The 62,141-nt window shown below is 41.1% G+C and overlaps 2 protein-coding genes across 2 annotated transcripts; both read left to right on the top strand.

The window, feature by feature from the left end:
* Positions 1-27,864: 27,864 nt before the first annotated feature.
* LOC142748227 (gastrokine-1-like) lies at positions 27,865-41,404 on the top strand. The gene is made up of 6 exons (XM_075855339.1): positions 27,865-27,876; positions 28,559-28,600; positions 29,014-29,151; positions 32,348-32,458; positions 34,033-34,168; positions 41,310-41,404. Exons 1-6 carry the CDS (start codon positions 27,865-27,867, stop codon positions 41,402-41,404), a joined length of 534 nt encoding a protein of 177 aa, XP_075711454.1.
* A 15,650-nt stretch (positions 41,405-57,054) lies between these two features.
* Positions 57,055-60,944, top strand: LOC142748226 (gastrokine-1-like). The gene is made up of 6 exons (XM_075855338.1): positions 57,055-57,066; positions 57,837-57,878; positions 58,076-58,213; positions 59,564-59,674; positions 60,147-60,276; positions 60,874-60,944. Exons 1-6 carry the CDS (start codon positions 57,055-57,057, stop codon positions 60,942-60,944), a joined length of 504 nt encoding a protein of 167 aa, XP_075711453.1.
* Positions 60,945-62,141: the final 1,197 nt, after the last annotated feature.

The following is a 62,141-nucleotide window of genomic DNA, read 5'->3' as shown; positions in this document are numbered from 1 at the left end:
TATGAGTATATGTTTGTGTATATATGGGTGTGTTTGTGTATATGTTTGTGTGTATATGTGTGTTTATGTGTGTGTTTGTGTAATATATGGGTGTGTGTTTATATGTGTTTGTGTATATGTTTGTGTGTGGTTGTTTGTGTGTGTATAGGGGAGTATAAGTATTGTTCACATTGATAACTTTTTTTTTATGTTGTTGCAGATTTTGATGTACCGATTGGACTACATCTTCGATTCGTTGGACTACTGCGTAGATCTACGTTTTTTGCAAATTTTAATAAAATGGTTAACGAGGGTTTTGTTGGGGATTTCTTATTTCAATAAAGAAAAATTGTCTTTGTGTTTTTTTTTAAACTTTATTAGTGCCTAGATAATGGCAGTTGGCTGATTGACAGCGTCCATTATTTAGTGTTAGCCGGTGCAGAGGCTAGCACTAACCACCCATTATTACCCCGGTACCCACCACCACCAGGGGTGCCGGGAAGAGCGTGGTACGATCCAGTACCCAACCATCTGTTGTGATGGTCGGGTACTGGGGCGGCCGTAGGCTGGTATTATGAGGCTGGGAAGGGCCAAAAACAGTGGACCTTGCCACCCTTGTAATGCTAGGCTGCCGCTGCTGTGTTGTATCGGGCTGGTTATAAAAAAGGGGGGGACCCCCACGTCGTTTTTTTTTTAAATTTAACAATAGACGTTGGGTCCCCCACATTTTTAATAACCAGCCATATACAAGGCCGCAGCAGCCTGGCATTACACGGGTGGGATGGGCCACTGGTTTAGTACATTCCCAGGCTAATAACACTGTGTTGTTTGTGGCTGGTTATGATAAATTGGGTGGAACCCCATGCCTTTTTAATAAAAATAATAAATAAATAATTTAAAAAAATTACGTGGGGTCCCCCCCATTTTTATAACCAGCCAGATACAACACAGCAGCAGCAGCCTAGCATTACAAGGGTAGGAAGGTCCACTGTTTTTACATATACACATACATGCACATATACACATACAAACATGACAACATACATACATGACAACATACATGCAAACATACATGCAAACATACATACATGAAAACATACATACTTGAAAACATACATACATGCAAACATACATGCACATATACACATACACATACAAACATGACAACATACATACATGAAAACATACATACAAGCAAACGTACATACAAGCAAACATACATACATGCAAACATACATACATGCAAACATACATACATGCAAACATACATACATACATACATGCAAACATACATACTTGCATGCAACCATACATACAAACATGCACATATATACATACATGAAAACATACATACATGCAAACATACATACATACAATCAAACATACATGCACATATACACATACATGCACATATACACATACAAACATGACAACATACATATATGACAACATACATGCAAACATACATACATACATACATACATAAATGAAAACATACATACTTGAAAACATACATACATGCAAACATACATGCACATATACACAAACAAACATGACAACACACATACATGAAAACATACATACAAGCAAACATACATACAAGCAAACATACATACATACATGCAAACATACATACATGCAAACATACATACATGCAAACATACATACATACATACATACATGCAAACATACATACTTGCATGCAACCATACATACAAACATGCACATATATACATACATGCAAACATACATACATGCAAACATAGATACATTCAAACATACATACATTCAAACATACATACATTCAAACATACATGCACATATACACACACATGCACATATACACATACAAACATGACAACATACATACATGACAACATACATACAAACATACATACATGCAAACATACATACATGCAAACATACATGCACATATACACATACAAACATGCCAACAGACATACAAGAAAACATACATGCATGCAAATATACATACATGAAAACATACATGCAAACATACATGCATACATACATGCAAACATACATACATGCAAACATACATACATGCACATATACACATACAAACATGACAACATACATACATACATACATACATACATGACAACATACATACAAGAAAACATACATACATACATGCACATATACACATACATACATGACAACATACATATATCACAACATACCTACATGCACATATACACATACATATATACATACATAACATACATACATACATACATACATACATGACAACATACATACAAAAATAAACTCACCTAAGACGTTCCCACGAAGAGCTGAATGGTCCCGTCACTTTTCTTCTTACTGCTCCCATTCACAATAACATAGCGGTGGGCGCAGATGACGTAATCACGTGGGCATGATATGATTACGTCATCTGCGCCACAACGCACTGTTACTATGAATGCGAGCGGCGCCAAGAAGAAGGAAGATGGCAAGTGACGGGACCGTTCAGAGCGCCGTTAGAACGTCTTAGGTGAGTTTATTTTTTTTATATATTTTTAGTTGTTCGCCGGGTGCTGATGCAGCACCGGTGCGGCGGATACCCAAATTACATGTAGTGACAGGGGGGGGAGAGAGAAGTTGTTTGCCGAAACGGGGTGAATGTAGTGTAGTGTAGTGTAGTGTAGGGTTGATGCCATTCACGGTAAGTTCGTCTCAATCTGGCTTACCATGCCCGCTTGAGACGAACATTCTCCCGATGCTGCTAGAACTACAGTATCTAGCAACATCGGAAGCGCGCAGACTGCAGAGCGGCTTGATTGACATCGAGCCGCTCACGCCCCTTTTTAGAAAAGATAACCAGCACTTGCTGAGTTATCAAGTGTAAAAAAAAGGCACTTAGGAAATGAATTTTTAAATTTTTTTAACAGCAAATGTTTTAAAATTCATTTCCTGCTTAGAATGTCTAAAAAAAAATAAATTGAGTCAATTTGGGACAACCCCTTTAATGAGGAAAAGGTGGAGATAAATGGTAACCAGACATTCTTGTTCTTAACTAACTGCCCACTAAGGAGGTCCTGTCTATCCAACACTTCAACCTTCCGTCTATTAAAATCCAAAACATGACTCGGATAGCCCCGATCAGAGAATTTTTTGCAAATTTGATCGAGTCTAGAGGATAGTTTGTCTTCTTGACTCACCACCCTCTTGACTCTAATCAACTGGCTATATGGCAATGATTTCAACATCGTTCTCGGATGTTCACTAGTATAGTGTAAAAGGTTGTTTCTGTCCGTTTTTTAGTAAACAGATCAGAGATAAGCTTGTTATCAGAAATTGAAATCCGAGTGTCTAGAAACTCAATAGCAACTGTAGAAAATGACATAGTGAATAGTAATGTGGAATTTATATGAAAAAAATATGTGCACTCTATGATCAATTTCTTTAAACATTGGGATGTATATGTGCAGGGGCGTAGCTAAAGGCTCATGGGCCCCGATGCAAGAATTCTTACTGGGGCCCCCCCCCCCGCAAACTTCTCATGGCCGACGGTCCGCAGCTTTCAGCTGCATCGCTGGGTCTCCTAAGTGACCTAACAATGCAGCACTAGCAGCCGGGGGCGTCACTATGGCTGGGTTCACACACCCTATTTACGGACGTAATTCGGGCGTTTTAGCATTGAATTACATCCGAAAATGCGGCTCTAAAGCGTTGGCAAACATCTGCCCATTCATTTGAATGGGTCTTACGATGTTCTGTGCCGACGGTCATTTTTTTTACGCGCCGCTGTCAAAAGGCGGCGCGTAAAAAAGACGCCCGCGTCAAAGAAGTGCCTGTCACTTCTTCAGACGTAAATGGAGCCGTTTTCCATGGACTCCATAGAAAAACAGCTCCAATTACGTCCGTAATGGACGCAGCGAAAGACGCCTGCACATGCCATTACGGCTGAAATTACGGTGCTGTTTTCTCCTGAAAACAGCACCGCAATTTCAGCCGTAACAGACGCTGCCGTGTGAACATACCCTCAGGGCTTAAAATGTCAGGGAAATAGCCCCAATACATATGTGTCCGCCCAAAAAAAAATGTGTGTATAGGAGACAGCATGGCATATCTATAGCACTACGACCCTATACACTATGGATAGGATTAGATACATTGGCTCAGCAGACAGTATCACACATGATCGGATTAGATACAGTGGCTCAGCAGACAGTATCACACATGATAGGATTAGATACAGTGGCTCAGAAGGCAGTATCACACATGATAGGATTAGATACAGTGGCCCAGCAGACAGTATCACACATGATAGGATTAGATACAGTGGCTCAGAAGGCAGTATCACACATGATAGGATTAGATACAGTGGCCCAGCAGACAGTATCACACATGATAGGATTAGATACAGTGGCTGAGCAGACAGTATCACACATGATAGGATTAGATACACAGCTCAGCAGACAGTATCACACATGATAGGATTAGATACAGTGGCTCAGCAGACAGTACCACACATGATAGGATTAGATACAGTGGCTCAGAAGGCAGTATCACACATGATAGGATTAGATACAGTGGCTCAGCAGACAGTATCACACATGATAGGATTAGATACAAAGCTCAGCAGACAGTATCACACAAGATACGATTAGATACAGGGCCCAGCAGACAGTATCACACATGATTGGATTAGATACACAGCTCAGCAGACAGTATCACACATGATTGGATTAGATACAAAGCTCAGCAGACAGTATCACACATGATTGGATTAGATACAGGGCTTAGCTCGCTGACATTGCGGCTCCAGCGCTGGACCCAGGACAGGTAAGAATAATAATTTTGCTTCTTTATGTGTTACTGATTATTTTTGTGTGTTTGTGTTTTTTTACAGGTTCGGTTGTTGGACTTCGGATACGAGGACTTCTTTGACGTTGTTTTTTTTTATTCTCAATAAAATGGTTAATGAGGGTTGTGTTTTTTTATTTCAATAAATTATTTTTTCTATGTGCTTGTATCTTTTTAAACTTTATTATCACCGCCTTAGTAATGGCCGCTGGCTGATTGACAACCTCCATTACTAAGGCGGGGCTTAATGTTAGCCGGTGCAGAGGCTACACTAACCCCCATTATTACCCCGGTACCCACCGCCACCAGGGGTACTGGGAAGAGCCGGGTACGAACCAGTACCCGTCCATCTGTAGTGACGGGCAGGCACCGGGGTGGCCGCAGGCTGGTAGTATTAGGCTGGGGAAGGCCAAAAACAGTGGCCCATCCCACCCTGGTAATGCTGCCTGCTGCTGCTGTGTTGTATCTGGCTGGTTATGAAAATTGGGGGGGACCCCACATCGTTCTTTCCAATTTTTTGGGGAAAAGCAGCAGCAGCCTAGAATAACCAGGGTAGGAAGGGCCACTGTTTTTGGCCTTTCCTCTCCTGATAATACCAGCCTGCGGCCACCCCAGTGGCCGACCATCACTACAGATGGTCAGGTACTGGATCGTACCCGGCTCTTCACAGCACCCCTGGTGGCGGTGGGTACCGGGGTAATAAAGGGGGTTAGTGTTAGCCTCTGCATCGGCTAACACTAAGCCCCGCCTTAGCAATGGATGCTGTCAATCAGCCGGTGGCCATTACTAAGGCGGTAGTAATATAGTTTAAAAAAAACCACAAAGACATAGAAAAAATATTTTATTGAAATAAAAAAAAAACCCACACAACCCTCATTAACCATTTTATTGATAATAAAAAAAAAGCTGTCATCGAAGTAGCCCTGGAATCCGACGTAGTCCAACGACCGAACCTGTAAGAAAACACACAAAAAATGATTAGTAACACATTTGTTAGGCTTAGATACAGGGCCCATGTGTGATACTGTCTGTGGGACCCTGTATCTAAGCCTACCACAACGTAGGCTTAGATACAGGGTCCAGCATACAGTAATCTTATACAGTATAAGATTACTGTGTGCTGGGGCCCTGTATCTAAACCTACAGTGTGGTAGGCTTAGATACAGGGCCCAGCAGACAGGATCACACATGGGCCATGTATCTAAGCCTACCATGTGATTGGCTTAGATACAGGGCCCAGCAGACAGGATCACGCATGGGCCATGTATCTAAGCCTACAGTGTGGTAGGTTTATATACAGGGCCCACCAGACAGGATCACACATGGGCCATGTATCTAAGCCTACCATGTGATTGGCTTAGATACAGGGCCCAGCAGACAGGATCACACATGGGCCATGTATCTAAGCCTACCATGTGATTGCCTTAGATACAGGGCCCAGCAGACAGGATCACACATGGGCCATGTATCTAAGCCTACCATGTGATTGGCTTAGATACAGGGCCCAGCAGACAGGATCACACAATCTGTGATCCTGTCTCATGGGCCCCCTAAGCCTGCTACATCGTAGGCTTAGGGGTTGTGCAGTCCCTAAACATTGATGGCCTATCCACAGGATAGGCCATCAATAGCTGATGTGTCGCCCGGGACCCGCAAATCAGCTGTTTTGAAGGGGCCGCAGCACTCGTACGAGAGCTGCTTCCCCTTCATTTCACTACTCGCTCACACTGAGAATCGCCGACACAGATTCACAGTGTGACCGGAATGAAGTGACAGGAATGAAGGGGAGCAGCTCTCGTACGAGTGCTGCGGCCCCTTCAAAACAGCTGATTGGCGGGTCCCGGGAGTCGGTCCCCGCCAGTCAGGGCTAACCTTACCTTCCTCTTCGGCCGCGGCGCGAGTTCTGTCATCTCGATGCTGTGCGCGACGCATAGCGCTGTGACGTCATGCGCTGCACACAGCGCCTGACGTCAGGACCTCCGCTGACATCCGGAACCAGGAAGGTAAGTAAAGTATGTTACTATAGTAACAGGGGCCCGCGGCCCGAGTTACTATATTAACTTTTTATTGATGTGGTGCGGGGGGCCGTGGGCCCCCCTGGCTTCAGGGCCCGGTCGCAATTGCGACCGCTGTGACCCCTATAGCTACGCCAGTGTATATGTGTGTATGTTTTATTGGAACTGTACATATGATTGCTTTATTGCTGATTAATGTATGCTCCTCCTATTTATATTTGACACTTTGTTCATTTTGTGATGGCTTGAGAAAGGTTCCTGTTGAACCGAAACGTTGCTGTGTTGAGGTGAATAAATCCACCCTGCTTTCATCTACCCTGAAGTCCTGGTGCCGTTACTGTGTTCTGTGTTTTTCTCTATTCTGAATTGGGGAATTGATTCATTCCCTGGTGACGAGCACATGGCCTGATTTCTTGGACGTACTGGAGTGCTGTGTTCATCTATCTTTGGACTATATATATATATATGTATATATATATATATATATATATATATGTATATATATATATATATATATATATATATATATATATATATATATATACACTACCATTTAAAAGTTTGGGGTCACCCAGACAATTTTGTGTTTTCCATGAAAACTCACACTTATATTTATCAAATGAGTTGCAAAATGACTAGAAAATATAGTCAAGACATTGACAAGGTTAGAAATAATGATTTTTATTTGAAATAATAATTTTCTCCTTCAAACTTTGCTTTCGTCAAAGAATGCTCCATTTGCAGCAATTACAGCATTGCAGACCTTTGGCATTCTAGCTGTTAATTTGCTGAGGTAATCGAGATAAATTTCACCCCATGCTTCCAGAAGCCCCTCCGATAACTTGAATTGGTTTGATGGGCACTTCTTGTTTACCATACGGTCAAGCTGCTCCCACAACAGCTCTATGGGGTTGAGATCTGGTGACTGCGCTGGCCACTCCATTGCAGATAGAATACCAGCTTCCTGCTTCTTTCCTAAATAGTTCTTGCATAATTTGGAGGTGTGCTTTGGGTCATTATCCTGTTCTAGGATGAAATTGGCTCCAATCAAGCGCTGTCCACAGGGTATGGCATGGCGTTGCAAAATGGAGTGATAGCGTTCCTTATTCAAAATCCCTTTTACCTTGTACAAATCTCCCACTTTACCAGTACCAAAGCAACCCCAGACCATCACATTACCTCCACCATGCTTGACAGATGGCGTCAGGCACTCTTCCAGCATCTTTTCAGTTGTTCTGTGTCTCACAAATGTTCTTCTGTGTGATCCAAACACCTCAAACTTCGATTCGTCTGTCCATAACTCTTTTTTCCAATTTTCCTCTGTCCAATGTCTGTGTGCTTTTGCCCATATTAACCCCTTAGTGACCACTAATACGCCTTTTTACGTCGGTCACTAATGGGCTTTAGGCTAGGCTGACGCCTTTTCACGTCCGCCTAGTCTAAGTCCTGCACGGGTCTCCCGTGCAGGCTGGAGCCGGGGCTCTGCTGTCTGATGACAGCTGAGCTCCTGCTCCAACGCCCGCGATCGAAGTTTACTTCGATCGCGGCCGTTTAACCCGTTAAATGCCGCCGTCAATAGCGACCGCGGCATTTAACTTTGTTTACAGAGGGAGTGCGCTCCCTCTGTCACCCATCGGCGGCCCGCGAATGAAATCGCGGGTCTCCGATGGGGTGTCATGGCAGCCGGGGGCTTGATAAAAGCCCCCAGGTCTGCCCTGGACATATTCCTGTTAGGACGCGCCGGAGGCACGTCCTAACAGATTGCCTGTCAGATTTACACTGACAGGCAATAATGCTCTGGTATACGAAGTATACCAGAGCATTATAGCAGCGATCGGAATATCGCACAGTAAAGTCCCCTAGTGGGACTAATAAAATAAGTCATCAATGTGAAATAAAGATGATTAATAAAAAGTACAGTAAAAAAATAAATAAAACCATTTTTTTCCATAAAAAGTGGTTTTATTTAGTAAAAGTGTAAAAAAAAAAAAAAAGTACACATATGTGGTATCGCCGCGACCGTAATGACTCCATTAATAAAGTTAATATGTAATTTAAACCGCAAAGTGAACACCGTAAAAACCATGGCGAAATTGCATTTTTTTTCCATTGCCCCACAAAAAAGTCATAATAAAAATGAATCAATAAGTCCCATGTCCGCCAAAACAGTACCATTCAAAACTACGTCTTGTCCCGCAGAAAACAAGCCCAAGAAAATCACTACATTGAAGGAAAAATAAAAAAATTACGGCTCTTGGAAAGAGTATGTGTGTGATTGATTGATTTCATTAAAAAATATTTTCACTTTTTGAGATACAGCTGCTTTGTATCCTGTATCCGTCAGGTCAGCAGGACTGACAGGATCAGTGACACGCAGGATCCACCTCAAATCTATCACATCTAAGATTATAATTTAGCGCAGGGCCCGTTTCACTGATCCCGTCAGTCCTGCTGACCTGACGGATACAGGATACAAAGCAGCTGTATCTCAAAAAGTGAAAATATTTTTTAATAAAACGGAATTACAAAGTTGCACCAAACACACATTTTTATAAAAAATAAATAAAAACGACGTGATTTTTGCGATGTTTTTTCCGTAGACATTGCAGGTTTCGTTTTTTATCGTTTTTATGCACACCTTTTTTGCTATTTTAGAATTTTTATTCATAAAGTTTGAAAATAATAGTAAAAAAATAAGCTTTTTTACGTTTCAGCTATTTTTTTTTGGTAATAACATAGTTTTACCCTAAAATAGACCTGTTATTTGTGATCGTCATTGTTTACCGTAAATTTTAATATATTACATGTCTATATTAGGGTAATTGGGTCAGCGCTAGCGTTACAACAATGATTGGCGGGGGGGAACGCTTTTTTTGGGGGTGGGTATTTTATGTGTATTTATTATTTCATTTTTTTTTGCACTTTACTTTACTATTTTTTTATTATTATGTTCTGTTCCTCAAAGGTCAAAAGACCTTTGGGGAACTTTATATATATTTTTTCTTTCTTTTACACCATGTTTTTCCACTGTAACTGGAGCTGCACAGCAGCCCCAATTACAGGGGAAATCAGCCCTCTCATAGTGACGATTGTCACTAATAGGGCTGTGCTGGGTCTAGTTAGACCCAGCAACAGTCTGTCACTAACGGCACCCGGCGATCATGTGACCAGTCACATGATCACCGGGAGGAATAGAGACAGTGCCGCTGCTGCTGTCTCTATTCCTATACACAGCGTTCATTGAACGCTGTGTAAGAAGACATCGGAGAAGACAGAAGCAGCGAAAGCTGCTTCTGTCTTCTCCTCAGGGTCCCCGTCAGTCACTGACAGCCAGAGACCCGACATTCAGCTGCCCGATCGCGCGGGCAGCAAGTTAAAACCCGAGCCGTAGAAAGTCTATGGCTCGGGTTTTAAGGACCCGTCCCTGACCGCTGGCCATAAAAATACTGCCAGCGGTCGGGAACCAGTTGGGCAGGAGGATAAGCCAACTAACCTCAGCCCCGGTGACCGCCCGGCTCTTCTCTTCTCTTGCAGCTTTGGAGTAACAGAACATCCGTCCGTCGCTGTTCTGTTACTCAATGGCGCACTTGTCAGGGAGGCGTGTCCTACCCCTTTCCCGGCCAATTCCCTGCTCCTCCCCTCCTCTTCTTCGGAAGTTAGCAACGCTAGCGCGCTGAATAGGTTTGGAAGATGATGTGCGGTTCGGGCTGCCATGGGCCCCCTGGGAGCCTCGGGCCCCGGGCGGCCGCCCAATCGCCCATATGATAATCCGCCACTGGTTAAGGCGGAACGGCCAGTCGGTCCACGCACCCAACATGACAGACTCAGCTTTTGGTGGACCAAACCATCATTTATGCCGACCAATTTATTGCCGAACACCCCAACTCCATTCATGCCCAGACCTATCGGTGGCAACCGAACAATTGTACAGAAATGCAGAAATATTGGGGGGTTATTAAAAATCTAGGCGTGAGATCCTACTGGTCCACTAACATTATATATCATTGTCCATTGTACCAAAATACAATGACCAGAACCCGCTTTGAGTCCCTTCATAAATGTATGCACTTTAGTGACAACTCCCAATACCCCCCCTCCCAGGAAGACCCCAATTTTGATAGACTTTTTAAAATTAGGCCCCTCGTTATCTTTTCCCAAAAATGTTTATGGGATCAACGTCTACAAGCTGTGCGAATCTGAGACCGGATACACACACGCTTAATGGATCTATGAAGGGAAGGACAGGACAATACAGTCCCCCGTCCTGACCACAACTGTGAAGATAGTGTGGGACCTCCTGCACCCACTGTTAGATCAGAGGTACAACTTGTACTTGGACAACTGGTACACAAGTATACACCTGTTCAAATGTCTTCTAGAAAAAAAAAACAGTGGCGTGTGGGACGGTGCGAAAAAAACAGCGGCACCTTCCCAAGACCCTCATCGGCCAATCCCTTCAAATTGGCGAAAGCAGGGCATTGCTGCAGGATGGGGTCCTGTGTCTAATATACAGGGACAAAAAAGATGTATGCATGTTGACATCTATGCATGACGCCAGCTGCACCTCTGTCCCCACACACGGATTCACATCGTCCACAATAAAGCCTGTGTGCATTCAGGCATATCATAAATTCTGCCGCTTCAAGTAATGTTTGCCAAATTGTTTCTGGGCAGCACTTCCCAAGCGAAGTGCCTAGCACAGCAAAAAAACGCAGGGCACAAAAAAGTTGCCGTGTCTGCACAAAAAGGGGTATTTGAAAGGATACCACATACCAGTGCGATACTTGTCCACCCAAACCGGGACTCTTCTGAATCTACCATACCTCCCTAGATTAAATTTTTTTTATACTTTTAAAACCCCCACCACTCCCTTCTGGTTATTTACCCATTTTTTAAAGTGGATGCTCTACAAAACTTATAACAAAAATAAGAATTCTCATTATACTTCTAGATGAATACCTAATACCATAACAAATGTGTATGATCTGCACAATTTTTTTTAGGCCTATGCTTGTGGTCAAAAATCATCCATTTAAAAATAAGGCCTCAAAATCCTTGTGGTGCTCCTTCACTTCCAGGCACTGCTGTGTCCAGACAACATATTTAGGTCACTTTGGGGATATTTATGTACCCAATTTATAGCCCAATAAATGTGGCGGTGCTTTCCTTCACTTACATGCTCTGTGTCTAAAAAATCTGTCCAATAAATGACGCATTTGTGAAAAATTTAATATTTTATTTTTCATGCCAGATTTCCACTAAATTCAGCAAACAAAACTATTGGGTCATAAAAGTGATCACACCCCTAGATAAATTCTTTGAGGAGTGCAGTTTCCAAAATTGGGTCATATCTTGGGGTACCTCAGTAGCTCTGCAAAAGCGACATGGCACCCAGAAACCATTCCAGTAAAATCTGTGCTCCAAATAGCGCTCCTTCTCTTCTGAGCCCTGCCGTTGGTCCAAACAGCAGTTTATTACCACATATGGCATATTGCTTTACAAATGTTGGGGTGCTTTTTCTCCTTTATTTCTTGTGAAAATTGAAATGTTTGCAGAAAAAATGTAGATGTTCATTTTCACAGACTAATTCCAATAAATTCAGCAAAAAACCTTTATGGTCAAAATGCTAACTATACCCCTACTTATTTGGTCCCTCCAGGGAGCTGGAAATGCGACATGGTACCGAAAATGATTCCAGCAAAATCTGCGCTCCAAAATCCAAATGATGCTCCTTCCATTCTGAGCCCTACAGTGGGTCAAAACAGCAGTTTATTACCACATATAGGGTATTGCCGTAATAAGGAGAAATTGCTTTACAAATGTTTTGGTGCTTTTTCTCCTTTACTTTTTTTTCAGAAAAAATTAGATTTTCATTTTTACAGACTAATTCAAATAAATGTAGCAAAAAACTGTAGGGTCAAAATGCTAACTATACCCCCAGATAAATTCCTTGATCGATGTAGTTTCCAAAATGGGGTCAATTTTGGGGGGTTTCCACTGTTTCGGCACCACATGATCCCTTCAAACCTGACATGGTGCCTGAAAAATATTCTGAAAACAAGGAGGCCCTAAAATTCACTAGGTGCTTCCAAAAAGTTAAAAACTAATGGTTAACAAACAAACTCACCGTTTAACAGCCCCCCTCATCTTATGGCTAGTAATATAATCCAAGTTGTCTTAGCAGCTCAGCGTCCACATTGTACAAGTGCTCAAGCGCACATTGTTATTAGTCAGCACCTGAGTCATAAGTCCAGCACATGCTCAGTGCGCTAATGTGGACCTTGTGGACATTTTGACTAAGGGTACACTTCAATACGCCCTTTACCAGTGCGCGATTGCACATTGCTAATAGTCAGCACCGGAGTCGTAAGCCCTGCGCATGCTCAGTGCGCCCATATGGACCTTGTGACCATTTTAGCTGAGGGCACAATCCAATGTGCACTATCTGTCAAATCTCTTTCATCAAGAGGTCAGAGTACCTCATTACCCTCAAAGACCTTATCGTCCATACACGACGATTGTCTCCACATCAAAGGAGACACATCACCACCGTCAGAGCGTGGCCATGTCACCTAGTGTGTATATTACGGTTACCCAGGGGCATAACTAGGAAAGATTGGGCCAAATAGCAAACTTTTGACTGTCCCCCCTCCCCTGGGTGCCACACAAACCCCCCTTGTAGATAGTGCCTCCCTGTAGATTCCGCCACACAGCGCCCTCTGTAGATAGCACCATACAGCCCCCCTGTAGGTAGCGCCATACAGCCCCCTCCCTGTATAAAGCACCATACAGGCCCCCCTGTAGATAGTGGCATACAGCCCCCCCTGTAGATAGCGCCATACAGCCCCCCTGTAGATAGTGTCATACAGCCCCCTTCCTGTCAACGGCATAGCTAAAGGCTCATAGGCCCCAATACAAGAGTCCTTCTTGGGCCCCCCCAACTTCTCATGATCGACGACCCGCAGCTTTCAGCTGCATCGCTTAGTCTCCTAAGTGAACCAACGATGCAGCACTAGCAGCCACTGTCACTAAGGTCTTAAAACTTCAGGGGCAATAGCCCCAATACACATCCCCCAAAAATGTGTCTGCGTGTATGTCTGTGTGTGTGTGTGCGTGTGTGCATGTATGTGTCTGTATATATGTAGTAGACAGCATATCTATAGCACTATGACCCTATAGCTATGGATAGAATTAGATATAATGGCTCAGCAGACAGTATCACACACAATAGAATTCAATATATGACTCAGCTCACTGACATTGCGTCTCCACCGCTAGAACAGGAAATATAAGATAATTATTGCTTTGCTTTTTTATGTGTTACTAATTTTTTTTGTCTTTTTATTTTTACAGGTTTGGTTGCTGGACTACTTTGGATTCAAGTACTACATCAATGACAGAGGTTTTTTTATTCTCAATAAAATGGTTAACAAGGGTTATGTTTTTTATTTTTTTTATTTCAATCAAATATTTTTTCTATGTCCTTGTATTTTTTTAAACTTTATCACTACCACCTTACTAATGGCCGCTGGCTGATTGACAGCATCCATTACTAAGGCAGGGCATAATGTTATGCTGGTGCAGAGGCTAACACTAGCCCCCATTATTACCCCATTATTACCCCAGTACCGTCTGGCACCAGGGGTGCCGGGAAGCGCGGTTTGCGAACCAGTACCAGACCACCTGTAGCGGCGGTCGGGCACTGGGCCGCCAGCAGGCTGGTATTATTAGGCTGGGAAAGGCCAACAGTAGCCCTTCCCACCCTGGTAATACTAGCCTACTGCTGTCTTCTATCTGGCTAATTATGAAAAATGGGGGGGGGGACCACATTGTTTTTTTTTCCATTTAAAAAAAATAAATGACGTGGGGCCCCCCATTTTTCATACCCAGCCAGATACTACACAGCAGCAGCAGCCTAGCATTACCAGGGTGGGAATGACCACTGTTGTTGGCCTTTCCCAGCATAATAATACCAGCCAGCGGCCGCCCCAGTGCCCGACCACCACTACAGATGGTCAGATACTGGATCATACCCGGCTCTTCCCAGCACCCCTGGTAGCGGTGGGTACCCTGGTAATAATGGGGGTTAGTTTTAGCCTCTGCATCCGCTAACACTAAGCCCCTCCTTAGTAATGAACACTGTCAATCAGCCAACGACCATTACTAAAGGGGTAGACATAAAGTTTTAAAAAATACAAAGACATAGAAAAAATATTTTATTGAAAAAAAAACACGCAACCCTCGTTAACCATTTTATTTAGAATATAAAAAGTCGTTATCTAAGTAGTCCTCGAATGTGGTAAGCTTAGATACAGGCCCCCAACAGACAGTAATGTTTTACTTACCCTTCTCTTCAGCTGTGGGCCCAGCAAAGGTCCTGACGCCATCCAGCGTCGCAACGTTTTGCATGATGCACAGGGCACAACGACGTCAAGATGCGAAAAAGACGTCAGGACCTAAGCTGCGCTCAGGAATGAGGAGGGTAAGTATATTGTTACTATATTAACAGGGGCCCGTGTAGTTTATTACATAGGCCCCGGTTACTATAGTAATTTATAATAGACATGGCGCGTTGCGACCACTGAGACCCCTATAGCTATGACACTGGGCTGTATTATACAGCCGACACCTGCTGAGTATGGGGGGGCGCTCAGTTCGTTCCATACTTCCCCATGATGGCTGCTACGTACATGTACGTGGCATGTCGTTAGGGTGTTAAAGGGGTCCTCTGGACATTTCCTATTGATGGTCTATGTTTAGGATAGGTTATCAATATTAGATCAGTGGGGGTCCAACTCCCAGCACACCCGCCGATCAGCTTTTTTAAAGGGGCAGAAGAATTCGTGGCCTTGGCCTCTTCAGTGTTTACCAGGCACAATGCCGTACACATTGGTAGCAGCTGTACCTGGGATTGCAGCTCAGTCCCGTTCACTTGAATGCAATCCCGAGCACAGTCGCCCCGTGTATGTATGGTGTGCTTGTTATCTGACCCCTACTGATCTGATATTGTTTGTCTATCCTAAGGATGGGCCATCAATTTAAAATGCCCAGAGGACCCCTTTAATGTAATGTGTGTGAAGTTTGAATTTATATAACGTGGCAGAGGGCAGGGCCAGGCAGGCTTCAGTATATGTGTTAGGGGGAGTTCACACTGAGTTTTTTGGCACGTTATTTGACGCAGAAACCATGTCGGAAAACGGGTCAAAAAATTTACGAAAACGTCTCCCGCTCATGGGAAGAAGCGACTTGCTCCTATCTTTGGGCGTTTATGTCTCTGACCTCCCATTGACAATAGGAGGCAGAGAAATTTGCCCACTGCGCTCAATTGCCGCGGTCAAAAAACGCGGCAAACGGCATGCAGGCAGGACGGAATTTTGAGGCAGATTTTCCTGCCTTCAAGAAACTTAGTGTGAACAGGGCCTTAAGGCTTCAGTATAGGTGTAAGGGGGAGTTCACACTGAGTTTTTTGGCACATTTTTTGACGCGGAAACCATGTAGGAAACCGCGGCAAAAACATCCGAAAGCGCCTCCCACTGATTTCAATGAGAGGCAAAGGCGTTTTTTTCCTGCGAGCGTTGAAGAACGCTTGCGGGAAAAAGAAGCATAATGCCCTTTCTTTGGGCGTTTTTGTCTCTGACCTCCTATTGACATCAATGTCAGGCAGAAAATGCATTTTTCGCTGCGTTTTTCTGCCCACGGCCCAATGGCCGAAAAACACTGCTTAAAACGCGAGAAGTATTCTGCCGGCAGGTCAAAATCTGCCTCAAAATTCCTGAAGGAATTTTGAGGCACATTTTCCTACCTAAAAACTTCTCCCTTGAACTTTTTTCCCTCCGTGCTGACGGTCCTCCTGTCAGGGATCATTACCATGTATATTGTTTGAAAAATATTATCCTCACACATATGTATATACATTTCAGTTCTTTGTGTAATATACTGATATATAATAAGTTCTTTGTTCATGTCGGACACACCTATGGAAGACACCGCCCCCTGGAATGCAAGAAGAGTGAGTCTGAGAAGTTAGAGCTGAGAAACTGGTGGGGGCTTGGGCACTCCCACATCTCTCTGGAGGCATGTGTCTTTTTCTGTGTTTCTTTGTTCTAAATAAAAAGTTTTTCAGTCTTCCTCCTGGCTGAGGGAGGGAATGTCTACCAACATTACTCTGTGTGGTGTACTTCTCTCCAGGCATGCCTTCAGCTTTCAATTTACAGAGGTGGTTATTTGGTGTGAAATACGGACCTGACATTTGGCGCCCGAACGTGGGGCCTCACTCGAGGAAATATCAAAATCCGGACAATCGACAATCACAGGGTGAAACAGAGGACTCAAAGTTGCCCACTGAAGGAATTTGATCACCTCCGCAATAACACGGTAAGCGAATTGATTTTATAAATCTTCGTCTTATCTGTGTTAGTGGACAGTCTTGTGGCGATCTGTAGAACTCTTTTATTGATTTCCTGGATTATCTCAGGCGACAGAGGTGATATTTTCCGCTGTGAGGTTGAAAACCTGTGAGACCTTAGTCGCGCCCGACTAACCATCCTCTGGGTAATTAGAGTCTAAATAAAAGATTATATAACAGACCGGAGAGCTGCAGACTGCAAATTTTAATATTTACAGCGAGGCCAGAGAGTCTAAATAAAGATTTTTATATCCTAGCGAAATGTAATAAATACATTGCAGACTAGAGATTATACTATTTCGGCGAGACTTAGCTTTGCAGACTGTGAAATTATAATATTTCCTGCCAGACCAAGAGTTGCAGATCGAAAATTGTTATATAAATTACGTGTATAATATAGACTGTTAGAATGGATGGTTTACGGTCCATATTCAAATCTCCAGGATCGTCCGTAAAATGAAGAAATTGATGGAAGTGTGTGGGATCCATAGAGGAGGGCGGCTCCAAGCCGCAGATTGGGCAAAAGGTATTCTGGAGAACAAAGGGAAGTTGGAAGGTAGTAAGTTGATAGAAAGTGCTTTAGTGGGATTTGTAGAAGAGGAAGTTAGGAATAAGAAAGGTATTGTATGTATTAGAAAACACAGGACCAGCTGACGCCCGGAAATGGCGTCCGTACCTCATGTTGAGTGTGTCCTCATTGTGGGCAGGAAACCCCCCTGCCCCTGATGTGGCCACGCCCGGCCCAACCAAAATCAGTATGAAATAATCGCCTTGTTAATTTTGTCATTTGTAATTCATGCTGCAGTGTCTTTTTTATTTTAGGTTTCATTCTAGTGTGCGGGACACGTCATCATTATATAGGGATGGTGGCCGACAGATTGGACTGTTACAGATTATGTGCTTGATGATTTGAATTTAGATAATTCCTATACAATGGTGTGATGAATGATTGCAGATACGTATGTTGTTTTGCCGGCATTGAAAGTGTTAAGATGGTGAGACTAGAAGCTGTGAGAAATGAGTGTGTGACCCCCCCCCCTCCCTCCCCCCTGTAGTATGCTGTGTTTGGGAGGAGGAGGGGGGCTGACTGGGTGCAGTCTGCAGGGCTGATGAGACAAAGGATTTCAATATGCACTGCTTTTAGAGATATATATATATCAGTAATGTCTACAAACCTAAATAAATTTCTTCTCTTTGCGCATGCGCTGTTGTTTATAAAAGTTACAATATTTATGTGTTATGATGTGATCAGATTTAATGTGTTTTGATGTTAATTCAGATGTATTAAACTATAGATACTGTGAGACACAGGGTTTTGAAAATGTATGTGCCCCCACCGTTCCCTATTTTTATGTATAGTTTATTGGTTTGCAGTAATTAATGTTATCAGATATAATATTTTCTGTTTTATTGAATGACTAGCTACAATTGTTATGTTTTTGATTTCACACATGAGTTATGTCATTGTAAAGATAAAATGAATTTTCGTCAGGAAAAAGTCATTTTTGTTTCAGGCTGTTGTACATTACAGGGGGTTAAACTAGTGCCCGACTTTGTTATGTTGAGATGTAGTTTTGAACTCTGCTACATTACTTTCGCAGAGTCCACAAAGGGGGGAATGGTGAAGGGACTGATCAGGTACAATTTTGGTTTGTTTTGAATTAATTAATTTGGTTTCAGGAGATCTAAAAATGTGTATGAGACCCCAATGAGTAATCCAGTTTAAATGTGTATGAGAGTAACCTAAATGTTGAGGTTTTTCTGTGTAGATGGTTCCAGATCTTTCCAGAACGGTGAATATGGCACTGGGTAAGCTGTGCTGTAGTCTCCACCCAATATGAGGTATTGTGTAAGAGACCATCCCCCTCCAGCAAATTTACACAGGAGGCGACATCACCCACACGAGTCTTTATGGATTTAGATGGGGGAGAAGGCAAAACAAAAATTGTTTGGACATTGTTAATTTGATGTAAAGTTTTTAGGAATTTTTTATTTTTTTTATTTGTTTTTGTATTAATCAAGTATTTGCAGAACCTGATAAAAGTGAGATTCTCAAAGTGTTCTGGATTATCAGATGAGTGTGGAGAAGTGTATAACATTTGGTTTTATTTTAGAGGATGAAGACGCCACCCCTTTGAGATGTTCTATCTATATGTGACATGGGTTTCTAATGTAAATTTGTAATAAAGAGATTTTATTATACAGTATGTACAAGACAGGATACGAGGCACCAGGTAAATTACCCAGAAACCACTCTCACCTTCTTGTTCATCTCAAGGAGCGGAGCTGGAGGTGCTCGCTGAGGCTGTAACCTGGCGAAAGGTAAGACGGCCGACATTTACACTGACTCTAGGTACGCTTTTGGCATCGCCCACAATTATGGGCCCATTGGTAGTAGGAACTTTATTGGATCATCGGGTAAGCCAATTGAGAGAGCGAGAGGCGACAGACCTGACAACAAGGATATGTGCAGCCAGGTGTCAGTAAATTGGCTTGTCCCTGGATACAATAATGCCACCACTAGGTTTGTAGCAGCCGGCATGATGTACGCACGCTGTGACATAGGTAAAACAGCAAAGGTACCTGTGAAAAGTGCAGCCCGGCCAGATTACCCGTCCCAGCGAAGGCAGAACATGCAACTACCCGAGGTAGAAGTGTATGACAATGTGCTCGTGTGTGTAGACCTGTTCTCAGGGGGGCCTGAAGCCCGACCAGTATCTTCCCCACTGCAGATGTTGTGTGTAAGTGACAGGGGAACAGTGCTTATCCCAAGTATTGACCTGGTGTTTGTACAATGATAAGATGTCAGCAGTTCTCTAGACGTTGTCCCAAGGTTAGTTTGTTTAATAACTGTATTTAAGAAGTGTTGTGGGAATATTAAATACTGAGGTTAAGTTTTATGTAAAGTTCTAGACCAGCCTTAGCATTGCACTATTAGAGTCATGCGTCAGATAAAAGGTACAGAAGCGGAATATTCCCATTCGAAAACATTTTTATTTTTTTTTTATTTTTTTTGTTGTGAAAGGGGAATTTTAGAGCAGAGAATTCTGTGCAGTGTATATGTGTATGTTTAGATATATATAAAGAAAAGAGGAATCAGTTTGTAGGTATCAGTTTTAGTTACTGACCAGTGTGAACGTTTAACATAAATCTGTCATTGTTAATGTTTTTCTTCAAGTTAATTATCTGATTAAGATCTAATTGGTATGTCCCAGGCTTTACAGCTGTTGCTGCTAAATTCTGTTAGTGCTGTTTGATTTGCCTACAGAACAGTCCTGGCAGACCGGTGCCAACCTTATCATACCCGCCTCCCACGAAGAGAACCGACCTTGAGAGGCCTTCCCAGGTAGAACGAACCAGATTAGAGTAAGAAAAATAGGTTTAAGACACTTGTCAGATAAACATGTGGAATCTGTGTATATTCCTGTGAGGTGGAGATGTTCTAGGCAATCAGCTGAGATCAAGGTACAAATCCTGCTGAAAGAGTATCACCAAGTGCAAATGAAATGTACCCAGTAATCACACATATTCTAGGTGCACTGTCCATTGTAACAGAGAAGTTTTTCCTTTTATATATATATATATATATATATATATATATATATATATATATATATATATATATATATATATATATATATATATATATATATAAAGGTTTTTGATGTCATTTAAGGGCCTGACATTATTGTATGTACTTAGAACAACGTTTATAATGTATGCGGATGATGTTATCACCAGATTAGTATTTATTTTAACAATTGACAAGAGTTGGGGGTCCCCAGCAAGTGCCAGTAAATATGAACTAAAAGACTTTTAACACGATGAACTCCATCACTGAGATACGGCAGGCGCAGCCTGAGCCACTACAACGCGTTTATCATGAACTGACGGCAGTGTCACAATTCTAAGCGACCGCCCAGACAAGTAACTTGCCAGAGGAAGAGTACAGATGCGGAGGGTTTGTGATAGTCACAATACAACTCCACTAATCCGCCTACGTGGGATCTCACCCCAGGCTCACAGCATGAGGTGCTATGTACAGCCCGGTGACGTAAACTAAAGGAGACGGTGTCGGACAGATGAGAAGGACCAAACCAAGTCCTGATGACATCAGCAAAGATCAAAAAAAAGACCAAAGACCTGAGTGAATCCGTCAGCAGGATCAAGTGTTTTGATAAGTAAGTGGCTAGGAGGGGGTAATAATAACTCCCCCACTGGACACCAACGTAGTCTGACTCCACAATTGTGTGGGTTACCCCGAGGGTGACAGTCAGTGAAGAGCAGAAGACAGGAGAAGAAAAAGACGATGGTGTACAGGACTGGCAATGAACTGATGGGACCCGAAACCTGAGGGTGATAGCATGAGATTGGTGATAGCATTATGTTATTAGTTGAGGCCCTATTGTTTATAATGTCTGAGGTTTATAATTATAATGTGTGTAAATATGCCACGGTGCTGCAAATTACAATCTGAGGAGTTTTATGTGGAGGTGTGAGGTGAAGGTCACCGTGCTGCCCATGACCTGTTATATCTGCAGGGGTAAAAGTCCCATTAGGACATTAAGTGACAGTGCGACAATTGTTACCATTAATAAAATGTAGACTGGATTAATTATATATATATTACAACCAGCAGCGGTTTGTAGATTATATCAAGACAACCATCCTGTATCCAGAGGAGAATAGGGAAAGTTAGGACTACTCCGACACCTTGGAAGTCCAGGTACAAAGGGGGGTTACTCATCAGGAGTAGCTCGTCTCAAGCTGGTGAAGAAATCCAAAACCCCTACCCGCCTGGTTCGAGTGGTCAGTGGTAGGTTGCTAGGCAAGACTCAGGGATAGAGTAATAATATTTTTAGGGGGGACTGTCAGGGATCATTACCATGTATATTGTTTGAAAAATATTATCCTCACACATATGTATATACATTTCAGTTCTTTGTGTAATATACTGATATATAATAAGTTATTTGTTCATGTCGGACACACCTATGGAAGACACCGCCCCCTGGAATGCAAGAAGAGTGAGTCTGAGAAGTTAGAGCTGAGAAACCGGTGGGGGCTTGGGCACTCCCACATCTCTCTGGAGGCATGTGTCTTTTTCTGTGTTTCTTTGTTCTGAATAAAAAGTTTTTCAGTCTTCCTCCTGGCTGAGGGAGGGAATGTCTACCAACATTACTCTGTGTGGTGTACTTCTCTCCAGGCATGCCTTCAGCTTTCAATTTACAGAGGTGGTTATTTGGTGTGAAATACGGACCTGACACTCCACCCGAAGTAGGACTGTCTTGCGTCGTTCCCTTTAGCTCCGCCCTCCATCCTCTTCCGGCCCGAGCGCTTCTACCACCTGATCCAGGTCCCAGCATCGCCGTCGTGTTCAAATGTGGCAGTGCAGTGACTAGCGCCGGGCATCCGGGCCCCCCCCCCCCGGATGCCTGGTGTTAGTGATGCCACTAGGCATGAGGGGGCCCGTGCCACCAGACCTGGCACATAATGTAATGTGCCTGGCAGGGTGACACGGGCCCCCTCATGCCGCGGGCCCCCGTAGCAGCTGCTACGGCTGCTACTGTGGTAGTTATGCCACTACGGTTACCCCTGATGAAGCCGTACCAACGGCAGTACACGTGCGGTTTCAGCCCCACTCTTGCACTCACAGGATCCGGTCTCTAATTCCACTAGCATGGTGTGGTAGTCGCATCTTTTCCTATCTTGCACACTGTCTCATCATTCATTTGCATTGTCTTTGCATTCTATATTTGACATTGCATTTTTAGCCATTCAAATACAGATTTTTCCGGGTGTACTTTCTTTTAAGTGACATTTCTCCTGTTTAAATTCTAATAGGGCAACAGTGGTCCCTTTAGCATTTATTTAGGCCAGGTACATGTGCTCTACATCCTTCATTTTAATTGTTTTTAGATGTTTTTTCCCTCTTGTGTACTGCTGTGCTTAGTGTTTGTAATTTTTCATGTATTTTGTAATAAAGTTACTTAAAATGTTTTGGATGTGCGACTCTAGTAGCATTTGTCTTTCCTCTTCTTTTTGTGCTGGCGTGTATGTTACACACCATGTTCGTATCCACCTCTCACTGTGTGTTTAAATGGTTATTAAGCAGCAAAATTTTTTTTTATAGACAACTAAATAGCCTGATCTCCAATTTGACACTGATGTAAGTCAAGTGTGCCCTCAATTAAAATAGCCACAAGGTCCATTTGTGCGCACTGAGCATGCACCGGGCTTATGACTCTGGGGCTGACTAATAGTATTGTGCGCTCGCGCACTGGTAAAGGGCGTATTGGACTGTGCCCTCAGTAAAAATGGCCACAAGTTACAATACGGACGCTGAGCTGCTAAAACAACTTAGATTATATTACTATTTGTACGATAAGAGGGGATTTTGTTGCTGCTATGCTTAGGACACTGGCCGTGTGCCTGACGAGGATTTGCACCCTATACAACTAAATCTGGTGCTGCTTTTTTCCCCCTCTATTGGTTATGTATATATATATATATATATATATATATATATATATATATATGTATATATATATATATATATATATATATATATATATAACGGTTAGTTCTTGAAGTTGATTTGTTGGATGACTGGGTCAGAACATCTCCAAAACAGCAAGTCTTGTGGGGTGTTCCCGATATGCAGTGGTTTGTACCTACCAAAAGTGACCTAAGGAAGAGCAACTTGTGAACCGGTGACAAAGCTCATTGAGGCGCGTATAGAGTGAAGGATAGCCCGTCTGGTCGAATCCCACAGGAGACCTATTGTAGTACAAATTGCTGAAAAAGGGCTATGGTAGAAAGATGTCAGAACACACTGTACATAGCTTATCATTGTTGCCGATTAAGTACACCCCTTAATGGCAATGGTATTCCTTAATTTCAGTGGTCTCTTTCAGCAGGATAATGCGTGTATGTATATATATATATATATATATATATATATATATATATATATATGTATGTAGCTGCTCAGTATTTCTTTTCCTCCCTGCATTTATTAAATACGGAATGTTGTACAAAAAGTCATGGTGGCTCAGTGGTTAGCACTATTGCCTTGCATAATTCAAATTCATATCTGATAATAATATGTTGGTGCTATATACGCAATGGTAAATAAATAAAGTATGTGTTCTGAAATTCTTTGACCCAATCTAGGAGAGCTTTATGTGGTGGATGGGAAGTGACAGCCAATCTCAATACCTAGAATCAAATTCAAAACAGTTGTCCATTTTTTTATCCTTCAGTAGCTGGTAGTATGATGAATCTCCAAACTCAAGTGCTACATGTGATGCCTATCAACATCTTATCATTGCAAAATTATAATTGAAATCAACACCAGGTAACATAGAATTGACGTCAAAGCACCAGCATCAGGAAAATGTTTGCTGTATAAGAAGGTAAATGAGAATTTACAGGAGAAAAGGTCTGGCGAATTTTTCTTCATCTCAAAGTTTCCAACTCTTATATGTTCCTGATGATAAATCCGGCTCTGCGCTACAACACAACTTCACAAGACAGATCAGAATACAATAGCAAATTCCATGATTGATTGTATCTGTAAATTTAGCCAAGCCGAACATATCTTTTGTGAGAAACATTCAAAGGCTTAATAGAAAAAACAGAAACAATCTTCTCAGATATACACAACTTGTACAGTTTCATTTATCCTTAATATTTCTAAAGATAAATACATTCTCAGATTATTTCTCAGATAAATTAATGGCTAACATCTGTGTAGTAATAATCTAAAAAAAAACAAAAAAAGCCCTTGCTAAAGTGTTTCCCTGAGTCATTAATTCTCTGTTTTTTGGGTGCGCCATAATGATTGATTTCCTCTTATGGGGTCATTTTTACCAGTTGCTCACACCCAGTCCGTTGAGACTTCATTTGCCCTCATGTTGAGCTGTGAGGCAAGTGTGAGTGATGAGATGGAACATGAGACAAGAAAAGACAGCGTACAGCTGAGCATAATCCCCACCTTGCCCACAAACTCATCAAATTAGATGTTTAAGTAAAATGAATAGGTTAAATTGTCCTCTAGGTCCATAGTAGGAGTTGAAGTTTGACATTGCTGGCCTGGGATCAAGCATCAAAATGACATGTCGTACAGTAAGACTGTATATTTACAATAATAAATTATGAGGGTGGTATAGAGGAAACTTTTTACTGACATGTTTTAAGTTGAATCATCTTACAGGATACTGTTAATCATTTGCATTAGTGAAGGAACCACCTGTAAATCCATGATGGTAATTGACTTATTTTGGCACTACCCTGCACATGGGAATACACTCAAGCAGATGGCGAAGCAGAAAGCGTCTTCCTAGATGCTGGCCAAGAAGGGAATTTTCTTATGGCATACAGTACAAGAAAAGAAGACACCAAGTCACAGGCATTTACAAATGATAGCCATAAAGCAAAAATAAAATATGGGGCCACCATTCCTGTTATTTATTTGTGCCAGTAGATGTGTCCATTCCAGGACAAGTTAACCCAGGTCTTGTTCACCCCTCCTCATCGCATCTCTAGTAGGAGAGAGGGTCGACCTGACCTTCAGTCCGGTTACTCATACCCTTGTTTTCTAATGCTGCATTGTCTGTGAAGTGGGTTAGAGATAGGGTCAGCCTGATTTGGAGCCTTTTTTCTCCATTAATTGAAGTTCATAGTAACCATATTTATGTAGTGAATTGTGAATCCATATTAATGAGAAATGCTTCTCTAGGTGATGTAGGCCTGCAAGGAATCTAGATAATCTAGAAGGAATCTAGTAGAAAATTGGTCCTATATGCCAAATAATGTGTCCCATATGACAAATGGACAATTATAGTGGTTGCTGCGGGTAGTCTTGGCTGAACATAGATAGAAGGAGGAGATTAGAAGATTACTAAGAGAGATAAGGTTGTTTGATAAGTTACAATCTGGTAGTGAGTTCCGTATATTTACGCTAAGCAATTCTTTCAGATTATAACATGTAGAGGTTATGTATATTTGGAAGAGTATGCAGATCTCTACAGTGGTATTCATGACTATTTAGAAGAACATATACAACAATCTAGGTATTTGGTGCCCCAAAATAAGCCACATTTTGCAACTATTTTGTGAGTGGATGTTTTGTGATGTGGGGGATAGCTTTATGATGGTCACAACAATTATCACGCTATATGACAAATTATATGGTATGAGTAGAGCAGAGGCAGACACAAAGAGTAATGGGCCCCCATGCAAAAACAGTATATGGGCCCATTATTCTTGAAAAGCTCAACATAGTGCAGCCGCCCTAAAGGGTTATTTCGGATGTGGTAAGTTATCACCTATCCACAGGATAGGTGATAACTGTTATAGCGCTGGTGATCCATTTGGTCGGAGTCCTAGCGGTCAGACCCCCACCAATCTACCAGTTATAACCTATCCAGTGGATAGGTGAAAACCGGTAAAAGAGCTCCACAACTGGAATACCCCTTTAAGTCTCTCTAACAAACTAACAGTAATACTGAGCCATGAAATCCACTACATGCAATCTATTAGACATAGCTGCCTATAACGGGGAAAGGGGCCCCTTACTAACTGGGCCCCTGTGCAGTTGCACAGGTTGCACATATGATATGTCCGCCCTTGGAGTAGCGGTGTAAAAGATGCAAAAACAGTAATAGTAGTATATAGACTATAACAGTAGATGGGAACCATGAACATACACTCTTCAAATAGATCTTTTGGTACTTTTGTAAAGTGTAAATGAATAGAATCTCTGTACAGTATTGTGAAATATATTGCTTGTCAATCAATAGAGGATACTTAAATAATAAGCTAAGAACTCCACACAAACTTATAAACTAATAATAACAACTAATAATAAATGCTTGGAATCATTCTTCATACTATCCATACCTGAAAGAGCCATTCATAAGGAGAGTAGTTAGACTAGATGGATTAGGTCTTTATGTATTGTAAGGATTCTAGATCTCCATTAGGAAAGAACACAGACAGCAGAGGGACCATGTAAAAGAACAGTATATGGGCCCTTTGCTATCCAATATCTCTCTATAAAGAACCCGCTTATATTGATCTAATAATATACTAATTACTATGAGCTATGTAATTTATTAGCTCAGTCCCTTACATGCAATCTAATAGACGGTCACGGTACAAAGCTTTTTTAGGGTGGCACTGGGCTATGTCCACCCCTGCCCTCCATATATCCAAATACAGAATGCTCTAAGCCTATGATCTTAGCAAGGCCACAACAAAATAATGACAGAATACTTAAGTGTTATTATGCTCGTTGTTTCCTCAAAGACAGTACTCATGAAATGCTGAACATGTCTTTCTGTGGCCTTTTAGTTTTTTTTTTAGGAAATATTACACCCATCCAATCAGTGGTTATCACATATTTCTATTTGTTTATGATTTCACTAAATTGTATCCCACTAAATATATTTGCCCTGTTAGGAAATTACGATAATATTATCAAGCTAATGCGTCATTTAGATATGGACTATCTCCAATGATTACTAATTTAGGCTCTGCCTGTTTAACAAAGACTCATTATTGCACATATATATGGGGGATACATTACCACTACTCCCCTGCTTGTAGTCATCTCCACCACACAGAATGAAGGCTTTAGTAAGTATCTGACGTTTCCTTCATGCCTCTTTGTTCATCTGCTCTACTTCTGTAACCAGACACGTGATCATTGGAAAATTGGGTATAAGTAGTGTGGACTGCTGATTTATCTTCTATAAAGTTTATTTTATTATCATTATACCTTTTAGTTACTAAACTCGGTGAGGACAGTTCTGAAAACTAATACAGATATATTTCTTGTGATCCAAATTATGCATTCTTACTTACAGTAAAGTATAATATTGATATATTAGAAAGTATTCTCAGACGTTTGAGTAGAAAGAAATTCTATTTGGCCACTTCTTCATATACATTGCTAGGAATGCTGGTTAACAACCATTACATCTCCCACAGGGGTTGTTACCCTGTTTTTTTTTCCCACTTTGACCACCAGTAAAGTTGGTAACAACTTTTAAGGTTTCTTCAATTGTTTGTGGCCTTTTTATGGCTGTCAACTTTTTAAAGCAAAGAAGAAAAAAAATAATAGATATAACAAGTGAACACAATGATAGAGAATGACTCTATGACTTGTCTCCAGGAAGATTATACTTACCATATATAGTAAGTGAAGATATTTTGCAGGGCATGGTTTATATAGAAACAATGTTTCTCTCTCTCTCTCTCTCCATCAAAATGATCAAGTTTCACAGCTGACTCACCAACTCTTTCATTTGCATTTCAGATCCTACTTGCTGCCCTCCTTGGCGTGGTCTTTGCAACTGATGTAGGTTACGTGTCCTTTTATTATATACATAATGACCATATATAAATATTTTGTGCATTAGCTGTTACTGATTTGAAGATGACTTTTGATGGATGACAATGACTATGATTGAAAGTACTACATATTAACGTAATGAGATAATTCTGTTTCAGTATGCCAGTCATTCCACATTCCCACAATGCTTTACAGAGAAGTACTTCTTATCCATGTTCTGATTTAGGAAACTTTTTTCTTTTTCCATAACGTTAGTTTTCTATGTTTACATTTTTATTTTTGACCAATTTTGTCCAATTTTGGAATACACTTTAAAATGTCATCATTCAGTAATGATGTAACTGCTCGTTAAACTATTTATTGCATGTCATAAAAAACATCTGTACAGATCTAATGTAACTGTCCTTCATCATTCACAGAATATTGACATCAACAATCAGGGCAATGATGGAGGCAATGTCCACCAGACCGTGAATATTGATAATCACGATAACATTGCCAATATAAACCATTTCAATGGTTGGAACTCATGGAATTCCATCTGGGACTATGGAAGAGTAAGTATACTATCAGTATTTCTAAACCAAGTACCCTCTGCTTAAAGGGAATGTATCATCAGAAAATTACATATTATTTAAACCAAGTTTTTACTATAAAAAAAATTTGTTTTCACATTGTCCACTAGAGCAGTCAAATTAGACCGATTCTTCTTGTTTTCTTCAGCTCACTAGTCAGCTTTGCTGTGTAGACTAGGATAAGGCAGCAGAGTCATCTCATTATCATTAAAGGGTAGGGGATTTAATGGCAACTCTATAATAAACTATACTATGCTATACTATACACGACACTATACACACACAAACAGAGAATACACCCCTGTCACTGCCCGGACTCTGGGGAGGTACAGTCCTATATAATAGTCTATAATAGTCTATGACATTTCTATGTCATTTAACTTCTTTTAATTGCAGCTGCCATAAGTGCACAACCCTTACTGTAGTGCCTAAACAGACAATACATGAAGGTAGTGTGTCTCTCTAAAATGGCCACCCCCAGTAAAGTTAAAATAAAAAATAAATATCTACAACATGTAATAAAAAGAACTAACATGTTGGGGGGAATATATTAAGACTAGCGTTTCAAACACCAGTCTTACACTAATTTATGTTGGTGGAAAATGCACAAAATATTCTAAGAGGTGCACACCTCTCAATATACTTGGCACATCTTTGGCTATCCATGCAACATAAATGCATATCTATGTCATCTAAGAGAAGGTGTACCTTTGCACCATAACTATTGCCAGTTTCTGGTGTAAATTATGACAAATCTGTCGTTCCAGTGGCAACCATGCCCCTTTTGGCTTTACCTCGCCCCTTTTTTTGCCACTTTAGGGTCAGTTTTCAAGAATGTAACAGTTAGTTCTTATAATTTTTCACATAGAACTGCTCAATAGTTAATATTGAACACAATTCACCTAGCAGATTGGCACTAATGGGCCTTAGATCTACTTGGAAAGTCCAAAGTGCTTTTCTAGCAATGCAAACCTTATACACTTATATTGGCGGTGTCCAAAGCTGTGGCACAATTGGGTAAAGATCATGAATGAGATTAACCAAATATAAGGGTTAAAAATCTCTATGTATTTCAAATTGTTTATTCTTAGTGATACAAGCAGTATCAAGATTTGTGGCAATGACTAAATAGTGTCTCTCAAATTGCTAATGATAGCCAGAGTGGTGTTAATGCAATATTGGATGTCTCCGCAAATCTCTCCCCTTCATTGTTTGGAGAATCGGGTATCTGGCAAAATAGGGTTTGAAAGGAATATTTATCAATTGGGTAACCAGCTAGTAAAATTTCACAAAAAATGGGACAAATGGATTTCCGCTCATCTATCTGATTAAGTGGAATAGAGATGGGTATGAGTGCCTTAATGCAGATAAAAGTTCTAAACTGCCCAAGTTAAGCAGATTTATGTTTATTTTCACTTTCTTTTTTTTCCTCTTACAGCCCACTGGGGGGTGGAAATGGTTTTGCTTATATTTTGCTAGTATTTATAAAGATATATATTATAATTATTTTTTTCTAAAATAATAAGATTTATTATAAAAAAATAAATACAAATTAAACGTCTTAAACTTTGGCACAACTATGGTGTGTGCTACATTTTCCAATTTTTTTATGACAGGTATCTGGTGTAAACCTTTTGATTTATTCCCCCCAATATTTCTCTTCTACAAACTTACATATAATTACTTAAATTAAAATGAACCACATGAGACATCCCCATTAAAAGAATTACACGGTCACCCTAATACCCCCGTGCACTGTGCTGCATCTATTAAAAGCACAGCATGAGGACAGTGCAAGTATTCCCTTGACACATGAAGTATATTACCTAGGGTACATGTAGCACAGACTGAGAACACAAGTACTATACCACCTAAACTTATATGGTATGTTTACTTTAAGAAAAATGAGCATAATAACATTTTAAATTCTGTAATTTGCTCCTTAGGAACAGATTGCCATGTGCTATATTGTCAGTACCTACTGTACTGTTGCTACAAAGCAGCAGTTCGTTTTTTGTTGCTGTTGACGAAATTGTAAATGTCAGTAAAATTACGTCTATAGTCTGAAGTCAAAGGAGTTAAGCTGGTAGTCCAGATGCACTTTAATATTATTTATAATAATGTATAATAATAATAATTATAATAATAATTAAAAAAAATAATAATCACGATTATACTTTAAACATTTAAACATTGTGTTCATAACTTTTTCAATAACAATATAGGAGTATTAAGGACTAAAGAGGGTAGGTGGGTGGATAGGGTTTATTGTTAATAGAGGGAGAAACAGTACTATATGGAATGATGTGTTGAAGGAAAGAGAGAGAATGCCCAAAGTGATGCAAGTTTTCAATATTGCTTGCTTCCATTTAGACTCTGTTCACATTGGCACCATGGATTCCGTTTATAATGGAAGCCATGACGCTGTGCTGGATCTGTTGCGGTTCTGTCACGGTTTCCAGTATTTGACGGCATTATTACTGTTGCATCCTGCATTATTCTTGCCATCAAAGTGACGGTGCTTTAGTATACATGGGTATTCCCAGAATGAACAATTATTACCTATCCACAAGATAGGTGATAGTTGTCTCATTACCGGAGTCCCCACCACTGGGATCCCCACTGATCGCTAGAACGGGTGTCTCAACCCCCCATTTCTCCTCACTGCACCCCCTCAATGAGGAGGAGCTTGCATGGACTGGTGATCAGACATGCACCAGCCCTTCCATTCAATGTCTATGGGACTGACGGAAACAGATGAGCTCTGCACTTGGCTGTTTCCATCATTCACATAGACTTTGAATGAAGTGGCAGCGCACACGCTGGACCGCTGCTCCATTTAATATCTTTGTCACTGTGTTTGAGCGATGAGGAATAGCAGGGGGTTTGGTACCACCAGCGATCAGACAATTACCATCTATCCTGTGGATAGGCAAAAATTGGCTATTCTGGGAATACCCACTTAAACAAATGGTTTCCAACCTATGACTCTCCAGTTGTTACACAACTACTATTCCTAGCATGCCCTGAACTCTATGCTGGGATTTGTAGTTTTGTAATAGCTAGAGAACCACAGGTTGGAGATCACTGGTGTAAATACATATACAAAAAAGGATGTTGTTATTCTGAAGAATCAAGTGTTGTGAATTGTGTTTAATCTCAAAACATTTTCTTGCAGGGCCTCTTTGCTGTCCGACTTATGTCCAAGAGAGTTTGTGTGGTTAGCAGAATGAACAGAAATGTGGTTCCTAGCCTGGAACAGCTAAGCAAAGCCAGCCAGGAGAAACAGGTAAGTACAGCTATGGTTGTAGGGTTGTGGAGATAATTCATATAAGAAAGAGATCGGAAGGATGTATCAGTATATTTAGTAAATGTACCCATGCCAAATTCACTTTGTATCCGTAGTATACATTTAGAGCCACTCAAAACATCCAAGTTTGCAATGCAGTTAAAAGTGGACATGTATATATTCTATATAGATAAAGGGTCGGCCCTCAGAAATATTTCATCTGGTGGGCACAAGGAAGCCCAGTCGAACACTGACCTAGGGTGTGTTCTGATAATAATAGTCAATGATGTAAAGAGTTTCAAATCTTGTGGGTCTTCCCTTCCAAACTATTAGCAGAGACAGACTGTTTTATGACAGCCTGTATCATTGACATACTAAATACCTACAGATTTATTATTATTATTATTAATAAACCATCAGGCTAACAATATATTAAAGTGGTTCTCGGACAACAAAATATCTGTTATTTATTTCAGCACATAAAGCACACTCTGTGTCAATAGACTTCTATGTATGAAGCAGGTGAATACAGTGCGTTCTTATAAGATATATTTTATTCTAGATTGAACGAATACAGAGAGGACTGTGCTGAAAAAAAAAATAAGAGCTTTTTGTAGAGCTGGAGAAACTTTCAGTGGTTTCAGAGGTGGAGCTTTATTTTAACATCTCATGCTCATTGCAGTATTATGGCTCCATACAAGTTCCAAGCTGTATGGAGTCGTAAGTAACATACATAGAGGTCTATGGAGCCCTACTGTACATCCACATGTTCTTGATTTCATATGGATTTATATAGAATCCGACAGAGAAAAATGTTGGCATGCTCCATCAGATGCTGTATTACGATGGTATTCTTCTCTGGAAGCATTGCATATGGTGGCACATGTAGTGTCTATGGCACTGTAGTAGCGAGCTGTAGGGAACGATTGTGCTATCATACAGCTCTGCATGGGTCCCTAATACAGTTATAAATTAATACAATCATAAGAGGGTTTTTTTTCCTTTTTTAGAGTTTTTAGACCCAATGTTATCATCAGCAATAGCGCAGTGTACATTGAAATGTTCCTTTTATCTCCAAAGATCAACACCATGACATTTCTGTATTAGGTATACATTTTTAGTGAACATTATAGTTTCAGACTGACCTTGGGCAGACATCCAAAACGATTTGCACATTTACATACACATGTGATGTGTTCTTTATGTTATCTTTACACAACATTATTTATATGTAACCCTGCCAAGTATAACTAAACAGGGGTGGAGGCTTGTTGATCTGGAAACATTTTTCTTTTATTTACGTAAATCAAAATAAGAAAAAATATTATATTAAATGAGAAGCCACACAACGTCACACGTGTTCATCACGCCCAAGTTATGCTTAATATCTAGTGTCTTCTTTTGAAGTGTCAGGAGCAGAGATCACTGAGAACTCTGGCAGATTGATGAATGTGAAATGTGCAGAATACTCAGTACTTTAGAACCTAGATGGAGCCAAGATCTATTGTTAATTTACAGAATGATAAGTATAAATTGAGACCTCTGTAAACCACCTCTATAATATGTTTTTACAGAACCCCAATGCTCCTCCACCAAGATCTCTGACCTACACAATCTCTCAGACCAGAGTCAAGAACGTGGCACAGTTTGGTGATCACATTACAGCTCTTTGCAAAGGCGTCCCAACCTTCCATGCCCAGGAAATGCAAGGTAAGTCAATATGTAACTAACTGTACATTGTATGCTTCAATAATGAGTTGACCAAGTAGTGAGTTGACCATCTTTGAGGGTCCCAGCTGCAAATATTATCGTTGAGAGCTGGAAATCATGGTAAATTAGAAATACCCCCCCCCCCCCCTGAACATTCTGGTGTGACCACAGTTAACCCCATTATCCAACTTTTCTTATGTCATACTCACCGTGTATTATGAAGCTGAGCTAGATATGAGAAGATGCTTAGCATGGTCCCAACACTTTAAATCTGCCTTAGCTGTCTACACACTTGCCTGTGACATAGAAGCAGAAGATCACTAGTAATTTAATTTATTTTACAAACATAATGAATGGTTAAAAAAATATAATTTTTGACTCCTTGACCCTGAAGATCCACTGTGCTTTTAGGAAAGTATTGTTGTTAATGACCACATTTTGAAAGGGTTGTCTAGGACTCGAAAAAACACGTGTCCATGGGTTGTATCTATTGCAGCTCAGTTCCATTGGTGAATATGGCTAAACTGCATAACATACAACCTGGACAACCACTCTAACGCCATGCTAAAATCAGACACATCTCTTCAGCTATCCACTGGATCCCAAATACATCCTCAACCCACTGAAACCCTATGAGTATATCATGGGCATGTGGGATTTTGGGCTTTACTTCAATCACGCCTGAATTTGTAGATTTTGAGTGGCATGGGACCCAACTTACAGCAAATGCCATGAGTGCTCTTTTCAGATGCACAATGAATTATTTCGATGTGTCCAACTCATAAACTGCTAGCCATGTGACCATCAAGGTTATTCAATTCTACAAGGTCTCAAAATATTCCAAACCTCTTAGTTTCATACAAACCCTGTGTTTTATTTAAAAAATCATACTTTGTTCTGCTAAAAAAGGGTTAGTGGTGTAATAACAAGCTGGTGTCCTCTTGCTCTCTCTTAGGTGCTGGTCTTTTTGTGAACCTGCATGGCTGTACTGACCTCGGCATTCTGAGATTTTTGGGCATCTCTCTGTGTGGGAATGTTGGATGTTAGACCTCCTGCCTTCCTTGCTCATAATCTAAATGAACGTGCCTGGCTGCTGTGATTCGACTCCCTCCACCCTCCATCTGATCTCTTCTCATCTCTATTCTGCGTGTCCACTGGTCGGATAGTCCGTGTTTTATTATACATAAAATAAGATGACATGTTTATTAATAAAGACCTACCATAAACACAGCTGCCTTGTTTTCCCATTCTCCACTTTATATCCAATGTTATTATTATCAGCAAATATTTAGGACACATCCTGCAATGAAGGGCAATACTCATAATAACACAAGACTTTTAAATGCATTCCCAATTTTGGGACTGTATTGTGACAGTATTTTTTATATCATTTATGATCACTGTAGACAGCATCAAACAATCCAATTATAAGTAATTCATGTAGTGCAGATAGGGAAAATACATGAGAAATCTTTAATTCGTTTCTATGTATTCCTGTGTATTAACAAATTTTCGATAATCTTTATTATGCGACTAGAACAGGTTGATATCAAGGTATAGCTACAATGTTTAGTTCAACCTGAAATAGGGGTTGCAATAGCACCCACTGGATAACACCCCTTTAAGTGGCAATCAAAGAGGCAGAAAAAGCCAGCCGGTTCCTTTGCTCCTTAGCATCAGAATTCTTCCCTAGCTGCAGGGAAGTGTGCAGACACAAATAAAAGATTTATAAGACATAATGAATATAAAAGAGCCTGTAATGGTGATTGGTTTCCTTTAGGTAAGGTCTCGTTCACATCTACATTGGAGGCTCCGTTATGAGCCTTCGTCGCAGATCTGTCCGAAATTACAGGAAACAGCAGTTCCGTCGGCCGCCGGTGGTGTCCGAGCTGCAGCGGAACTGGTGTGTCCAGTATTTTCGTTGCTCTGCTCCTATGATGGAGCAGAGAAACGTGAATACCGAACGCAGATGTGTACATAGCCTAAATGTCCACCTTTCAAGACCCTGTTGTTTTTAGATCCATAAATATTTGCTGATTAAATTCTTAGTATATCTTTATATTGGTAGAAGCTCAGTTTTTCATATAGAGTTCCAAATCTTCTGCTTAGAAATAAAGTTAAAGCAAATCTGTCACCTGAATATGCTGCCCAATTTAAAAGCAGACTATTACAGGGACAGGACTGCTCTACTATTACTTTCAATAAAGCAATCATTTGGCTGATAGAGCCCTCACAGAATCCAGCGGACTCATTGTTATAAATGGGAGATGAGCTCTCTCCCGCCTCTTCGTACTTCCCCTTGCCCCCCCTCTCTCCAGTGACTGATAGGTGTCGTGTATATATGCAGATACAAAGCATCTCTTCAGTCACTGGAGAGGAGGGCAGGAGGAGGCTCCACTGTTTGGACCAATAGTAGTGCGGCCCTGTCCCTATAATAATCTGATTTAAATGTTAGTGGTGTATTTAAAGCCTTCCACCAAAGGTTAATTGTCATTTCTATACTCTACTTAGAATCATAATTAAATCACTGGAGTAGAACTAGAGTTTAATAAAATGTAATTTTTACTCATTTTATTTAAAAAGGTGTGCAAACATAACACACTAGGACAAACTTTTCAAAACAAAAAAATGCTCCCTATTATAGAGAGAATATAACACTCTGTACGGTTATTAGATGCCAATTTGTGCAGGCGATATTCATATTTTTTACAGAGTATATGTAATGCTCCCCTTCCCTGCTCTAAAGGATAAACTCTCCACCTGTTCCCACAAAGATATCAGCTCTCAGAATTTGATCGCCACATTATGCTGACAGTGGATTTTCCAATTTCTAATAGTTTGTTGCTCAACTGTTTAATTAATTAAGCAGCTAACATTGAATAATGTCACTGCTATGGGGTATGTGGACCCACTAGGCCGCTCTGCCGTAGCAGTCAATAATAGTCTTTAGGACAAGAGTACCTGTATAGAAGATTAGGCAGACAGTTGGCATAGCAGACGTTTGATGTGGCAGTCGTTTGGTGTAGCAGACGTTTGATGTAGCAGTCGTTTGGTGTAGTAGATGTTTGATGTAGCAGACACTTGGCACAGATGACACTTGGAACAGATGACACCTGGCACAGATCACACTTGGCACAGATGACACTCTCGACTCCGACACTAGACTTCGCACTGGAACACAATTACGGAATACGGGAGCATGGGATACAGGATACAACAAAGGGACCATTTGCAATAACGAACATGGGCAGACACAACAACGCTCAGGCAAGGAGGAAGAGGGCAGAGTCCTTTTTATACAGCAGGGTGAATAGCGAATCGATAGGGTGTTTATTGTAGGTACCCTAACCAGAGCAATGGAACAGAGTGGCCGCGTGTGCAGGCATCTCCGAGGAGGGAGACGCTGGCGGGTAAGTGATGCTGGCGGTCTGCAGCCATAACAAATAACATCACTAGTTCTGGCCTAGAACAGAGTCTCTCAATCTTCTCCTAGCCACAAGAACCAGGGGCCAGTCAACAGAACTATGAGGTTTGACATTTGAGTTTGTAAACGTTTATATTAAATACATAGAAAGACACAAATGTAATGTATTTCTAGGGCTACATCAATTCTATACTTTATATCGCTATATATTAATATTAAGTCATATGTAAATGTTACCTAAGCATGAAGGGAGTTTAAAATACTTAAAAAGTAACAAATGTATAATTATGTTTGATAAAAAAATGAAGACAGGATATTAGTTCTGTCAACACTCTATGACAAATTCCCCAGGATCCTGCACAGAGGGATCCATGATTCAGCACACAATGAATGAGCGTATGAGCCAAGAACAGAATTCTTTTATATCATACTACCCTACAATCTACTGACCTTTGACACAAAAATAACATTTTCTTATTTTCTTTGAAAATTCAGTGCACAGTTTTATACTGACAGATAGATAAAGGCATTAAAGCACTGGATCTTATCCCTGATCTTTCCTCACTTATTCCTTATCATGGAAAACTATAAATAGTCTGAGAAATTATTTCCTCATAGAGAATAAGCAGACCAAAAAAGACTAAGGTTACAATGTTGTGATCATAACAGGGTTCATAAGGACTAGCAGAACACAACCCCATCTGAAAAAATCTCCAAGGTTTCAATACAAAGTCAGTAACACTTGCATTCCTCTTATGTGACAGCAGGACCGCAACCTCTTAGCGCCTATAGTTACACCTTTGAAAGGGTCTATATTATTTTGTCTTTAATTCACATATAAGTTATTGCCCGAATTATTAGCATAATACATGGCTTGGGCATGTAATAATAACAGAAGATTTTACAATGTAATTAAAGGTGGCCATACACAGGTTTTGTGTAGCTGTAGGGCAGGGGTCTCAAGCACGTGGCCCGCGGGCCGCATGCGGCCCCTTGGGCTGTCATCTGTGGCCCGCGGGACACAGAGCCGCTAGTGCAGGCTCTGCTCCGGAACTCTGTGGAATTCCCTGACATCGCTGTCCACATATGGACAGCAATGTCTGAGGCTTCCCTAGAGCCGGAGTCCCGTGCAGAGCGCTAGTATAGACTCTGCTCCAGGACTCTGTGGAATCCCCTGACATCGCTCTCCACATATGGACAGTGTTGTCAGGGTCTTTCCCAGAGCAGAGTCCCGGGCAGAGCGCTAGTACAGGCTCTGCTCCGGGACGCTGTGGAATCTTCTGACATCGCTGTCCACATATGGACAGCGATGTCTGGGGCTTCCCCAGAGCCGGAGTCCCGTGCAGAGCGCTAGTATAGGCTCTGCTCCGGGACTCTGGCGAAGCCTCTGACATCGCTGTCCATACATCGACAGTGATGTCAGGGGCTTCCCCAGAGCAGGATGATGTCAGTAGCACAGCTGGAGTCCCAGGAAGAGCCTACTAGCACTCTGCCCGGGACTCTAGCTCTGAGGTTGCCCCTGACATCCATGTCCATATATATCAGGAGCAGAGCTGGAGTCCAAGGTAGAGTGCTAGAAGCGGCTCTGCTCCAGGACTCCAGCTCTGGGCAAGCCCCTGACATCACTGTCCATATGTGGACACTGATGTCAGTGGCTTCCCCAGAGTTCCCACGCAGAGCCTATACTAGTGCTCTGCTCCGGGACACCGGCTCTAGGGTTTCTACTGATATCACATTCCGGTCCAGTAGGATCCCCTGACGTCACTGTGCATGGGCAGGTACCACAAGGGTTTCCAACAGCAGAGGATTTCCCACCCAAAGCGTCGGCAACACTCTGGCTGGGGATTCCACTCCTAGAGGCAGCCCCAATGGAGCTATCTATTTGGGATGTGTGTGGCATTATCTGCAGAGGGCACTGTGGCAGCGTCTATGGAGGGCACTGTAGCAGCATCTATGGAGGGCACTGTGACATTATCTACAAGTGGGTGTATGGCACACTGTGGCATTATCTAGGGGTGTGTTGCATTATCTACAGAGGGCACTGTGGGATTATCTACAGAAGGCACTGTGGCATTATCTACAGAGGACACTGTGGCAGTATCTACAGATGGCACTGTGGCAGTATCTACAGAGGGCACTGTGGCAGTATCTACAGAGGGCACTGTGACATTATCTACAGAGGGAATTGTGGCATTATCTACAGAGGGCAGGGTGGCATTATCTACAGAGGACTCTGTGGCACTATCTAAAAAGGGGCTGCCCAATCTTGACATGTGTGTCTGCCAAACGCTGCCAACTGAGCCGCCGGACGGAATTTAGCGACACTTAAACTGGAAAACTGGATTTTTTAAATAAGCACGTGGAGAATTCTCTCAAATTTTAAACCTAGCGGTATTATTATAGTAATGTAGTATTATTATTATAGTAATATAGTGTTATAGTAGTTCAAATAACTAATTGATTAACAATAATTTTGTATTGTATCAAATTTGAAAGTAATGCGGCCCATCAACTTCCCATTTTTTCTGTGGCCCATTTACCCGGCCGAGTTTGAGACCCCTGCTGTAGGGTATGCCTGTCACTGATTTTACCTATACAGGGAACGCTATAGATGTTGCTAGATATGACTTTCCCCTTTTGTACCAAACTGTAGGCAGAATCTTTGTCACATATTCATTTGCGCTATGCTAGCCATCTACTTGGTGGCCATAAACTATACATCCAACATCCTGATCTTTGGATCGGGCTACCAGTGGCAAGTGTAAGAGACGATGCCATTACTTTAATGTACTGGCATATATCTATATGCCAGTACATTAGCCATTGTACTGATAGAACACAGGCAGTTGTTAGGACATACCTAAGTATGCCCTAACAACAGGAAATATGGTAGGACAGCCCTGGGGTCACTCAATGGACCCTGGGCTGTCTGCCCATATATGGTATGTCCCTCAAACGTGTCACAGGGATTCCCTGTGACGCGATCCAAGGGACATCCCTCTTCTCATTTTCCCCTTGAATGCTGTGGTCAGCTTTGATCCCAGCATTCAAGGGAATAACAGCGGAGATCAGAGGTTTCGCTGCTCTCCGTCGTTAGAGCAAGGCTGTGGCTGTGTATTACAGCCATTGCCCTGCTCCTGACAACAAGTGTGCTTGCGCGGTGAGCATGAGGTTAAATGGCCGGTGCTGCACTAATAAGCTCCGACTAAAATCAGAAAATCCAGCTTTTGTTTGGAGTTAGGCCCACAGGTCCTTTCTTACCTGGTGTCCCACTTTGCAGAACCTCTTAGTATGATGCCACCAGGGCTTTTTCAGTGCATGACAACCAAATAACTTTGTCATGAGCTTCAAGACTATGCATAGTAAATACAGGATAGCATAAGATCCAGAAGAGAGGGGTTTTCCTATGTAGATTCCAGGTTATGCATAACCATGACACCCAGAAATCATACACTGAAGGTAGGCAGCAGCAGATTACGAGAGATCTAGATCTCCACAATGCATTACTCCTTGTAAGTAAGACTTTTTAGGATTTTGCGCATAATCTGAATTTAGAATTTTTGTTCATTTTGCCAAGAATATTGGAAATGCAGTGTCATATTTACTCATCAACATATAAAAATGCAAATAATAAGTATTATGGTTGCCTTGTTAGCTAGTCAGTGTATGCAACGAAAATAAGAATATAGTGATATATTTTCTTGCTTTGTGTTCTAGATCCACGCTTCTATGGAACGGGCTGCAACACTAGCGCCATTATAAACATTCTTGGAATCACTATCTGTGGGGTGCCTTCAAACTGCTTACAGTAAATATCCGGCAAAGTTCTTTGTAGTTTTTATGTAATTTTTCAATGATTTCATTGTTAATGCGCTTTTGTGAAATAAATCAAATGTCTTGTATCAACTCACTTTTCTACAATAAAGTTTTGCTTCACAAAAAAAATCATTTTCATTCATTATTCTCATTCATAAACCTGAAATGTACATGGTTCTGAGTTATCCAGTTGTATTTCTGCTCTGATACAGAATATGAGTCTACTAAGCTTCACATAAGCTATTTCTGCTGGGCTTGCAGGTAAGCAGTGGCGTAACTACCGCCGTAGCAGCAGTAGCGGCTGCTACGGGGCCCGCGGCATGAGGGGGCCCGTGTCGCCCGCCGGCACGGGCCCCCACCTTGGCCGGAGGCTCCGCTAGCAGCCGCTATGGCTGCTACAGCGGGACGCCACTGAACACTACAGCAGAGCAGGGAGGTATCTCCCCGCTCTGCCATTAACTGGTTCCCGACCGCTGGCTGTATTTTTACGGCCAGCGGTCAGGGTCCTTAAAACCCGAGCCATAGACTTTCTACGGCTCGGGTTTTAACTTGCTGCCCGCGCGATCGGGCAGCTGAATGTCGGGTCTCCAGCTGTCAGTGACTGCCGGGGACCCTGAGGAGAGGATAGAAGCAGCTTTTGCTGCTTCTGTCTTCTCTGATCACTTGTACACAGCACTGAATGCGCGCTGTGTACAGGAATAGAGACAGCAGCAGCGGCGCTGTCTCTATTCCTCCCGGTGATCATGTGACTGGTCACATGATCGCCGGGTGCCGTTAGTGGCAAGCTGCTGCTGGGTCTTACAAGACCCAGCACAGCCCTATTAGTGACAATCGTCACTATGAGAGGGCTGATTTCCCCTGTAACTGGGGCTGCCGTGCAGCTCTAGTTACAGTGGAAAAACATGGTGTAAAAGAAAGAAAAAAAATATATAAAGTTCCCCAAAGGTCTTCTTTGACCTTTGAGGGACAGATAATAGTAATAAAAAAATAATAAAGTAAAGTGCAAAAAAAATTAAAATAATAAATACACATAAAATACCCACCCCCAAAAAAAAACGTTCCCCCCCCCGCCAATCATTGTTGTAACGCTAGCGCTGACCCAATGACCCTAATATAGACATGTAATATCTTAACATTTACGGTAGACAATGACGATCACAAATAAAAGGTCTATTTTAGGGTAAAACTATGTTATTACCAAAAAAAAAATAGCTGAAATGTAAAAAAGCTTATTTTTTTACTATTATTTTCAAAGTTTATGAATAAAAATTCTAAAATAGCAAAAAAGGTGTGTATAAAAACGATAAAAAATGAAACCTGCATTGTCTACGGAAAAAAACGTCGCAAAAATCACGTAGTTAGCACAACAAATAAAAAAGTTATAGCCATTTAACTAACACGTGCTAAAAATGGCTAAACGGTGTCTGATCCTGAAGGCGAAAAATAGAGCAAAAGACATGTATCCCCTCTCCACAGGATCTCCACAGGACATGTATCCCCTCTCCACAGGACATGTATCCCCTCTCCACAGGACATGTATCCCCTCTCCACAGGATCTCCACAGGATAAGGGATACATGTGTGATCGCTGGCATTGATAGGGAGACCGGGGGACTGAAAGTCCCCTGAAGTTCTCCATCACAAACCTCGGACTTCCGGGGTCTGTGTCGGCAGCTCCGTAGAAATGAATGGAGCGCCGGTCGTGCTTGTGCGCATGCGTGACCAGCGCTCCTTTCATTTTTATTGAGCTGCGCAGACGCCGGAAGTCAGAGGTTTGTCATGGAGAAGTTCAGGGGACTTTCAGTCCCCCGTTCTCCCTATCAATGCCAGCGATCACACATGTATCCCCTATCCTGTGGAGATCCTGTGGAGAGGGGATACGTGTATTTTGTAGGACACACTGTAGGTCGCATTTTTTTGGGAGGGGGGATGCTGTATGGCGTTCCCTACAGGGGGGGGAACGCTGTATGGCGTTCCCTACAGGGGGGGTGGCTGTATGGCGTTCCCTACAGGGGGGGAGCTGTATGGCGTTCCCTACAGGGGGGGCTGTATGGCGTTCTCTACAGGGGGGGGGCTGTATGGCGTTCCCTACAGGGGGGGCTGTATGGCGTTCTCTACAGGGGGGGGCTGTATGGCGTTCTCTACAGGGGGGGGGCTGTATGGCGTTCTCTGCAGGGGGGCTGTATGGCGTTATCTACAGGGGGCTGTATGGCATTATCAACAGGGGGGCTGTATGGCGTTCTCTACAGGGGGGGGCTGTAAAAAAGGCACTATCTACAAGGGGGGGGGGGGTTGTGTGACACCCAGGGGAGGGGGCGCCCCAGTCAAAAGTTTGCTATGGGGCCCAGTCTTTCCTAGTTACGCCCCTGCAGGTAAGGTAGGTGGGGTGGTGGAGGGACCCTCATTTACTGGATCCCTAGCAGACACTAAAGCTACAGTCGTTACACCTTGCTAAACAATATAATACATGTATTCTTTATGTACAAAGAATATGATATAAATGGTATATCAGAGTATGGCGTGGAAAGTAACTGCAGGATAGGTGATGCCTTCTCATTGCATGACATCTGCAGCTGTATTTTATAGGAACACACCATTTTGCATTGCAACTTTTGTGCAATTTGAATCTCTCCAAAGAAGTAAAAGGAGATTTATATTGTGACAAAACTGTTCAATGGACAGGAAGGATCCGACCTACAATTCAGTCTCCATAAAAGTATACTCTTATTGATGATTAAATTAACTTTAATAGCAATACCAGAATGCTGACACATTTCAGACTATTATTCGTAGGTAAAATTCCCAATTTAAAGCGCATGAGCATTCTGGTATGGCTCTATAGTTCATCAATAAAGATAAGCATTTATGGTGTTTGAAGCGTCAGTCGGTTCCTTCCTTGATCGAAGCACTCGAAGCTGCTGGAATGAGCCGGATGATATCAGATAAAAATGGCATTGTTTAACTCTTGCTGACATCTACTGGTGATATTGTATATTTCTCATATGAACACATTATTACATTACATTTTTCCACAGTTATTTGGCAAGCAGCGTTCTCTTCTTGTCTGATGCCTCCTGTTCTTCCCACCGAGACCCAAAACTGTTGCCCATCTTAGTAGAGATGTGGAGACTTGTGTGCATTGAGGGAGCCAAGAGCTAAGTTGTCCGAAGTTTTTAGTCCTATCAGGTGGTGCAGAAGAATATTGCAGTGGTGGCAGTGGATCAGCGCGGAGGTGCCATCGGTATAGATATCAGTTGAAACTGCTCAGATAAAGGCAGCTATAAATCACTTCTGTTATTTACCTAGAATAGTTAGGAAACAGTGGAGAATCACTAATCATATGACATGTTAAAATCATCCTGACAATATTAGTTATAGGAGTTGCCCGGTCTCATTAAAACATTTTTGAATAATTTGGGACTACTCCACATTGGCAAAAGGATATAGGAGAACTGGTGAGGGTTCAAAGGCGGGCAACGAGATTATTAAATGGGATGGGAGGTGTCGCTTACACTGAAAGAAATTGGGCTTGTTCAGCTTAGAAAAAAAGGCCTCTTAGAGGTGATCTTATTAATATGTATAAGTATATGTGTGGTCAACACAGAGAACTAGCACATGATCTGTTCTTTCCAAGGACTCTACTAAGGACCAGGGTACATCCATTGCATGTGGAAGAAAGACGTTTCAGACATCAATATAGGAAAGGGTTCTTTACAGTTAGAGTAGCCAAACTATGGAATGTCCTACCCCAAGAGGTAGTAATGGCAGATACTATGTCAGCATTTAAAAAAGGCTAGATGATTATTTACTGACGAATGGCATTGAGGGTTACAATTAATCAAGCAATGAATGACGGGTAATTTATTGAGAAAGGTTGAACTTAATGGACCTGGGTCTTTTTTCAACCAATGTAACTATGTAACTATGTACTTAAACGTTAGACAATTTTCCAATATACTTTTTCTATTAATTCCTCAAGATCTCTGCTTGTTGTTTTTCAGTAGGAACCTTCATTGTTGACTTCCAGGGGATAAAAGTCTGTCCATGGTCATGTGATGGACAGGTGTACAGCTCGTTATTTACAGTACAGTTATCAGAGCTGTGTCTTCTTTTGATCCCAGCACCTGTGTCTCCATCACATGACCATGGACATAATTTTATCCACTGGAAGACAATGAATGTTCCTATTGAATAATAACAAGTAGACGTCTAGAAAACGGTAAAAAATGAATACAGAAAGTATATTGTAAAATTGTATAACTCTTAATTATACAGAAAAATAACATTAGTTTGCTGAAAATGGACAACCCCTTTAATGGAGTTTGCAATTTCTGGACAGTCAGTCATAGCCTTATGTAAAATGGTAACATGTGCAAGACAATTTTTATGGCCCCCACTTCTCTATTATTTACTATAGCACTGTCACTCGCAATCATTGACCCCTTTATATTTCCAGCCCCAAGATGTGTCCCACAAGATTGTCAGTCTAAATAAGTAGCCACAATACACAGCCTTATTCAGCGGTAAAAAAAAAAAGTGAGAGACACAGTCAGTACGCCCCTAAAACGTCCACAGTCAATGCTCCATAAAAGTGTGTGCCACAGTCACTGTCCTCCATAAAAGTATTAGTTAGTCAGCACCCCCATAAAAGTGTCAGTCACAGTTAGTCACAGTGCCCCCATTGCAGTGCCCTCCAGTCAAGTTATTATGCCTCATAAATAGCACCCCAGTAACAGTGCATTGTAGCAGAATGTCCCAATCATTAGGTCCAGATGAAAGAATATACAAATAAAAGTGCCAATATAAGAGAGCATCACAATGGCAGAACCACCGTAAATTAACCATAATGTCATACATAGTGTACGATACACTATACACTCATCTTCAAATCTACAAACTCTGCACAACTTCGTTAAGTCAGCTAGTCAAACCATGGAAAGATACCAGTGGTACGCTGATGCTTGCAATGGTTCCAGTTAGCATTAGATGACGCAGGTAGATGCTAGGTGAGATAGAGAGCTTGGGTTAGAGCCAGGGGCGGATTATAATAAGGGCAATCTGGGTATGTGCCCGGGTCCCGAGGCTAGAAGGGGGCCCAGTAACTACTGTAACTACAGTACTTGCCCTCCTGCTTCCAGAGCGCAGCGGAGGTCCTGACGTCACAGCGCTGTGCGCAGCGCATGACGTCACAACGCTATGCGCCGCGCACAGCATCCTGATCCTGGATAGAGTCAGGACATCCGCTGCAGCTGAAGAGGAGGGTAAGATTAATATCCCTGTCTGCTGAAGCTGATGGATCTGGGTCCGACTCCCAGGACCCCCCGCCAATCAGCTGTTTTGAAGGGGCTGCATCGCTCGTACGACAGCTGCTTCCCCTTCATTCCGGTCACTTGCTCACATTGTGAATCTGTGTCAGCGATTCACAGTGTGACCAAGTGAGGGAAATGAAGGGGAAGCAGCTGTCGTACGAGCGCTGTGGCCCCTTCAAAACAGCTGATTGGCGGGGTCCCGGGAGTCGGACCCTGACCCATCAGCTGTTGATGGCCTATCCTGAGGATAGGCCATCAATGTTTAGGGACTGGACAACCCCTTTAAGCCTAGCATGTGGCAGGCTTAGAGGGCCCATGAGACAGGATCACAGATTGTGTGATGCTGTCTGCTAGGCCCTGTATCTAAACCATTCACATGGTAGGCTTAGATACATGGCCCATGTGTGATCCTGTCTGATGGGCCCTGTATATAAGCTTACCTTGACAGACAGTTTTAAACATGGCCCCTGTATCTAAGCCTACCACATGTGTTACTGATCGTTTTTTTTGTTTGTGTTTTTTTTTAAAGGTTCGGTTGTTTGACTACGTCGGATTCGAGGACTACTTCGATGACGGCTTTTTTATTATCAATAAAATGGTTAATGAAGGTTGTGTGTTTTTTTTTATTTCAATAAAATATTTTTTCTATGTCTGTTTTTTTTTAAACTTTATTGTTACCGCCTTAGTAATGGCCGGAGGCTGATTGACAATGTCCATTACTAAGGCAGGGCTTAATGTTAGCCAGTGCAGAGGCTAATACTAACCCCCATTATTACCCCGGTACCCACTGCCACCAGGAGTGCTGGGAAGAGCCGGGTACGATCCAGTATCTGACCATCTGTAGTGATGGTTGGGTAATGGGGCGGCCGCAGGCTGGTATTATCAGGCTGGGACAGGCCAGAAAAAGCGGCCCTTTCCCCACTGGTAATGCTAGGCTGCTGCTGCTTTATTGTATCTGGCTGTTTATGAAAAATGGGGGGGACCACACGTCATTTAAATAAAAATAATAATAATTGGAAAGAACGATGTGGGGTCCGCCTCAATTTTCATAACCAGCCAGATACAACACAGCAGCAGCAGGCTAACATCACCAGGGTGGGGAGAGCCACTGTTTTGGGCCTTCCCCAGCCTAATAATACCAGCCTGAGGCCGCCCAAGTGCCCGACCATCACTACAGATGGTCGGGTACTGGTTCGTACCCGGCTCTTTCCGGCACTCCTGGTGGCGGTGGGTACCGGGGTAATAATGGGGGTTAGTGTTAGCCTCTGCACCTGCTAACATTAAGCCCCGCCTTAGTAATGGACGCTGTCAATCAGCCAGCGGCCATTACTAAGGGGGTAATAATAACGTTTAAAAAAATACAAGGACATAGAAAAAATATTTTATTGAAGTAAAAAAACACACGCAACCCTCATTAACCATTTTATTGAGAATAAAAAAACGCTGTCATTGAAGTAGTCCTCGAATACGACACAGTCCAACAACCGAACCTGTAAAATAACACAAACACACAACAATAATTTGTAACACATAAAAAAGCAAAACAATTCTTATACTTACCTTTCCTGGCTCCAGCGTTGGAACCGCAATGTCAGCGAGCTGGTCCCTATATCTAATTCTATCATGTGTGATACTGTCTGTTGAGCTACTGTATCTAAGCCTATAATGTGTGATACTGTCTGTTGAGCTACTATATCTAATCCTAGCATGTGTAATACTGTCTGCTGAGCCACTGTATCTAATCTTATCCATAGTTTATAGGGTCGTAGTGCTATAGATTTGCTTTCTCCTATACACACACATACACATATACACATATACACACACACACACACACACACACACACACACACGCACGCACGCACACACACACACACACACACACACACACACACGCGCGCACACGCACGCACACACACATATATATTTATATTCGGGAGCACTGTGTATAGTACTATTATATTCAGGGGCGCAGTGTATAGTACTATTATATTCAGGAGTACAGTGTATAGTAGTACTATTACATTCAGGAGCACAGTGTATAGTACTATTATATTCAGGAGTACAGTGTATAGTACTATTATATTCAGGAGCACAGTGTATAGTATTATTATATTCAGGAGCACAGTGTATAGTACTATTATATTCAGGAGTACAGTGTATAGTACTATTATATTCAGGAGTACAGCGTATAGTACTATTATATTCAGGAGTACAGTGTATAGTACTATTATATTCAGGAGAACAGTGTATAGTACTATTATATTCAGGAGCACAGTGTATAGTACTATTATATTCAGGAGCACAGTGTATAGTACTATTATATTCAGGAGTACAGTGTATAGTACTATTATATTCAGGAGTACAGTGTATAGTACTATTATATTCAGGAGTACAGTGTATAGTACTATTATATTCAGGAGAACAGTGTATAGTACTATTATATTCAGGGGTGCAGTGTATAGTACTATTATATTCAGGAGCACAGTGTATAGTACTATTATATTCAGGAGTACAGCGTATAGTACTATTATATTCAGGAGTACAGTGTATAGTACTATTATATTCAGGAGAACAGTGTATAATAGTACTATTATATTCAGGAGCACAGTGTATAGTACTACTATATTCAGGAGTACAGTGTATAGTACTATTATATTCAGGAGTACAGTGTATAGTACTATTATATTCAGGAGTATAGTGTATAGTACTATTATATTCAGGAGCACAGTGTATAGTACTATGAAAAAACACCTGTGGTTGCCGCTGTGTTGTGCCTCTTCCATTGTCATTGAGAGTAACTGTATGGACACCTTATGTATAAATATATAGGGGGTAGCTTTATCAATAGTGTCATAGGGGCAAGATTTTAAAGCTATTAAGGTAGTGATCTCTGAGGTTGGCACTTACCAAGAAAGTAAGATTATTTTGAATGTTACATAAAACTGTTTAGATCAGCTAGCATTCTATACCTCCAATTTTGTTTTCTATGCCCATCGTCTGAAATACATTATGTTACATCACTCCAGTGTTGCCCGTAAAAGACAGTAATGAATCAGATTCATATCAGTGGTTCCAGCCCAATCTGTCAACACCGCCATTTTTATCTCTGGACGTCAAACAGTGCAGTGAATCCAGTCCAGCACGTAAAGTGTGTGCTTATTGTATCTTTTGGCTTCAACACAATGATAAAGACATTAATGTCAGTGAGCTTAGTCAATGCGTTATCTAGAGTAAAGATGGTTTGGTTGGGTAGGGCAACTGGTACAAATTGTATGCCAGAAGAAATTAAAGACACTTATTGAGCTTGTGGACCCAGGTGTTATTATATCTGTCTACTTTTTGCAGGGATAAATACTTACATAGAGGTTACTGATTTGTATGGATTAGGATCTGTTCACATCTGGGTTGGGGTCCCTTTCTGACGTTCCTTCGAAGCTGTCCGTCAGAACGGGACCCTGAACAAACACAAACTGACACGAACGGAAACCAGAGGTTTCCGTTTCCATCACCATTGATTTCAATGGTGACGGATCCGGTGCCCATGGGTTCCGTTTGTCTCTGTTGTGCACCGGATCCATAGTTTTGCCGGAAGCAGTAGCGTAGTTGACTAGCGTAGTCGCAGCTCCGATGGAACGTCAGAATGGTACCCCAATGCAGATGTGAACAGAGCCTAAGATGGATCTCATAGTAGAACAGAGGAAAAGAAGAACATGCTAGCTTTATCTATATGCTCTTCCGAGTCTGTCATCTGTTGCACACAGGATTATAAAACATACTGCACCTACAGCAAATATAACGTAATAATAACACAATTAATAAAGACACAAGATTGGGTGGTATAAAATCAGCCATGGCCTTACTTTATATAAGGTTAAGTGAACATCCATATTATTAAATAACTGACCATTAAGAAGAGCAACTATAGCACAAATTGCAGAAAATGTTAATGCTGGGTATGATAGAAAGGGGACAGAACACTCAATGCATCACAACTTGCTGTGTTTGGGGCTGTGTAACTGCAAACCGGTCACAGTGCCCATTCAGATCCCTGTCCACCGCTGAAACCACCCACCATGGGCCATGGAGCAAAGGAAGAAGATGGCCTAGTCTGGTCTGACAAATCAAGTTTTTATTTTACATCATGTGGACGGCCGGGTGTACTCTATAAATATAGATGAGATTGCACCAGGATGCACTATGGGAAGAAGGCAAGCCAGCAGAGGAAGTGTGATGCATTGAGTAATGTTCTACTGGAAAACCTTTGGTCCTGGCATACATGTGGATGTTAATTTTAAATGCACCACCTACCCACTGTGCAGACCAAGTACACCCCTTCATGGCAACAGTGTTGCCTAATAGCAGTGACCTCTTTCAGCAGAATAATGCGCCATCAGGGCCGGTTTTAGACAAAGTGTGGCCATGGGCAAAGTTAAAAGTGGGGCCCAAAATGCTCATATACTTTAACAATAATGCAGTCAATTCAGAAGCCGATGTTCAGAGAACTGCACCGCTGATTTCTAGCGCGTTCAGGAGTGTTGCAAGCCCCAAAGCATATGTCCCCCCTCTCACACAAAAAATTATCTATATACATATATAGTTATTAAATCATACCACTATACCAGATTAAATATTACCTGAATAATGTTACTGAATACAACTCACCATTATAATATCAATATTACCAATAATAACACTAGACAAGGTTCAAATAATACTGCCACACCATAACCACATAGTGACTGAATAATACCCCCATACTGTTACTGAATACTACCGCCACCTTATAACCACATAGTGACTGAATAATATCCCATACTGTTACTGAATAATACCGCCACACCATAACCACATAGTGACTGAATAATACCCCATAATGTTACTGAATAATAACGCCACACCATAACCACATAGTGACTGAATAATACCCCATAATGTTAATGAATAATACCGCCACACCATAACCACACAGTGACTGAATAATACCCCATAATGTTACTGAATAATACCGCCACACTATAACCACACAGTGACTGAATAATACCCCATAATTTTACTGAATAATACCGCCACACCATAACCACACAGTGACTGAATAATACAGCATACTATTACTGAATACTACCACCACATTATAACCACAAAGTGACTTAATAATACCCCATACTGTTACTGAATAATACCGCCACACCATAACCACACAGGGACTGAATAATACCCCATACACTTACTGAATACTACCACCACATTATAACCACAAAGTGACTGAATAATACCCCATACTGTTACTGAATACTACCGCCACATTATAACTACACAGTGACTGAATAATACCCCATATTGTTACTGAATAATAAGGCCACACCATAATCACATAGTGACTGAATAATACCCCCATGCTGTTACTGAATAATACCTCCACACCATAACCACATAGTGACTGAATAATACCCCCATACTGTTACTGAATAACACTGCCACACCATCACCCCACAGTGACTGAATAATACCCCCCTACTGTTGCTGAATGATACCTCCACACCACAAACACATGGTAACGGAATAATACCCCCATAGTGTTACTGAATAATACTGTCACACCATAACCACATAGTGACGGAATAATACCCCCATACTGATACTGAATAATACTGCCAAACCATAACTACATAGTGACTGAATAATACTGCATACTGTTACTGAATAATACCTCCACATTATAACCACACAGTGACTGAATAATACCCCCATAGTGTTACTGAATAATACCGCCACACCATAACCACAGAATGACTGAATAATACCCCCATAGTGTTACTGAATAATGCCTCCACATTATAACCATATAATGACTGAATAATACCACCATACTGTTACTGAATAATACCTCCACACCAAAACCACATAGTGACTGAATAATACCCCAGTACTGTTACTGAATAATATTGCCACCCAATAACCACATAGTGACTGAATAATACCCCCATATTGTTACTCCATAATACCCACATACTGTTACTAAATAAAACCCACTATACAAAGACCAATATTACCAGCATATAGTGACCATATAGTGGTAGATGACAGTAATACACAGGAGCTCTGCAGATTATATAAGTGATTACTGCACGTTTATATCTAGTGACTCCCAGGTGATGTTTTCTCCGATTAGAGTCGTTCACTTTCCCTTTTTTTACCATCCGGGCCAGACCCCTGTGATGACTTATTCCAGCCATGACTCGTCTCTGCAGAATTTGACACACAGACATGTTGGTTGCTCACTTTTCCAGCACCCTCCACACCTATTCCTTATCCTCTAAACAAACTCGTAATCCACAGTTTCCCAGATGGTAATAACGATCCCTCAATGCTCAACAAAATAAAAGTGCCCCATCAGTAACCGTGCCCCCACAGTAATAATGCCCCCTTTGTGCTCCCCATAGATTGCGCAACACAGCCCTCTCCCTTGTATATAGTGTCATACAGCCCCCCTAGTAGATAGTGCCACACAGCCTTCCCCTTGTATACAGTGCCATACACCCCCCTAGTAGATAGTGCCACACAGTCCCCCCTTGTATATAGTGCCACACAGTCCCCCCTTGTATATAGTGCCACACAGCTCCCCCTTGTACATAGTGCCACACAGCCCCCCTTGTATATAATCCCACACAGCCCCCCTCGTATGTAGTGCCACACAGCCCCCCTCTCCCTTGTATGGTGCCACAAAGCCCCCCTCCCTTCTATAGAGTGCCACACAGCGCCCCTCTCCCTTGTATAGTGCCACACAGTCCCCCTCCCTTGTATATAGTGCCACACAGCCCCCCTCCTTTGTATAGTGTCACATAGCACCCCTTGTATATAGTGCCACACAGCCCACTTGTATATAGTGCCACACAGCCTCCTCATGCATATAGCCCCCCTTGTATATTGTACCACACAGCCCCCTCCCTTTTATAGTGCCAGACAGCCTCCTCCCTTTTATAGTGCCAGACAGCCCACCTCTCCCTTGTATATAGTGCCACACAGCCCCTCCCTTGTATATAGTGCCAAACAGCTTCCTTAGTATATATTGGCACACAGCCCCCTTGTATATAGTGGCACACAGCCCCTCTCCCTTGTATATAGTGCCACATAGCCTTCCCACCCTTGTATATAGTGCCACACCAACCCCCCCATGTATAAAGTGCTACACAGCCCCCCTCCCTTGTATATAGTGCCACACAAACACCCACCTTGTATATAGTGCCATACAGCTTCCCCCTTCCCTTGTATATAGAGCAACACAGCCCCTCTTGTATATAGTGCCACACAGCTCTCCCTCAACTTGTATATAGTGCCACATAGTCTGCCCTGTATATTTTTCCACACAGCCCTCCTTGTATATAGTGACACAACTCTCCCCTCCAAATGTATATAGTGCCACACAGCCCCCCCACCAAAAAAAAAATATTGTACTTACCTTGCCCCATTCCCTGATGGACAGAGCGCTTCACAGCCTCCGGGTTCAAACCTTCCGCAGGTCAGCGTGATGCAGTGAAGTCATCACGCTGGCCTGCGCAGGGATTCTTCCCAGCGCCTTATAGGCTGCAGGAGGAACGTGGCCTGCAGCCTATGATGCTGTGATCAAGCACGATCACAGCATCTAAGATGTTAGAAAGAGGGAGGCACGCCCCTCTGACAGCTCACTCCCCTCGCCCCGCGACGCCTAATGCATTCCCCCAGGCCTGCCTTTCTTCATATCCTGAAGAGCATATTTGGCAGTGCATAACGGGAGCCTGTAAAAATGACAATATACTGCAATACATTAGTAATAGTTAAATAAAGTTTTTAGTAGTGTAAAAAAAGAAATTAAAGTTAAAAAAAAATAGCCTTTTCCCATTTTTCCTCTGAGGTAATGTAAAAAATAAAAAAATATATACAAAATTGGTATTGCTGCGTCTGTTAAAGCCCGAACTATTACCATATAGCATTATTTAACGTGCACGGTGAACACTGTAAGAAGAAAAAACATATACAACGGCAGAATCGGGGTTTTGGTCACTTCTTATCCCACAAAAAATGAAATAAAAAGTGATCAAAAAGTCTAATGTAGCCCAAAATGGTACCAATAGAAACTACAGCTTGCCCCGCAAAAAAATAACCCCTTATAACGCTCAGTTAACAGGAAAATAAAAAGTTATGGCTCTCAGAATATGGAGACAAAACACAAATTTTATTTTTAACAATTAGTTTCTTCCTTGAAAAAGTAGTAAAACATAAAAAAAACTATATAAATTTGGTATCACCGTAATCGTATTGACTGATAGAATAAAGTTAACATGCCATTCTTACTGTATGGTGAAATCCGTAAAAACTAAACCCCTCAAAATATTAAGGAATCACTGTTTTCTTTTATTGTACCCCACCAAATTTTTTTCCAGTTTCCCAATACATTATATGGTACAATAAATGGGGTTTCGAAAAACTACAACTCATCCTGCAAAAAACAAGCCCTCATTTGGCTATATCGACACAAAAATAAAAAACGTATGGCTTTTGGAAGTGGGGAGGAAAAAATTAAAACGAAAACAAAAATCCCAAAGATGGCCTGAAAAGGTTAAAGTTGTAAGCCAAAATTGTTATTTCCATATTTACCATTACTTCTCACGTAAATTACTGAAATTTAGAGGGGTCTTTTTCCAGGTTCTGCATTTTTAGTTATGGATAGATTTAAGGCTGTGTTCACATCAGCGTTCCTTTCCGTTGAGGGGTTCTGTCTGAGGTTTCCGTCGTGTTAACCCCTCAACGGAAAGGCAAACTGAAATCTTAGCTTCCTTTTCCCTCACAATTTAACTATATGGGGACGGAAACCTGGCTAATGGTTTCCGTTTGTCACCGTTGTAACAGGGTTCCATTGTTTTGATGAGGGAAATGGAAGCTAAGGTTTCAGTTTGCCTTTCCGTTGAGGGGTTAACCCGACGGAAACCTCTGACCGAAACCCTCAACGGAAGGGCAACGCTGATGTGAACAGGCCCCAACTTCTCATTTCACTTATTGAAGTTTTTAGATTAGATACTAACTTAGTTAGTATAGTTTTTATAATAACGATCTGCATTGCCTTACTGATATTACAATTGTTGCATTCTTATATTACAATTGTTAGATTGTGGCAATCATGCTTATTTTTGGACTGCAGCTTCCTTAAAGAGGCTCTGTCACCAGATTTTAAAACCCCTATCTCCTATTGCAGCTGATCGGCGCTGCAATGTAGATAACAGTAACATTTTTCTTTTTCAAAAACAAGCATTTTTGGCCAAGTTAAGAGCATTTTTATATTTATGCAAATGAGCCTTTCTTATGGACAACTGGGCGTGTTTAATCTTATTTCCAACTGGGCGTGTATTGTGTTCGTTACATCTCGGTGTGTTTACTTGTTTTACTAGCTGGGCGTTGTGAATGGAAGTGTATGATGCTGACGAATCAGCATCATCCACTTCTCTTCGTTACCACCCAGCTTCTGGCAGTGCACAGACACACAGCGTGTCCTCGCGAGATCACGCTATGACGTCACTCACTTCCTCCCACAGGAACTAGTAAAACAAGTAAAAACACCCAGATGTAACGAACACAATACACGCCCAGTTGGACATAACTTTAAACACGCCCAGTTGTCCATAAGAAAGGCTCATTTGCATAAATATAAAAATGCTCATAACTTGGCCAAAAATGCTCGTTTTTGAAAAAGAAAAACGTTACTGTTATCTACATTGCAGCGCCGATCTGCTGCAATAGGAGATAGGGGTTTGAAAATCTGGTGACAGAGCCTCTTTAAAGTGTCTTAAAGATTTTAGTTTTTTTTTACATGTTCATTCATTTTCTGCACAATACTTGCATAAAGATTCCAGAATAAAGGGATTTACTGTATTTATAGTCATGAAATGTAATCGTTTGCATGCTATTGGCAAGACTTACATGGTATTGTCCAAGACTAATAACAAAATTACGTAGATACCTCATAGTGGTCTTATGATCACTGAGGGTCACCCGTATGCACTGCATTTCAGCATGCTATCCATTATCCATATGGAACGTTTGCTTTGGCTATACACCCTCCTTTATATTGCACAACATGAACCCAAAACAATGGAACCATTAACAAATTTTGCCCAGGAATTTTCATATCTATGTTTAATAAGATAAAAGTTACATTGTGTTTTTCTCTTCACAAGGTGGACTCATTCCAAAACAAAATTTGGAAGTCGGTATGTTTGTCCTTTCTTCTATATATAAAGGAGACCGAGAAAGGGGTCTGTACCTTTGATTTCATTCTTAACTTCTCTTCCTGGAGAGACAACCAAAATGCAAACCTTGGTATGTATTAAGAATTAAAATTTTTGCTATAATGCTTGATACAATTTATATTATAAGAGGTTCGACTGTAGATTATAACAAGAATTGCAACAATTCGGCCATTGACGTAGTAGGTCGCTTGCAGCTTATCAAAGCCTACTGTATGTGTGATCCAATTAACGTGCAATTCATTCTATTAAATATGGAAAATCAGTGTAGGATATAACAAGTCGAACATGTGGGATACTGAATTAACTTTTTTAAGGCCCGTTCATTAACATGTAAAACTTAAAGGGGTATTACGGTTTTAGCAAATAAAGCTTATATTTTGAATAATGAAAAGTTATACAATTTTCCTATATACTTTCTGCATTAATTCCTCACCGTTTTCAGGATCTCTGCTTGCTGTCACTGGATAAGAACCTTTGTTTACTTACAGTGGATAAAATGCCGTTTTGGTTATGAGATACACTGATGTATGGTTCAATACAGTTACGTTTATGTTATCAGAGCTCTGTCATCCATGTAACTGTGTGTCCATCACATGACCAGGACAGATTTTTTTATATCCTGGAAGTAAACAATAAATTTTGAGATCTTGAAAACCATGAGGAATTGATAACGAAAGTTCATTAGAAAATTGTAAAACTTTTTACTGTACAAACAATAACTTTTATTTGCTGAAACTGGAATACCCCTTTAAGTATAGACAAGACAAAGGTAACAAAACAGAATAGAATGAATAAAAAATATTGTGTATGTGGCTAAATTATGATCTGTCTATATTTCAGGTAATTTTCGCTGCTCTCCTTGGAACTCTGCTTGCCAATGATGTAAGAGCCCATTTTATATGCTTTATATTTGCTATTCATATTTATGTCTTTATAGAACGTGGTTCCAGTTTTGCCCCAGATTTCCATGGTTGCATGTACTTCTAAAGCAAAACGTTTGTGCTATTGATTTTCATACTTTTCATGTTTTTGGTTTGATATTCTATAATATTGGGTAACTTTCTAACATCCTCTTACAGAACATAGATATTAACAATCAAGGGAATGTTGGCGACAATGTGCATCAGACTGTGAATATCAACAACCACAACCAGGTGGCCGACATACATAATATGAATGGCTGGAACTCCTGGGATTCCATCTGTGACTATGGGAGAGTGAGTACCTGCTTCACCTATCCAGCAATTTCTATGCATAAAAATTTCCTTTCTTATTTCTATGATCTTTTACATTAGAATTGTTTATATAGCGCCATCAGTTTCCGTAGCGCATTACATAGCACAGTATTGGTGTAACATATTCTAACAATTACAAAACATATTCAAGTACATAAAAATGACAGGAATGATTATGAGATACATTAGTTAGAAGCCCTGCCCATATGAGCTTACAATCTAAAAAGAATAAGGGAATAATACCTAAGGATAGCGAATGAAGAACGCAGCTCCAGACATGTTAGGTAGAGGCAGCGTTGGAATACCGGTTGACGGACTCTTTAGGCCAGGTTATATGCTTATCGGAAGAGGTAAGTTTTCAGTGAGTGTTTGGTGGGTTTGGAGGGGTGGAGAGTGGCAGATGGAATGAGGGAAGGAGTTCTACAAGAGAGGGGAGGCACGAGAGAAGTCTCATATGTAAGAGTGTAAGGTAGTGTCAGGAAGAGATTCGAGTGGTAGAGGAGGTTGTAATTGAAAATACAGGATTTCAGAAATGTAAAGCTTTTATTCAACCATAACTATTCTCCAACACAGAATCCTCTTTCTGCCATTAACATATAAGCTAATATAAGTAAATCAGTACATTCCACTAATTATTTTACAGGGAAGAATACATCAGTTATACAACAGATTATATTTAAAAGAGTACTATGGTTTAAGCACATAAAGCTTATTCTTTGTATAATAAAAGGTTATACAATTTATAATATACTCTTTGTATCAAAATCATTTTGCACCTGTGAGATCATCACATGACAAGGATAGATGTATATCCACTGCAAGTAAACATTGGGCTCCTGTTGAATGACTGCAAGCAAAGTGCTTGAAAACTACAAGGAATTGATACAGAAGGTATATTGGAAAATAGTATAACTTTTCATTGTACAATGAAAAACCTTCATTAGCCTTTGGATTTTACACAAATTTTCTCATTCCCTGAAAGAAAGCAGATTTTGAAATACAAAGTTGAAACAAGTTGGAAAGTTGTCAAACTTTTCATTATACAATGATTAAGCCTAATTTCCAAAATATTGGAAACCCCCTTCAAAAGAAAATCAGCATCAACTGTAATGTGTGTCCCTAAATCTATCATTGTCATATAATTTGTCATTTTAGCTAATGGCACTGTAGTCCAAAATGGCAACCCTCACAGACCAACCGAGAACGAGAAGTCATGCAGATAACTGCCATCTGAAATCACTAGATTATGGCCAGCTTTAGAAGATTTAACACATGTTCAATTTCAGTGCAATGGTTAAATGTGTATTTTGTTTAAATCTTTTTAAATTAAAGGGCACATTTGCAACACGACTCTATGGAAAGAAGATATGTGTGGTGACAAAAATTGATAAGACTGTCTTCCCCAGCCTGGACGTCCTCAACACAGTGCCGAAACAGAAACCCGTAAGGAGTTCAATTTATAATTTACTCTTGTAATATCATGACTTTAAATATTTGGTTCATTGATTTGCTCAATGTCAATTCATTCCTCAACATTTAGATATCAGCAGGACTTTATGACTTTTTAGCTAATGCTTTGGCTTTGATCAGTGGAGTACATAGGGAATTGAGACTCCATAGCAGAAATACAAATCGGGCCCCTTTCTGTTTGACTCCACCAACCTCCTAACCAACCGGGACAGGAGGTTCTGCTGCCCCAGTCAATTTTCATGACATGAGTACATGTAATGCATGAATGGGCTGAGTCCATGGCTCATAGAGGAGGGTCCCGAGCAGGGGACTACCCTGTATGACATCCATATGCCCTAGTAGGGTATATGAACTGGGGTTATCTTCATGGGACAACCCTTTTAGTTTACTCTAACATTATATGTGTACATTTGAAATAGTTAACCCAATTTATTTTCATGTTCAGGTCAAGACCACACCACTTCTGTTCAAGTTTAATGTCAACCAAGTTCCCATTGCTAATATCGGCATATATGGTGTCCATATTGAAGCTCTGTGTCGGGGAATCCCATCCTATACTGCTGATGTAAACCAAGGTGAGGACCAGAGTCTTTAATTCCTTTCATTAACAGAGACAGACTAGCTTCTACGTATATGGCATAAACTTTACTGTAGTTTTGAGGGTGATACATTTTGGGGAATCTTGGAAGGGCTCATTTCCGAGCAGCCATTTTTAAGTTTATATCCAAACAACATAACCAATTCATTATTCTATCCAAAACCATTTGGACTGGTGGAAGGCAAGTACTGATTATTGATGAATATTAATTCAATGCACCTTTACAAATATTCTCTCCAGTTCGTTGTGGTTGGGGTGTCCAAGTTTTTAATAGACACAGGAATTCATCATTATAATTTACAAATACAAAAAAACTCCCTTTGGAAGATGAAGGGGAAAGTATGATAATGTAAACATGCACCAGGAGGGAGGTCCATTCCGATTTTTGCCCTCTATGGACCTCTATATATACAGTAGTGGAATAAATATAATCTGAGGAATGAACATAATCTTAAGGCTATGCAAAATGCGTAAAATAAAGATAAAAATAAACTACAATATGTAATATTAGACTAATGTAGCTGTTGATCCTAACCAATTCTCCTTCTTTTCTTTTGTCTCTTGTATTTATTAGTGGATGAGTATTACATCGGCTGTGACCCCAGTAGCATCATCGACATTGGAGGCATCAGTTTCTGCTTTTAATCCAGTGTGACACCTTTACTTCATACCAAATTCTTTGGATTTTGTGATCTGATCCTTTTTTCTTTTTTTTTTTACTGGAAATAAAGCATTTATATGAATTTTTGCTCTTCTGTGTGTGTGTATCAAGAGTAAGAGGTATTACATATTACAGTGGTATAATATATAACAATACTTAACACAAGAAAGCCAATTTAAAAAATAGGGAAAAACTGTATATTACGAAGAAAATCGGAGTATGAGTGAAACGATTTAACTGATATCAAAGGGATAAATTGCAAACATTTTATTAAAACCCACTGAGAGAATGTTTACACATTGCATTTTCTAAATTATCACAAGTCTCTGCACATTGAGAAGGACGGGAGGGTTCTCAAAGATGTCTCAAAAATGTACCACCAAGAAGAGCTCAACAAGTGAGAAGGGAGGACCCTCTGGGTTACCTGATGAAATGATCCTCATGAGAGCTAATATGGGGGACAGGATTTTCATGGATCAAAATTTTCTCCATGTGAGCTTTACGCAGATCTTCCAGCTTTTGTTACGGTTCTACAGCAAGTAACGCAAACACATGGCTAATGTACAACTTCCAGCCATAATGCCCTCTGTAAAGTCACAGAATAGAGATAAAGCACATAGTAATCAAAAGCAGTAGTAGAAGGAACAGCATCCAATTCGGTAGTCAAAAATTTCTTGTGCCCAAGTAGTCATGCAGAAGAAAAAACAGCCACGTTTTGACCCATAGTAATTTTTCAGCACAGGAATAAGGCACAAAGTGTTGTCACTTTCAGGGATAATACTCAAAATGAGGGCATAGTACAGAAACAATATGCACATTTATGTCACACTACGGAATAATGCACACAGTGGTATCACAGAACATGAATAATGCACATAATGGTATAACAGTACACAAATAATGCACACAATTTCAGTTACAAGTACAGGGATAATGCATTCTATGGTTTTTCACCACAGGGATAATGGAGAATGTAATATGTGAAGAATATAGAGAAAATGCACATAGTCATGTCACAGAACAGAGATAATGCACACAATGATATTACAGTACAGGGAGGATGCACATAGCGTTGTAATAGCACAGACATTATATACACAGAGATGACACAGCACAAAACAAAACAAGAAAAATAAAAGATATTTTTAATTTTTTTTTGTCCTGGTCCAGGCAATCAGTTA

The sequence above is a fragment of the Rhinoderma darwinii genome, chromosome 3 (genome assembly GCF_050947455.1).
Source record: "Rhinoderma darwinii isolate aRhiDar2 chromosome 3, aRhiDar2.hap1, whole genome shotgun sequence".
In the NCBI taxonomy this organism is placed as follows: Eukaryota; Metazoa; Chordata; class Amphibia; order Anura; family Rhinodermatidae; genus Rhinoderma; species Rhinoderma darwinii.
The sequence above is the reverse complement of the archived record's forward strand: the minus strand, read 5'-3'. Positions and strand labels throughout refer to the sequence as shown.

What these genes read in the sequence shown, in the direction of transcription:
- LOC142748227 (XM_075855339.1), top strand. An exon ending in GCGTGGTCTTTGCAACTGAT is followed by an intron (nt 28,601 to 29,013) that starts GTAGGTTACGTG and finishes CATCATTCACAG; the next exon opens with AATATTGACATCAACAATCA. An exon ending in CCATGCCCAGGAAATGCAAG is followed by an intron (nt 34,169 to 41,309) that starts GTAAGTCAATAT and finishes TTTGTGTTCTAG; the next exon opens with ATCCACGCTTCTATGGAACG.
- LOC142748226 (XM_075855338.1), top strand. An exon ending in GAACTCTGCTTGCCAATGAT is followed by an intron (nt 57,879 to 58,075) that starts GTAAGAGCCCAT and finishes ATCCTCTTACAG; the next exon opens with AACATAGATATTAACAATCA. An exon ending in TACTGCTGATGTAAACCAAG is followed by an intron (nt 60,277 to 60,873) that starts GTGAGGACCAGA and finishes TGTATTTATTAG; the next exon opens with TGGATGAGTATTACATCGGC.